Source organism: Pelmatolapia mariae, linkage group LG18 (assembly GCF_036321145.2).
Source record: "Pelmatolapia mariae isolate MD_Pm_ZW linkage group LG18, Pm_UMD_F_2, whole genome shotgun sequence".
NCBI lineage: Eukaryota > Metazoa > Chordata > Actinopteri > Cichliformes > Cichlidae > Pelmatolapia > Pelmatolapia mariae.
In genome coordinates, this window is record NC_086243.1 from 35,748,542 (window position 1) to 35,820,630 (window position 72,089).

Genomic DNA, 72,089 nt, shown 5'->3' on the forward strand with positions numbered 1-72,089 from the left:
CACTTTGTAGACTTCCTGCTGCCAATGAAAGCAGAGCAGCAGAAAGACGTGCTGAGTGTAAAGCTGTCAGCAGGGGGAATAACACAGGGCTGTGAATGAGTCCTGTCACTGTGATCAGGCTCTTCCTTCTAATCCACCAACTTAGTGTTGATGAAGACTAAACAGAGAGATCACAGCTTCTTTATACTTGCTGTAGCTCACAGTTACTCTACACTGCAGATATGACGCCTCTGTTCATCTCAGTGCTGCTGGCTGCTATGTGCCTCGGTATGAACACAACTCTGTTTCTTTGATATCAATCCAACATTGACATGATTCTTTAACAGCACACTGATACTGTTTGTTGGTGTTTTACAGAATGCAGAGCACAAAAAGACAACGTGCTGCAAGCAAAAGGAGAAGAGACTGCTGCTGAAGGAGGCACAGTAACACTTCACTGTCTCTATAACGTCAGCATTACAACAAATTATTATCTCTTCTGGTACAAACAGGATGGAAACAACAGCCCCAAATTCCTCCTCAGCCGCTTTAAGGTTGGTGAAGGGAAAACAGAGGCTGGAGACAGATTTTCATCCACACTGGATTCCAGCATCAGATCAGTTCCTCTGAAGATCCAGAAGCTTCAGCTGTCTGACTCTGCTGTGTACTACTGTGCTCTGCAGCCCACAGTGACAGGAAACACCAAAACTCTGTACAAAAACCTTTGGAGCAAAGACAACAGAATACTCCACAACATCCACTAAAGGGAGCCACACACTGTTAAACCTCTCTAGTTTAGTAGGATACAGACTACATTCATTTTCATGGATTTACCAACAAAACATTGTTTCTTTACCTTTTTATAAATAAAAGCACAGTAAATATAATAAGAATCATCTGAAGTACCTCAAGAGAAGAAAGGTTCAGAAAGAAAAATACCCTCAGACCACAAATTACATTTTAAATGACTAATACACTATAAGATAAGATAAGATAAGATAAGATAAGATAAGATAAGATAAGATAAGATAAGATAAGATAACCTTTATTAGTCACACACATGGGAAATTTGTTTTGTTACAGCAGAAAGTGCAAAGTTACATCGCAAAAATTAGAAAAACACCGGAATAAGATAAAAATAAGATCCTGTACACAATAGAATAGAATAAGATGAAATACTATATATAATCGAATAAAATAGAATTAAATAGAATACAAATGCTATATACAACTGAGTATAATACAACGATGCCAGAAAAGAGTATTGCACTTAGTGTTATTGCACATGTGTGGATGTGTGTGTTTGATCAGTTAAGATAAGATGACCTTTATTAGTCCCACACGTGGGAAATTTGTTTTGTCACAGCAGGAAGTGGACAGTGCAAAAGTTATGAAGGACAATTAGAATAAAATAAAATAAGAATAAATACAGTACACAACTGTACAGAATAGAATAAAAATAGAATACTATATACAGTAGAATAAAATAGAATAAAATATACAATAGGATAAAAATAGAATACAAATGCTATATACAACAGAGTGAAAAATACAACGGTGCCAGAAAGGTTATTGCACATTTGTGTTATTGCACATTTGTGGATGTGTGTGTAGTTAAAGTCTTTGTTGTGGAGTCTGTAATATATAATATAAGTTATATTATAGGGGTTATCATAATCAAATATTAACATGTTTATTACAGGTGCAGTTATAACTACTTTAAAATGATTGAGTTAATATATATATATCATAACTCAGAGCCTGAGTATATGGTTACAGTAAAATAGTAGCTGAGCAAAGGCCTGAATGTATTCAGCTTCTTGTGGTATTCGAGTTTGCTTAGTTACAGGTGACGAAAGGATGTCCAGTCCATGGGGACCTCAAAGGCCTTAGATCATCACCATATTCGGAAGAGTATGCCACAAGGGGAACTTCTGTGTCTGCAGTTATCTCTTAAAATACATGAATGTTCTCTACATGCAAATTATGTGCTTGTAAACGCAAGAAGGGGCGTTACAATACCCTGATGTTATAAAAGCAATCTAGAGTGTATTTTGGGCAGAGATGTACAACTGATGTTTTGCAGTTTGCACCTCTCCACGCTGCGTGCATTCATTAAAATCAATTGTTTGACCGACCTCTTCTGGACCATCATTGTTTTACTCTCGTCCTCAATTTCGAACCCGTAACAAGTCTGACAGCAGTGGGGAGGAAAGACCTGCGAAATCTCTCCGTCCCACACCGTGGGTGCCGCAGCCACTGAAGGAGCTGCTCAGTGCTGTCACAGTCTCCTGCATGGGGTGGGAGATGTTGTCCAACAGGGATGACAGCTTAGCCACCATTCTCCTGTCACTCACCACCTCCACTGGGTCCAGAGGGCATCCTAGAACAGAGCTGGCCCTTCGGATCATCCTGTTCAGTCTCTTCCTGTCCCCAGCAGAGATGTTGCCGCCCCAGCAGACCACACCATAAAAGATGGCTGAGGCCACCACAGAGTCATAGAAGGTCTTTAGGAGTGGACCCTCCACTCCAAACGACCTGAGTCTCCACAGCAGGTACAGTCTGCTCTGCCCTTTGCTGTAGAGGGCGTCTGAGTTATGAGCAATGTTCCCTCTAAGCTGCGCGTGTGTGCAATTGCGCACTGGTGGCACGGTGCAGAAAATAGGTTTAAATATTCAACAAATTTCTTCCAGTCAGAGAATATTGCATATAATTTAATTTTTGCTTGATGCATAAAGTTAAAAGATTAAAACTAATAAAACAAGTTTTAAAAAGAGACTTTTCCATTTGATTACATTTTGTATGATGGATTATGCAGAAAAAGTAGAATTGGGCTGAAAGATCTATTGCTTTATTACCTGTTCAGGTTGTAAATCATGTTTTTAAAAAGTAACTAAGTAACTAAGTAATTAATTACTTTTGAAAATAAGTAATCAGTAAAGTAACGGGATTACTTTTTGGGGGAAGTAATCAGTAATTAGTTACTGATTACTGTTTTTCAAGTAACTTGACCAACACTGCTCATAATACAAGTCAGAGCTTTATTTAAAAAAAAGAAAGTTGTGTTTTCAAAATTGGAGTTCAAGTTATTTTTACTTCCAACAGTGTTAACATCCTACACAGGTCATGAACAAGATTGTTTTAAATTTTCATTGTAAGTGGGCTAAAGCAGTTAATTAAAAGTAGTCTAACATAAATGTAAATGCTGTAATTTGATTATTTTAATAAACCATGTAACTTGGATGGATTCGATGCTGGCGTGACCACAGTGCACACGTCTGCTGTTGCTCACAGTGGTCCAAGGGACCGCTCAGGGAGTTTGTGTGTTCGCTCAGACACATGAAACATTAGAGGAAACATTGATTATGAGTCCAGTCCAGTTTATTGTTCAGATGAATATCAAGGTAGCTGTAGCTGTCCACAGCCTCAGTGTCCCAACCTTGAATGTTTAGTGGTTGCAGTCGAGGATGTTTGTGCCTGCGGAAGAGTACCACCAGCTCCTTGGTTTTACTAGTGTTGATCTGGAACATGCCAAAACTGTTGAAATTTGTCAGACATGCTCTCCATCAATATGAGAAAGCAGCCCTGTTATTGACACATGACCTCTTCCTTTCATTTAATCTGATATTGTAACAGAACCAGAGCACATGCTCCAGGCCCCAGAAAGCTGCAAAACCTTCCATAGACCCAGAGAACACCCTCATCAACCTGCAAGGCACACAGGGAGACACGGCCAGAGCCAACCATCCACAACTAATGGAAATGATCAGTGGGAACCAGCAACAAATAAATTCATCCAGTTGTTGTTGTTTTTTTGAGGATATAGACATCGAAACTGATGTGATCTAGAGGTACATTTTTCTATTCAGTAATACATAAATGAAAACAATAAAAATTGTTTTCTTTGTGATGCTTTAGGCAGTAAGAACTATATTTCATGTATTTACTTGAAACATGTGCTCTATTATTGTAGGGTCTACCTTAAAATGTGCTGTATAAAAAAACTGAATTGAACTGAACACAGTTTGGGTGAGGTTGGGATACAGCAACTAAACCATTTGGATAGATCTTCACATATCCTCTGCCAGAAGCTCTGGACAGGCATACAAGAACTAAAAGCATGGATATAGTTCTCAATGGTATTGCCTTTGCAGTGGGTGCATGTTTGAGTCTACAAGAACCATTTCTCCTGTATAGTGTCGTCTGTGGAGAGTTTTTGTATTATATGAGTCGTAAGATGGGGCTTTTAGTACTTTTGAAGGTATGTAAGTATATTTGTGTCCAGAAGTATTGATCTGGATTCATGGAATGGTCAACAATCACCAATATTTAACTTCTACATTTTCAATAACAATTTGGGAATAAAGAAATTTTAAAATTATGTTAGCCAGATAGGTATTTCTAAATTCAGTTGATTGAGATTAAAAGTGGCCAGTGTTGGTGTGGTTCAGTGGGTGAATGTGAGGCCGTGCTGGACCTGGACGTGCCTGAAGGCTCACAGGCAGCTTAGCAGATGGCTGGAATTCCAGGACCAGACGAGGCATGACGAGACGAGACAGGAGGGCCCGCTGACCTCTGGCAGACATGGCGCAGGACCGGACAGCGTGCTGACCTCTGGTGGAGATGCAGTTAGACCAGATGGCAGCGTGGCGGTTGCCAGTTCAGCTAGTGGTGGCATGGCAGCCATGGCTGGTTGAGATGGTGTTTGAGTTTGCAGTTGAGAGTGGAGTGGCTTTCCTGAGACCCAGCGGAAACAGACGGCTGTAAAACTCAAAAACCAGTTTTATTTATTATCATCTATCGTCCACCTGGGCCTTACACTGAGTTTCTGTCTGATTTCTCAGACTTTTTATCTGATTTAGTGCTCAGCTCAGATAAAATAATTATTGTGGGTGATTTTAACATCCATGTAGATGCTAAAAATGACAGGCTCAACATTTAATCTGTTATTAGACTCAATTGGCTTCTCTCAAAATGTAAAAGAACCCACCCACCACTTTAATCACACTCTAGATCTTGTTTTAACATATGACATAGAAACTGAACATTTAACAAATGAGTTTTTAAACCAGCAGAGATGTAGGATATGTATAAAAAAGTGTAGACAAAGTATTTACAGCATGAATAATCTGTGGACTGAAGCAACACAGAGCTGAAATATGAGCTCCCACCTGAAAGTGAAAATGCTGCTACTAGTGTGTAAAGCAGGAGGAAGTGAGAGAAGTTCAAATCCAGATCAGAGAGGAGGAGGAGAGATTCAGGGAGGAGCTGAGCTGTTACTGAACTAGAAGAGAGAGAAACCTCCACATTCAACAGAGTTCAGCACACAAACCATAAACTTTACCTTCATTCAACATGTTGTCTTTGGACTGTTATGCACTTTCTTTACTGATTCTCACCATTCTAACAGGTACGTTACAATCTGTGTGTTTAAAGAAATACATTTGAATTGTGAGGATTTATAAAAGTATCAAATATGTTTCTGTTCCTTTAGGTGTCAGCTGTGAAGATCTCACTCCAACCAACAAAGAAGTGTTCAGTGTAGAAGGCAGCACTGTTACTCTGTCCTATAGATACTCCAAAAAGGCAACTGGAAACGATCGCTTCTTCTGGTATCGACAATATACTGGAAAACCACCAGAGTTCCTGATCTCTCATTTTGGAACAGGAGAGAAAATCTCAGACCCAGTTCCTGGAATCACTTTTAATGTGAGTGAAGATAAAACACTGATGACTCTTCAGATCTCCTCTGCTGCAGTGTCTGACTCTGCTGTGTACTACTGTGCTCTGCAGCCCACAGTGACAGGAAACACCAAAACTCTGTACAAAAACCTTTGGAGCAAAGACAACAGAATACTCCACAACATCCACTAGAGGGAGCTACACACTGTTAAACCTCTGATTCTTGTGTCATTGGACTGATGACAAAGACAGAGAAATGAAGCAGTAAAGATCAGAGACAGAGACAGAGCTGCTGTGGAAGCACAAAACGATTTGATTGGCTGAGCTATTAAACTGGCCACGCCCACTGAAGTTGAGCTCATCCAATGACATTATTTGTTGGTCATTGTGCTGCAGTGGAAGAACATTGTTCATGTGCTGTCTGTCTGGCTTTAATAACTCCAAAGACATGTTGCTGCACCTCTTTTTGCTTCTATCTCACATTATAGGTGAGTTTAAGAACAGGGATTAAAGTTTAGTTGAAGCTGCTGCATTAAGCAGATATACAGACTGCATTTCACTACTTTTCTTCTTTCTTTTTCCAGGACTAACAGCTGGAGACTCAATCACTCCTCAACAAACTGAAGTCACTGAAACAGAAGGAAAATCTGTCAAACTCACATGTGACTATCAGACAAGTTATACACATCCAAAACTTCACTGGTACAGACATCATTCTGACCTTCAGGCTCCTCAGTTTATACTCTGGAAAGGAGGGAAACAGCAGACAGCTCAATATATTCCTGATAAACGATATGACTCAGAAACATCTTCTACATCAACTAATCTGACCATAACAGCCCTAACCCTGGCAGACACAGCTCTCTACTACTGTGCTCTAGAAACACAGTGATACAAAGTGTAGAAGAGGCTGTACAAAAACCTGAACACAGATATCTGACTACTCTTCAAAGAGGAGGGAAGTGGTATTCAAAGCACAGCTTCATATCAGATGGATTCTGCTAATTCCTGTTTTCTCAGAGTCACTGTGGTTACAGCTGCTAATGAAACACTGTGGGAGGATTCACATGAGCAGCAAATCCACATCAACCACAAACCAACTGTAGGAACGTTCAGACACAATAAAAACTGTCAAACATCAAAAGCTGCTCATTTACACTATTTTATATTTAGTGGATGAGGACATGCAAAAATGCAGCAGAAGCAAAATAAACAGAGTAACAGAGGTTTATCTCTTTAAGTTAAAATCTCTCACATGAAGCTAAAAGTCCAACCAGGAAGACCATCTCATGCTTATTCCATTTATTCTCTTTGAACTCATCACATCAGATGATGATGCTCTCCTTCAGGTGTGATGAAAACATCAATGTTCTGCTCTCATTTTTCAAAGTCTTCCCATCTCTGCTGTTCTTAGTTTTCATTTCAGTGTCAGATTGATGCCCTCCTCCACCCCCCACATTTCATCAGGACCAGAGTCTTTGGGTCCTTCCACTGAGTTCTTCAGCAGCCCTGCTCCACCACCACATGATTCCAGGCTCCCACTGATCTAAACACTGAGGACCGCTCACACATTTCTGCAGCAGCAGGGAGAGTTTCCAGTCAGCAGAGTTCATGAGTTCACATATTTTCTTTCACAGGGAACTGCAGCAACATTTCAACATCACATCCTCTTTAGATTTTATAATCTTACAGAGATTATAAAAGACAAAAGTATGACTTTGGACGCAGGATTACACAATAGAAAACTTTAAATCTGATGAACCAGCAACGACAGACTCGACATAGCTGCTGTAAACCAAGAAGAAAACACATGGAGGAAACCTGACAGCATTACTGTTTATGTGTGAAACCAACAAGGCAAAACAAGCACAGAGTAAATATCAAATATATATCAGGAAGTGGGGACAAGGAAAGTACTAGAAATTAAGAGGATTAGATAGACGGGGAAGCATCAGAAACATGAGGAAATACTAAAGAGAAGAAAAACAGAGGAGGAATTGTGAATGTGACAACCTGAGAGATTTGAACTAAAGACATGCTGGAACAGTGGGGATGTGATTTTCTCACTTTATTGTTTTGTACAAGAATATTTAAGGAAATCACACAGCTCAGTCAGACAGCATGTGGTCAATATAATGTCACTGGTCCATGGTCAGTGAACCTGATGGAGGAAATTAGGGATGACCTGGAACCTGTGATCAGAACCAGGTCCTGCATTTTTAGCTTCTGAGCTTGATACAAGCAGCAGAAATTAACAGTTGGTCTTCTTTCTTTTAAATCTTTTGACAAACAAACATTTGTGTTAGTTGAAATTTGGCAGCTCAAACTGGTGCTGCTTGAAAGCTAACTCTTGGTCTGGTTTATGTCCTGAGTCTAACACACTGATCATGAGGAAGTTTTGGATTTTTAATGAAGGGTTTTCCCCTGACGCTGCTTCTTCAGGAAATCATCTAATCTATTATCTGTCCTAATGCAACATTTACCTGCAGGCCAGGTTTGACACAGCATTGCTGAGCGGCCTCATTCTTCTGCTGTGAGTCAGAAAGAAAATGATCAATTAGTTCAAACTTTGACTCTGGCAGTCCCATGAAGACAGTGAAGCAGGACACAAACAGCCTGAAACTGTGGCCTACTCCAGTATTTCAGGGTTCCTTCCAACTAATGTTAGATACACTGTAAAAAGCACAAAACCTCCATCCAACAACCAAACACAAGCCCAGGTTTGGTGCAAAAGTGCAAACAGCCAGAACCCGTTCCGGGAAACAACTCTCTTGTCCACCAAGAAAAATCCCAACATAAAGGCATCAAGCTGGGGGAAACAGATGTATCCACCCTTGGGTTATTGCCAGGGCCTCAAACTTTGGCTGCCACCTAACCCACAATGCTCTGGTTGTCTGTGGTCCATCCACTCACAGAGTGCCTGGCTGCAAAGCACTCTCTGTGGAGCTCCTCCCCTGGGCCTGGTCCAGCTTAGAGCCTCAGAAACCCCATCCCACGTACCCAGACATGGTCCACTGGTCAATGCAGCATGGATGTCTTCTGATTCATTCTTAGTCTTACCCCTCACTCAGGACCAGTGTGCATATAGGGACCCTACCACGGGCAAATTACCATTGAAAACAGAGCTCCTGGTATCATTTGGCACCATATCCCTCCACCATGACAAGGTGGAGATTCATGGAGGAACATTACATCAAGTAGTTCCTGAATTATCTCTAAACATGTCCATGAGTTAATCAGTGAAGAAGCAAACATATCACCTGTGTAAAGGAAAGTGAGCCTCATTCCTGTGTTTATTCTGGCATATTGTGAAACCAGTTTGGTGAGTTTCTTTTCAGGAAACTGGAAACCTCCCAAACAGCCAAAGCAAAACCAGTTTGGTCCAAAGAATTCAGCCTTCACGTTATCTTCAAGAAAAACAATTCTAACTAGATTCCAGCTTAGTATAAAAGAGGACCCAGTCATTCACTCAGTCAGTCAGTCAGCAGGTGTTTCCAGTTCAGGTAAAGTTGAGTCCTTCTTTTCTGAGCAGTCTGAGCTCTTTAATCAGAGGACAACCAGGACTCAGCATCCCTGCTGTAAGTCTCTGATTCTTCATTTCTCATTTGTCTTAGCAGCAGCAGTAGATGTTGTTTCTGTTTTACTTTGAAGGAGGTTTTTCTTTCATCTGTCACATCAGAGATGGAGAATGTTGCAAAGAAAGAAGAAGTTTGCAGTACTGTGGTAAAGCTGAGAGGGGTAAACTTGGACTGGTGAAGAGTAGCTGTGCTGTTTGCATACATTTAATCAGAGATTGTTTAACTGTAAGGTGCTGTTTGAGTTAATTCACTAAATTCTAGGTTTTTAGGTTTTTCATAGTGGCTAGAAGCTGGAAATATGTAACATCTGAATTCGGTTGGTTAAATCCACAAAGAGCAGCTTCAGCTGATCACAACCTGGATACAAAGAAAAACTGAGTGGAGCTTCCAATACAGTGCCTCATTTAAAAGTCCCCCACGCTGCCCCACTGCACCTGGGCTTAGAGTTTCCCCACCTGCCAAATCTCACTTTAATGCCTGAGTAAGATCCCGTGTATCTACATTCAATAGTCTTCAGGTTTATTAGGCTCAAGTCTTATTATCAATTATTCAGTATCAGCAATACATTTTCTCATTGATATTATTTTAAAAATCAGTCCTGAATAATCCACAAGAAGCAGAGATGACGTGATGTGACACGTTCTGTTCCTCCAGCTCAAAATGTCCTCTGATTTCTTTCTAGGTCAAAGATGGAGACGTGGACAGACAGTCAGGGTAAAAAAGTATGTTACTCTATAATTCATATTAGATATGTTGATTGTTTGATCTTAGCCTCTTGTAGTAACTTTCAAACCAATAATAATAATAATTACTGCAAATGACTGCATTTAAAAAAATCAGCTTGTGTTAAAATGATCTGAAGAGTTTCCATTTTGTCTCTCAGATTTACCCAGTGACTCAACAATCGCAGTCAAATCGCATCGCCCTGCTGATCAATATTGAAACGTTTAATACAAGTTTATACAAATGTAGAGCTGCGAAAGATGAGAAAGTCATGCAAAATCTACTTCAAACTCTTGGATATGAGGTAGTGAGATGTGGGGACATTACTGCAAAGGTAACTTTTAAAAGCAGAAAATATTTCTTCACTTGCACCCAGTTTTACAAACTGGTTAAATGATCCAGTGATTGATTTGTTCTCACAGATGATCGATAAACCTCTGAAAAAAATTTCTGAACACCCAAAACTGGCCCTCACAGACAGTGTGTTTGTGACTTTGGTGTGTTATGGAGGCACGGGAACTGAGGAGTTTGAAATTGACCAAATCTTTCAGCACTTAAACACAAAGAACTGTCCTGCACTGAAGGACAAACCAAAGATCATCATTATTCACGCCTGCAGAGGAGGTGATTCTCATCTGTCCTCACACACCCAACAAACAGCATGAATGAATTTTGAATGAATTTACTGTTAATATTTGTTCATTTAAAAAGGTAAAGGATCAACACGTTTCAGTAAGTCTGTGTGTTTGTTTCAGTGGGGGAGGAATTGGCGGATTTACTTGATAGAAAACAATTTGTGCCCACAGACGACATCGAATCTCTGTCAGTGAACTCTGTCAAAGGTCCTCGGGCACAGAATGAAAAGGATTTCATCATTTTTCATTCCAGCACCACTTGTAAGTGCACCACCTTCCAATAAGTAACATTTATAACGATCAAACACCGCCTAACTACAGATATGATCTGGTTCTGTTTGCTTGCAGACACAGGTTCATACAAACATGAAACATACGGTTCTGCCTTTATCCAACATATCTTTGAGGCTGTGAGGAAGCACTGCCTTAGAGATGACATTGAGGAAATATTCAGAATGGTAAGTTTGGCAAGTGGAATATATGGAATACACAAATACATACTACTCTATCTATCTCTCTCTCTATCTCTCTATCTCTCTATCTCTCTCTATATCTCTCTATCTATCTATCTATCTAATATTAAAAATGCACTCGTAAAGGCCTGAACTGAGCCCACACTCAGAAACACAGGGTCTTGTGTTGCCGACAGTAAAATCGACCTCTGTGTGTGGAATCATGTTAAGTGCAGTCTAACCAACAGGTCATGCAAAGCTTTGAAGAATTCCCATCTGAACAGATGCCAACCAAAGAGAGAGACACTCTGACAAAGCGCTTCTACCTGTTTCAAAGTTAGTGTTACAGATTTTTGATGTGACTTTAAAATATTGTGTTGTTTTGGGATGACAGGACACATGAGACTGCATGAAATGTTCAGTATGGTTTATTCACATCGATGAGCGACTGATGGAACTAAAAAGTAATGATGATGATGATGATGATCAAAACAGAAAAGTATCCCACAACATTAATTTCCCAGTGGACAGCTCTGTGTGGCATCAGTCCATATGAGAGACCTCGATGATCCCACAGGGCTTCAATAATGAGGTCCAGGCTCTGACAAAGCCGGTGCATGGCTCACAGTGTTTTATTGTGTTTGTGTTTTCTATCCAGCTATGCTTTTACTGCATTGTCAGTGTGTTTGGGGCTCTGCTGAAAAATGAAACCATTGACAACCGGAAGCTTTCCTGATGGTACTTTAAGGTGGCTGAAAAATCTGATGGAACTTTTCTGAGTTCACAGTTCACCTGATCGACACACCAGCTGTCAACAACTGTACCATCTATACTCCAGTTATGTTGAGTCTTCCCAGGCACCTCAACCCCTACTCACATCTTGCGTCCGGTGATCTCAATGGGTCACATGATAGAGTGAGGCGAGGTTTCACCATAGTTTCATCCAAAACCTCTGCTGATAATGACCCACACCTTTTTTCATAACTTGGATCTTGTGATGAGGCATGTGATCAATAGTGTGCTAATGATCCTCTTAAGTGGACAACTCCCACTAGAGTTTAAATACCGAAGGAGAAACCTCTTCAAAAAACTTAATGAGGTCCAGTCGCCGTCTTCCAAAGCTGCTTAGATTGAATAAACGGTAAATGGACTGGTTCTTATTTAACTCTTTTCTACTTGATCTGAGCACGCAAAGTGCTTTATGCAACTTGCCTCATTCACCTATTCTATGTAAGAGCTTTATATCTAACATGCACACATATTTATATTCTGATGGATGCATTGAATCCATCAGTCTTCTTCAGTAGTTTATGTAGATAATTACTAAAAGTGACCATGACAAGCAGAGGACGAATGTCAGCACATCAAAGTCTCTTGGTGGCTTTACTGCTTTCACTCAACTGATATATGAGGGAAAAAACACTTTAAGTTCCTACTTTTCTTCTATTTCATTAAAAAAAAAACATGTAGGTGGTGTGAAAATTTTAATATTTGATTTTAAAAGAGCAATTCTGATTCAAGATGCACCTGAAGAAGTGAAGCAGTGGTCTGCAGGAAAGGAGTCTCTAAACAGGTATGAACAGATCCCTGCCACCTTCACTCAGCCTGTTTGTTTGTTTTATGCAGATGGAAGAGTTACATGAAGTCTTCCCTCTATAACAGTATGAGTGATGCGATGTCCATGTTAGCATGTTGGCAATGACTGTGCTGGTTTGACCCCTCCTCTCCCTGCAGGGTGGAGCCTGATGGTGTCCGACGGGTGAGCTTGGGTCTGAAGAAGTGTAAGTTTGATTTTATGATGATTCTTGGAAACAAAACAGCACAAATCCAACCATCTTTAAACTATTGTGTCGCTCATTTATATCTCTGATATCAGGAGTCACCATCAAAGAGCCGATCAATGAATAGATGATCGATCAATAACTGCAGCTGGATTTATTTGTTCTCTCCATCAGATTCCTATCAACTCACAATCGACCCAAACACAGTATACAAATGGATCCACCTGTCTGACAACAACAGAAAGGTAATGCGTTTGAATGCACAGCAGCCATATCCTGATCATCCAGAGAGATTTGACCGCCCTCAGCTGCTGTGCACAGATGGGCTGACTGGTCAGTGTTACTGGGAGGTTGAGTGGAGTGGATATGTTTCTATAGCAGTGAGCTACAAAGGAATCAAAAGGAGAGGACGCAGTGATGACTGTTTGTTTGGACTGAACAATCAGTCCTGGAGTCTGGACTGCTCTTACTCTTACTCTGTCTTGCATAATAACACAGAAACCTTCATCCCCAAAGACATTATCTCTAACAGAGTAGCAGTGTATGTGGACCATCCTGTTGGCACTCTGTCCTTCTACTGTATCTTCTTGGACTCTCTGATCCACCTCCACACCTTCAACACCACATTCACTGAACCTCTGTATCCTGGATTTGGAGTCTGGTCTCATAATTCTTCAGTGAGAATAATGAAGCCAGTCCATGTACACTGCTGTCCACCAACAGAGTAGCAGTGTATGTGGACCATCCTGCTGGCACAGCTTTTCCTCTGACACTCCGATCCATCTCTGATGCAAACAACCTCTGTATCCTGGATTTGAAGCTTGGTTTCATAATTCTTCAGTGAGTCTGTGCTTAGTTCAGTATAAAACCTCTCCTCTGAAAAGCACTGTTAAATAGACCTTTCAGTCTGCATCTTGCACTCTGCACTCAAAAACACTTTCAGATTCATGGATTCAATGATTTAATGTTTCAAACTCCTCTAAATGATTCCTTCTTAATTTCAATCCGTTGAAGATTGAAGCTTCCAGCAACCATAGAGTGTGAGCCAGGGTACAACCTGGACAGGTCACAAATCTGATACAGGGCTAACATTGACTTTATTCCACTAACTGCATGTCTTTGGACTGTGAGAGGAAGCTGGAGCACCCAGAGAGAATCCAAATAAACAAAGTGAGAACATACAAACTCCACACATGAAGGTGAAGTTGAACTCAGGACCTTGTTGCTGTGAGGTAACGGTGCTAAGCTCTGCAGCAAAGCTCTTCTGACATTGGTCTGAGAAAATATTCTGATCACTGCTGATCAGAAAGAGAAATTCCTGCTTGAACAATGTTCTTTGTGCGATAAAGACCAAATATATATATATATATATATATATATATATATATATATATATATATTCAATTTTCTATACTGATGTGCTTTGTGTGAAGTGTATTTCTTCTGGTTGGAGTATTTTAAAATCACTGATACAAAAACCAAGTTTTTCCTCACCTGGAGCCTTTCAATGAGAGCTTTAGATGAGAAATTCATCATGATGTTTAAATTGAATTCAATTGAATTCAATTTTATTTACACAGCACCAAATCACAACAACAGTCGCCTCAAGGTGCTTTATATTGTAAGGTAGACCCTACAATAATACATACAGTGAGAAACTCAACAATCATATGAAGTCCAGATACATAATAGTCATTTACACGATCAGACCCATGAGTGGTTTTAATCTTAGGAAGTTTATACAACAACTTGTAGCACCAACTTTAGTTAAATGAGACTGCACAACATGAAATGCAGACTACAGAATTTCAGTTCACTTTAATAATACTGAATGAGAGGAACAGCAGCTACATGTCGTCTACATAAACCTGGAACAGTGTTTCTTGATAGGCTGCTGACACTGCCCAGGTTGCTTGGGATCACGAAACTCTCAGGGTTTGCCTGCTCTCATTGTACCTGAGGTAGTCTGGGTAAACTTAGGCACAAGACTCACTGGCTTAATCTGGTGTCCTTGGAGCGCCCAGGCAAGGAGGCAGGACTGAGCCACGGGGAGAACCGGTGACAAGAACACTCTTCCTCTTGGAAGAGGGAGCATGGCTCCTCATCCTCCTACCACAACCACACCAATGATGAAGCTGGTTTATTCATGGAACTGTCTGGAATGCCGAATAACAGGAGCTCTTACAAGCTGGGCACCAGCGTCAAAGCTTGAATGCTGGGTGGCTCACAGTCCGTTGGCCCTGGGGCAGCGGTGATGGTGTTGACCTGGGTGACTGGTGCAATAAGACTGCTGATTAAGAAGGCAGCAACAGACAAACTCCAGAAAATGCATCTCCAGTCAACCAGGGAACACATGATGGTAGGTCAACATAGACTGACACAGACACTGAGGAATAAACAGCACTATTTAAACACACGAGGGTTAGAGGTATGAGGAGAAACAAGAGTGTAACAAGGTGATGATCATCAAAAGCAATGAGACAGAAGGTAAAACTAGACAAGCAACTGTCAGGACGTCAGAACCTTAAACTAGGGGAGTTGACAAAAGATGATAAGATTGGAAAGGGAACAAATTAAACTCTGAACCAGGTGAATAAAATTACTGCAAATACTTTGTGTTACAAATGTTTTTCAGAGTCACCTATTTTAATGCAGCCCTTCACACTGACAGTGTAATTTCGCAGGATTAACTAATGTTTTTTGGATCAAGTTTGAAATTTCATATTTTTCAAATTTCATGATTTTTGCTTGTAGATTAACAGATTGGACCATTCAGACCACTGCAGTACGCAACAATCAACTCTACTTTCTCCTGAGATGAAGCCAAAATGTTCGTTTCTTTCTTTCCGTGTTTAGAAGCATCTGGACCTGCTCATCATCACTCATGTCCACTTCTTGCACTTACAGTGCATTTTTGAGGAACACCTTTACTGTGTATATATCAAGGTTATTATAGTTAACTAATATAATCTACATGTGAAAAGTATTTTGGTTAACTAAAACAAAAATAAAAATTAGACCTGAAATGATTTTGTAAACTTGGAAAAAAGAAAAGAAAGACTTACGGTGGAAATCCCCGTAGTTTAAATATTTGTGAATTTGATCAAATGTGTTCAAAACGTGCTTTATGAGGCTTTATATGACGTTTGCCCTTCAGGCGATAATAATTAATAAAGACTAAAACTAAAACAGACAATGACAGTTAAAAATAAATATTTTTAAAAGTTGAAAACTAAACTGAAATGATTAAACTCAATCTAAAAACTTATTAAACCTACATTGAATTAAAAGCCAAATGTGATGGTCTCTCAGTCCTCTCCGGCTGACTTCTCGGTTTGTTTGCTGTCTGTCTCTCTACTTTAGTTTTCTCTCTCTCCTCTGTCTGTGTTCCTTTGTTGTTGTTTGTGTTCCTGAGTGGGCCTCATCTCAGGTTGCTGCCTCTGACCTTACCCACCTGTCTCTGATGATCTCAAATGCAGAATTGAGCTGGCTGTCATTCTTCACTGGACTGTTGAATTAGAGTTAGTGAAGCCCTGGCTCCTTCTGCTCTGTGTTTGTGCTGCGGCTGATGCTTCAAGATACTTGCTGTGTGTTTCTTCTGTGTAGATTCCTGGTTTCTATCTTCCCAGGTGTGTGGTAAGACAAACCCTGAGTTGAGAGAGTGTTGTGTGGACTCCCTTTCTCCCTGGAGTCCCTGGAGCACTATACCCCTCCAATGAACTTTCCAGATCATATATTTTAGTCCAACCTGCCTACCAACACAAATACAAAAAGTCAAGATGAAAAAAAACAAACTAACTAGAAAGTACAAAAGTACAGGCAATCTGGCATATACATTACACAACAAGTTTGCAACACACTCAGCATGTAAAGGCCTTAAGACTGGTGTTTTATATTGTAAGGTAGAGCCTACAATAATCAGACCCAAGATCATGACATGTACAGCCGATATTTTACACAATCTGTCCTCTGTGTTGGAAAGGCTGTCAACTGTGTGTGGGAGCCCCCTTGTGGCGAGAGAGCACAGTTGCACTATTGAGCACATGTTCCAGGGATCAGAGTTTGAGTTAACGTATAGCAAGAGCCACCTGGCAGACTGACTCAGCAGGGGATGTCCACACACGGTGTGAGTCGTGCGCATCGCTAAAGAACTGTGAGTAGACGTGGAGCCCTGCCTGGAAAGGACAGCTTTAGGTTTTTATGCCATTTAGGCATTTAGTGGATGTAGAAGTGCAGTGTGTATTGACCTGTTTACTATGTGGCTGGTTCATGCTGCTAATGTTAGCTGTTATGCTACATACTTGTTAGCTGTAAGCTAAAACGATTGGGTGTTTTGTGATATAGTATTGTTGGGTGTATTGGCAATTAATGTCATGGACTGTAAGGTTTTCTGAGTAGTGTATGAAACTTGTGCATGGAGATGTTCATACAGGAATTTCCATTTGTAGTTCTGGTTAGACTGGAAGAAAGTTAATGACGCCTATACAGTCCTGGGTTAAACCCAAATTAATGCTCAGAGTCAGAACAGAATTAGAAAAAATGGCTTCTAAGTACACAGGGGATTATCTCTCTTCAGGCACTCACTGTCTGACTGCTACAATTATCACAGCTGAACACAAAAACAGGTTCAGATATGCTTTTTTCCCTGCTGTCAAATAATTGTGTAGTTATCAGTGAATTCACTGTCACTGGATGATTCCAGTGAATCTTCTCCTCCCCAAACTTTACAGTCTGAACGGGAAACTTGTGCAGACACTGATGCAGTGAAGCCAGCTGTAAAAGTCACTGTCTGGATTTGTCTAACTTGTAACTGCACCTCTTTAGTTTCTTTTAACACCAGCAGATGTTTCGCTGTTTATAAAGACTCTAAACAGGTTTCTCTCTGGCTCCACCCACTGATGCTGAACTCAGCCAATGAGATGGTTTCTTCCTGCAGAACTACAGCCTGATGTTGAGGAGAAGGCTGTGCAGCAGAGAGGCTGATTAGTTTTTTCATTCTGCTGAACTTTGTTCATCTGCTGTGTGACTTCAACACCTGAAACATGTTCCTTTACCTGTTTGTACTTTTCTCTCACTGCATAGGTGAGTGTTAGAACACAGAAAAGTCTCATTGTGACAAGATTTGATCAGAAAATTACAACCAAAGAGGAGACACAGAGATTCAGGGAGGAGCTGAGCTGCAACTGAAGAACAGACGAGAGAGAGAAACCTCCACATTCAACAGAGTTCAACACACAGAAGATTCAGTCCAACATGTTGCTGTTGGACTGTTATGAAAATTCTCTGTTAATCATCATGATTCTAACAGGTACATGACAATCTGCATGTGAAAAAACTTCATCCTAATATTTTAATTATTATTTATGATTTCTTTGTATAAAACACAATATTTACAGATTTCTGTTCCTTTAGGTGTCAGCTGTCAACAACTCACTGCAAGCAAAACTGAAGAGTCCAGTTTGGAAGGCAGCACAGTTACTCTGTCCTACAGATACTCCAGACAAGCAACTGGAAGTGATGAGTTCTACTGGTATCGACAATATCCTGGAAAACCACCAGAGTTCCTGATCTTTAACTTGGGAACACAAAACACAACAAATTCCAAACTTTCTGTCAGAATGGTCGATGACAGAAATGGTCTGAACCTTCAGATCTCCTCTGCTGCAGTGACAGACTCTGCTGTGTACTACTGTGCTGTGAGGCCCACAGTGACAGGAAACACCAAAACTCTGTACAAAAACCTTTGGAGCAAAGACAACAGAATACTCCACAACATCCACTAGAGGGAGCCACACACTGTTACACTGCTCTGGGAGTGTAGACTCCTTGAGAGAATGAGACACAGCTGTGATGAAGAACTTTAGCAGCTACAATAATGTCACATGAGTCTTCTCCTGAGTCCTGTAATTAAAGTGTTCAGCTCAGGGGGAAGTCTGTCCTACAGCAGCAGAGGAGCAGAGCTGGAAGAAACACAGCAGTGGGAACGTTTCTGATTCAAACCAAACACTCATCTTTCTTTGTTTTGTTTGCTCACAGAATATTAAGAATATTTTAATAGATAATTTTATCTCTTGCAGTTGATTCATTCAGCAGATTACAACTAGAAAACATATTTTTACGGGAGGCCATGATTAACCTGAAGTTGCTTGTTGAGTATAAATGTGTGTGAAAGGGTGAACGAGGCGTGTTGTATGAAGCACTCTGAGTGCTCAAGTAAAGCAGAAAAGTGCTTTATAAGAACCAGTACGCTAAAGCTGATAAATGGAGCAAGGCTTGCTTTTCTTCATTTTACTGAAGCTCTTTATAAACCTTTTCCTTCTTAAGACTTTTTTCTTTTGTATGAAAAATGAAAATAAATTACTCGCTAATACACACGTCTTAATGCCAGACTTAATAATTAGCCTACTTTAAAAACATGCACATTACATTACATGACCTAAAAGGTGGTGGCAAAGACATATCCACGTTCTATCTGAACATATTAATACTCACAAAGATGAAAGTTTCCCAAGGCACAAGCATGTACATGAGCTATTTCCTCTTTTATTCCTGCTGAAACATTAGTTCACAACATTACTGGAGAAGATACGCCAAAGACAGGTTCATGGCGAGAGCGCTACTGTTGCTGAATGCATAACACAACAGAGATCATTTGTGATACATGTCTTCCTCTGATCAGATTTCAAAGCCAAAACATTTTAGAATAAATTTACTTACAATATTTATTAACTACACACTTATTTATTACCTTTATGTAACTAAATCATGTCCTGAACTAATTACTGTCTTTGACCAAAAGGCATAGGCACAGTTTTTAATGATATAAATGAATCCCAAAGTGTAACTGTGTAACTGAGAGCAGAAAGGAGGAGGAGAGATTCAGGGAGGAGCTGAGCTGTTACTGAACTATAGAAGAGAGAAAAACCTCCACATTCAACAGAGTTCAACACAAAACAAACTTTATGTTCCTCAACATGCTGTCATTACATCACTGTGTGTTTCCTCTGATTCTTCTCACTCTCACAGGTATGCTCACCTACACAGGAAACTATGTTCAATTCAAATGATTACTGTAAATTTTGTGTTACTGATTAAAAACTGATACTGCTTTTTCTTCAGTTATCAGATGTGAAGAACTCGCTCCAACCAAAGAAGAAGAATTTACTTTAGAAGGCAGCACTATTACTCTGTCCTATAAATACTCCAAAGCTGCTGTTGGAACTGTTTACTTCTTCTGGTATCGACAGTATCCTGGAAAACCACCAGAGTTCCTGATCTCTCATTTTGGAACAGGAGAGAAAATCTCAGACCCAGTTCCTGGAATCACTTTTAATGTGAGTGGAGACAAAACACTGATGACTCTTCAGATCTCCTCTGCTGCAGTGACAGACTCTGCTGTGTACTACTGTGCTCTGCAGCCCACAGTGACAGGAAACACCAAAACTCTGTACAAAAACCTTTGGAGCAAAGACAACAGAATACTCCACAACATCCACTAGAGGGAGCCACACACTGTTAAACCTCTGATTCTTGTGTCATTGGACTGATGACAAAGACAACAGAGAAATGAAGCAGTAAAGATCAGAGACAGAGACAGAGCTGCTGTGGAAGCACAAAACTATTTGATTGGCTGAGCTATTAAACTGGCCCCGCCCACTGAAGTTGAGCTCATCCAATGACATTATTTGTTGGTCATTGTGCTGCAGTGGAAGAACATTGTTCATGTGCTGTCTGTCTGGCTTTAATAACTCCAAAGACATGTTGCTGCACCTCTTTTTGCTTCTATCTCACATTATAGGTGAGTTTAAGAACAGGGATTAAAGTTTAGTTGAAGCTGCTGCATTAAGCAGATATACAGACTGCATTTCACTACTTTTCTTCTTTCTTTTTCCAGGACTAACAGCTGGAGACTCAATCACTCCTCAACAAACTGAAGTCACTAAAACAGAAGGAGAATCTGTCACACTCACATGTAACTATCAGACAAGTGATAGCTATATCGAGCTTCACTGGTACAGACATCATTCTGACCTTCAGGCTCCTCAGTTTATACTCAAGAAAGGAGCCAAAGGATACTCGGGTGAATATATTCCTGATAAACGTTACAAAACCCAAACATCAGATCGATCAACTAATCTGACCATAACAGCCCTAACCCTGGCAGACACAGCTCTCTACTATTGTGCTCTAGAAACACAGTGATACAAAGTGTAGAAGAGGCTGTACAAAAACCTGAACACAGATATCTGACTACTCTTCAAAGAGGAGGGAAGTGGTATTCAAAGCACAGCTTCATATCAGATGGATTCTGCTAATTCCTGTTTTCTCAGAGTCACTGTGGTTACAGCTGCTAATGAAACACTGTGGGAGGATTCACATGAGCAGCAAATCCACATCAACCACAAACCAACCGTGGGCTCAGCCTGCAGCTGGCAGCACATTTAATCTTTATTTATATTGTACATTTAAATTTGTACATATAAATAAAACATTTCAAGAAGTTGAACTATAGTAAAGCATAAAAGCAACACAATAATTTAGATACTTTCAAATTAAGTGTTTCATGTTTTGAATTGAAACATTAATCTGAGTCAGCGGAGGACAATCATGATGTACTTTAGAGTGCTACTGTAAATGTGCTATATGCACTATTGTAAAGATGTAGGTTCAGTATGACATGTTTACATTGATCAGAGTACCATCATATCAAACTTTAACCTGCAGCAGGTCAGCTGGGAGATTAAAGCATATCTTTATGCCCAACTCTTGATCGTGGTTCAAGAGTTGGGAGTTCGCCTTGTAATCGGAAGGTTACCGGTTCGAGCCCCGGCTCGGACAGTCTCGGTCGTTGTGTCCCTGGGTAAGACACTTCACCCCTTGCCTACTGGTGGTGGTCAGAGGGCCCGGTGGCGCCAGTGTCCGGCAGCCTCGCCTCTGTCAGTGCGCCCCAGGGTGGCTGTGGCTACAACGTAGCTTGCCATCACCAGTGTGTGAATGTGTGTGTGAATGGGTGAATGACTGGATATGTAAAGCGCTTTGGGGTCCTTAGGGACTAGTAAAGCGCTATATAAATACAGGCCATTTACCATTATTTACATTTTTGAACTGAACTCTCCTCTGTGACTGCTTTCACTTATGATCAGTCACAGCTCTCTGCAGCCTTCATCAGTGTCAATCTGTCATTTCTATATTAGAACTTTACAAAGACTTAATGGTTAGAATGAATACATGACATCACAAAAACAACAGGCACTGATCACTGTATCGATTACTAACACTAATGATGCTCTGAGAAAAAGCCTTTAACTCATCAGCTTGAAAAAAAAAAAAAAAAGAAAACGCTGACATCATTCATCATTAAAAAGACATTTTCTTTCTTTCTTTCTTCTTTCTTTTTTTTTATACGGAGTCTTTTACAACAACATGCTGGACATCTTTATTCTGCTTTTGTTACATATGAGGGTTGGAAAAAAATGTTCATAACAAATATGAATTGTCTCCAGTTGGCAATGAGAAAATTTTAATATTCATTATGTTTTTCATTTGGAGTTTTTTTTTTATCCTCATGATGGCAGTGAAGTGTGACACAGATGGAACAAAACTCACATGATCACAGTTGGAGTGCACTCTAATAAACCTTGAATAACAATAACACAAACCATGAATCCCTTTTTTTCTTAGTTTGGAGTCGCACGTAATGTCTTCTCTAGAAAAATTTCAAGACTATGGCATCTCATCTGTGTGAGTTTTCATGTGGCGCAACAAAATACTATTACGTGTGAACATTTTCCCACATCTTTTACAATGAAAGGGTTTCTCACCTGTGTGCGTTCTTAAGTGCACTGACAAATGCGTACTACATGTGAACTTTTTCCCACAGGTTTGACAAGGATACGGCTTCTCACCTGTGTGGATTCTCATGTGGACCAGCAGATGACTGTTCTGACTGAAGGTTTTTCCACATGTCTGGCAAGAATGTAACTTCTCTTTCGTGTGGATTCTCATGTGGCGCAACAAATTGCTCCTATGAGCAAAACTTCTCTGACATATTTTACAAGAATGCGGCTTCTCACCAGTGTGGATTCTGTGATGCTCTTTTTTTTGGGACCTTTTCTTAAAGCTTTTTCCACAAACATCACATTTTAAAGACTTTTTACCTGTTTCAGTTTTACATTGACTCCCTGACATGGGACAGTCTTCGGCATTGTTATTGGCTCTTCTGTTCGTACTTCCAGTTGATCCTGGATCTACTTTCTTGCTTCCTTCCTGATCCTGGGTGTAAGTTTCAGGACAGCTGTGAGGGAGTGGCCTCTCTCTGTCTGGTTCACTGTGGTCTCCTTCCTCAGCAGCAGTCACCATAAATGTATTAGTCTCCTTCTTCAGTCCCAGCTGCTCTCCATCCTGACTGCTGCACAGTTCCTCCTTTTCCTCTTTAATCTGTGGAGGTTCTGGTTCCTCCTGGTCCACACTGGGCTGGAGTGCCTGATTAGTGAGATCCTCCTCTTCCTTAAAAATGTGTTGCTGTTGGAGGTCTGCAAGGATGAAAGGAGAAAAGAAAAACGCATATTAAAATATTGATTGTAATAAGGCTCCACAGTGTGAGTCAGTAAAAAAATCCATAAAAAAATTGTCCTGCTGATGATCGCTGCTGTCAGCAGTTAAAAATATTGGAGAATGAGTGTTGATGTTGGAATCCTCACAGTCAGTTATGAAGTGAGAAAGTCGCATCAAGATTATTAGAATGAGAAAGGCCACAGCTGAGAATACACACCCTACTCCACAATTAAGAACAGAAAAGAATGCCTTTTATTGTCATAATACAGATGTACAATGAACAGTGTGTATTAAAAAATAGCAATTATACAAATATCGGAAAAAAGTAGTGTTATATATTTACAGTGCGGGCTATTGCACATAAATTAAATATCGCACAGTGGTGATGTTAGTTGAGTTGTAGTCTGTGTATAGAAGTCCTTGAATTGGGGGGTGGAACTGTGTGGTCAGTGCTTGTGTGAGTTCAGGCTGGTTATGCCTCTTTGAAAGAAACAGTTTTTTTTAGTCGGTCGGTCTTTGTGCTGATGCACCTGTAGTGCTGCCCTGAGGGAAGCAGGCTGAAGAGGTCAAAGCCAGGGTGGGAGCTGTCCTTGATGATGTTTGCTGCTCTGCTGAGGCAGCAGGAGGAATAAATGTCCATCAGGGAGGTGAGAGGGCAGTCGATGATCTTCTGTGCTGCCTTAACTACACTCTGAAGCCTCGCTCTGTCCGCCTTAGTACAGCTGCCGAACCATACTGTGATGCAGTATCTCAGCAGGCTCTCAATGGACGAGCGGTAGAAGCTCAGCAGCAGGTTGGAGTCCAGTTTGTACTTCCTGAGGACCCTCAGGAAGTGTAGTCGCTGTTGGGTCTTCTTGATGACCATTGTAATGTTGTCTGTCCAGGAAATGTCAGTGGAGATGACGACGCAGAGAAACCAGAAGGTGTGGACTCTCTCCACACAGTCTGCATTGATGTAAAGGGGGGCTAAGTCAGTGCTGTGGCTCCTGAAGTCGACAATGACCTCTTTGCTTTTCTTGGTGTTCAGTGCCAGGTTGTTCTCTGAACACCATGCTGCCAACTTCAGGACTTCTTCTCTGTGGAAGAAGGGATGGCTACCTGATCTAGTGAGAGGTTGAAGATTCTTGTGGAGATGAGGGTGAGCTGGTGGGCACACGCTCTTAGCACCTTGCCAGGTACTCCGTCTGGATCAGCAGCCTTCCTGGGGTTCACTGCTTGGAACACCTGTCTGACATCGTGCTCTGGTACAGTGAGTGGAGCAGTGCAGGAACCAGGTGAAGGTCAGGATGAGGATGGGAGCAGGGCTGAAGCAGCTGAGTGCTGCTGTTGTGGTGTTTCGGAGCAGGTGAAGAAGCAATTTATCTCCTCTGCCAGCGGTACACTCAGGCTCATCAACAGAGGAACATCAGCAGAAGTATAGCAGTAAGAGAGGGAAGTTAAAATGCAAGATACAGCTGAAAAGCTGCAGGCAATAAATAATATATATGTTCAATGACTGAATAATCAACATGAAATGTGTGGATGTTAAATGGAAAGCTTGTGGTGACTGTTTTGCATTAGCGTCCTTCAGCATGTACTCTAAAATAAAAGCACTGTTACATTAACATTCAGGGCTAAAATTTTACAGACTGCTCTCTTGACTGATCTCTACATTAGCAGGAAGAGTACGCTTAGAATCAGAATCACAGTTTTACTTGATGCAAGTACAACTGTGCTTATATAAAGGAAATTTTTAAATGCTGCAGTAAAATGGGAAAAAGTAATAATTATAATTTTAGTAAGATCTAATACAATAAAAGATCAGAGGAGAAATTCTGTGTCCATTACAAATCTTAACAGATCCCTCCTGAAGGACAGATCGAGTACCCTGGCACTGACCTTCCTGTGAAGACTGAGGAGACACCAGCTCAGCAGGTGGTGGTGATCAGCTGACAGCTGTTGCTCTCTACACCCAGCTGACAACAACACACCATTACAAAATCAGCTGAGAGCTTTAACTACAAATCAAGCTCGCATTAGCCGGGCTGTCTGTGTGTTAGCTGACTCACCAAAACTTTAAACTCCAATCAGAGATAACGGGTATCACAGGGCTGGTTATCAACTATCACCGTCTGCCCACTGAGGTTTCCTGAGCCTCTGCTCGGTGTGGGGTCCCTGTGCTCACCCTGACAGCAGCTGCAGCTACAGGACAAACTCCTCGTTTAAAACGGCGAGAGTGAGACTTACCTGCTGTGTGCAGCTTGATTTGGGGTTTCCAGGTGATATCCAGCAGTCTGCGCTGACGGTCGATCTCTTCCTCGTACTGGACGATCGTTTTTTCAAACTCCAAGAATATTTGTTCAGCAGCAGCAGTTAGTCGCTCGTTGATAAACTCTCTCAGAGACTGAACTGAAGGCATTGTTACTGCCACAGCTCACACACTCAGCTCACACTCGCCGCTGAATCAACACAGGAGGAAAGCTACTTCCGCCTTTCCTTTGTTTACTTCCGCCTGGTGTCACACGGTCAAGCTCCGGCAGACAAGGGCTTCCGTTCCACTTCGTTTACGTAACATCTCCGTTTCTAGTAGGAGGGAATATTAGTTACACATTCCTGAAAAATAAAAGGGCTGTATCCCAATTCAGGGTCTGCAGCCTTAAAGGCCGCATTTTAAGGCCGATTACGTCACAGCGACGTAATCACAAGTTACACACTATGAAAGGCAGCAACAAGTTTAATATTCAGAAACCTAAAGTATGTATCAGCAGCAGAATGGAGCTAAAAATAAATGTTTGTTTCAGTTCTATGAAGCTTTGAGTATTTTGGATTAGTAGCACTGCTGTGTTTGTTGCATCATATTGCTGTAATTGTTTATATGCTTTATATATTCTGAGGTAAGTTGATCTATAGTGTTACATCATATTCTATAAGGATGTTATGTGTTTGTATACTTTCTGCCCAGTTTGACCCATTTAGCAGAAGTCAGCCTGTTTAAGGCTCTGATATCTATTCTGTATGACTTAAAGCAGTTATGACATGGTCTGATTTTCTCACCCAATAAAGGAATATTTCATATATCAGTCTACTCTTCATTCTATCAGAAACAGTTTTCACAGCTCGTACATTTTATTTTTACACATATATGTAAGCATTGAGCCAAATGTAATAATGCCAACATATTAAACGAACAATATTTGCCTCTTATATATAATACATCTGTATATACACTGTCAAAGATACTTGTCTTTGAGTGAAGATTTAAGGTGATAGGAAATAGAAATAACTGCAACTTGAATCTTTACTGAAGCTCAGTATTTGACACAGAGTTCACTCACATGTGCTGTAACAGTGTACCTGCACATGTGATGTGACAATAAAAGTGATTTGATTTGAGAGTTCAAACTCACTGCTGCAATAACTAATAATGATTAATATAATAACTATAATATTGGCCATATCATATTTACACTGACTTTCGTCTCATGAACAACATTAGCTAATTGTTATTTACTAGCTAATCTTAAATGACTGTTCAGTACAGAAATGAAGGCCAACAATCATGTTTTACAGTCCTGTGGTCTCAGCCTCAGATACTCAACTAATCACACAAAGCTCATGTAGAAACAAACGAACAAAATATGTTCTCCTTCATTTCTGTCAACCACACGTTTCCAGCTATCATGGTTGCTAGGCAACCTGGGCAGCGCGGCGGAGGCTAGACCGTCCCATTTCACAAGCCTCGCACTTCCGGCCTTAGCGGTCTTTGAGTACGCGGCCCTTGAGCACCGTTGAGGCTGCGTACTTTAAGGCTGCAGACCCTGAATTGGGATACAGCCAAGGTTTCAGTAACATCATAAGTGGATTTTTCCCACCTTGATGCTAAAATCTGATTCCCAGTTTGAATCCAGTGGCTACAGAGACTGTTTGGTATCACAGGCTGTGGATCTCTGTGGTGAACAGGGTTTGGAATATAAATGAGAATAAGATGCTCTCTGCTGAGTAAGCTGTACCTGTGCAGGCTGCCTCCTCTTACATCCCACCATCAAACATCACATCTCACACTTTATGGAGCACGTGGCCAAAAGGACTAACACCCCAGCTCACCTCCGAACACCACTCCAGAAAATGGTTGGACACTCGGTAACTGTGGCATCAGTTACTGGTTTCTCATTGCTCTTAGTGACTCTCTCACTAAGAGCAATGCATCCCCTTCCATTCCCTTGCCAGGTGCAAAGAGCAGCTGCGTGGCGCAGCATCACGGTGGTCTCTGGTTCAAATGCCATCTCATTCAGGCTTTCTCTGTGCTTGTTGGGGTTATTATTGTATGGTTGTTACCTTACAACATTAAGCTTCTTGAAGCAACTCCTGCTCTGATTAGTGCTATATGAATAAAATTGAACTGAGTTGATTTAATTGATGATTTTAAATTGGTTTAGCTGAGGAGAAAGGATCCAGAAAACTGTTTGACATGCTTTTCATTGGTATATATTTTTTTAAAAAGATACATAAAACATATCTGTTAATATGAGTATAACATCTATGTATGTTTTAATGGAACCTTTACCTGGAAACCAACTGTGTGGTGTTCATGTGCCTGAATATGGGACTAATTTATTTGTACATGTATGTTTTTAATTTTCAGTGGAATATCTAATAAAGTAAGGAAAAGGCAAACATGTTAATCCATTCAGGCATCATGCTGCATGTATAGAGTAGAGAGGTTCCTTCACTGGTCCTGCTGCTCATTCTGTACAGGCAGCTGAAGGAGTTTAGGTCAGGAAACCGATTTTTTGACACAGACAAACATGGAGACAGAACACAGACACGGTCCAGTCAGAATCTCTGTGAGGATGCAGCTGGAGCTTTTTGATTCTTCACAGAGTAGATTCTCCAGAGGGGGAGATGAGGAGGAGCTACACCAGTGAATATGAAAGGCTTCATTTAGGAGCTGAAGAGCTGCTGTGTTCTCTCTATTGTTCATTCAGTCCAAGAGAAAATCATGTTCCTGCTTTTCATTTGGATGATGATAGTCTCCTTTCAGACTGGTGAGTCATCAAAAGATGGAGTGAGATGTAAAAGGAGATGATAGACATGAAAATATTTGGATGTTGTTTGAATTGATTCACTTTTTATAAACTAAACTAAGTTTAAAGATACAGAAACATGATGGTGAAATATGTCTTTGTTGTTTTCAGGATCCTCTGAGGATTTACTGACACCATCTAAAGATGTAGTGATGAGTTTGGAAGGAGACACTGTGACTCTCTCCTGCAAATATTCAGGCTCTGTCCTGAACCTCTACTGGTACCATCAGAAGTCTGGTTCACGTCCACAGCTTCTCATGGCAGATTATTCAGAGCAAACAGAAAAGCTGAAGCTTAGAAAAGATCAAGACAAAAGCGAGTTTTATCTGGAGATCTCCTCTGCTGCAGTGACAGACTCTGCTGTGTACTACTGTGCTCTGCAGCCCACAGTGACAGGAAACACCAAAACTCTGTACAAAAACCTTTGTAGAGACAGAGCTGCTGTGGAAGCACAAAATGATTTGATTGGCTCAGCTATTAAACTGGCCCCACCCACTGAAGCTGAGCAATGACATTATTTGTTGGTCATTGTGCTGCAGTGGAAGAACATTGTTCATGTGCTGTCTGTCTGGCTTTAATAACTCCAAAGACATGTTGCTGCACCTCTTTTTGCTTCTATCTCACATTATAGGTGAGTTTAAGAACAGGGATTAAAGTTTAGTTGAAGCTGCTGCATTAAGCAGATATACAGACTGCATTTCACTACTTTTCTTCTTTCTTTTTCCAGGACTAACAGCTGGAGACTCAATCACTCCTCAACAAACTGAAGTCACTGAAACAGAAGGACGACGTATCACACTCACATGTAACTATCAGACAGATGCAAGTGATGCTTGGCTTTATTGGTACAGACATCATTCTGACCTTCAGGCTCCTCAGTTTATACTCTGGAAAAAAGGAAAAGGATCTGCAGCTCAATATATCCCTAATAGAAGATATAAATCAGAAACATCTTCTACATCAACTAATCTGACCATAACAGCCCTAACCCTGGCAGACACAGCTCTCTACTACTGTGCTCTAGAAACACAGTGATACAAAGTGTAGAAGAGGCTGTACAAAAAGCTGAACACAGATATCTGACTACTCTTCAAAGAGGAGGGAAGTGGTATTCAAAGCACAGCTTCATATCAGATGGATTCTGCTAATTCCTGTTTTATCAGAGTCACTGTGGTTACAGCTGCTAATGAAACACTGTGGGAGGATTCACATGAGCAGCAAATCCACATCAACCACAAACCAACACTTTATATCAGCATCAACATTCAGGAGGAAACATCGTCGCTGTCAGTGGTCCTGAAATGGAAAGCATCTGAAATTTAAATGTCGTGAAGGTAAGGGGTTTTTGTGTCTCTGGGCCCAGGAAACTCTGACAAAAGACATTCTTCATCTCCAGAATTTCACTTCCTGATTTAAGTTAACAATTCAGTATTAATTCTGACACACTGTAGCTTCTGATTCTGTGAAGTGTCTTCATCTTCAGCTCTGCATCTTTGATTTATAAATTATGAAACAGACAAATAAAACTTTAGAATTCGCTTTTTATAAGAGCATGGTGAAAATCTACAACTTCCTAGTTTCACTTCTAAATCCTGAACAATCAAAATTAGTTGAACACAAAACAGAAGAACAAAAAGTGAAACATGCTTTCCACAAATAAAAGACTCGTGTTGTCAGTGAGCACTACAGGATTTCTCAGCTTCAATATCTCAGGTCACAATCCAAATATCTGAGGTAGAGTAAAAACAAGGAAAAAAATCCTACACAGATCAGAATATGACAGAATACAATGGAAACATTTCATACATCCAATTTTCCAACCAAGTTCAAATACACACACAAACTTAACTGATGGCGGTAAAAGAGAAAACAAAGCCAGTCTAACTCTGGAGGGAAAGAAGCTGCTTTAAAAACTAAGAGTTGCCGAGCAACGTCTCCACTTGTACCTTTTTATATTTACATTGTTGTGACAGAAAACTGCAGCAAACTCACAGAACTTAGAAACAACAGGAAACACTTCGGTTCATATTACACACATTTTTCTTCCAGAGTCTGTGAGTGCTGGAAAACACAGATTTTATAATAAAACAGAACAAATGTACTTCTTTCTATGGTCAGCTTTAACAAGATTTTATATCATAAAGCACCAACTGTAATTCAGTGGCAGACCGTACATCCAACGAACAAACAAACGTAACACAATTCAAACAGAAAATGAAATCTGACCTTGTGTGAGATTCATCATGTTTCACTGGAGAATTACAAACCGTCATCATGAGAGCGCCACAGTGTGGCACAGAGGGAGGCGACACTGAGTCGTCTAAAGTTGCGTCTTTGCTGCACATGAGAGAAAATAAAAGTAATAACATATAAAATTGTCACATTATGTTGATTAGTAGCTTGTAGGGCAGTGAAATTATCAGATTTCAGCCTTGAATTTGATTTTGATTTCCTTCTATGAAATGATGATCATGGAACAATACTGAAACTGTGCTCGACAAACAGAACACAAAAGCACATCAAGCACTTCCTGAATCACAGCTGTTCTCTGAAGGTTTCCTGAACTAGTCTGCACGAGTAACACTGTGTTAAAAGACACATATAACAAAACTGAGCTGTCCTGTACAGCAGAGGGGGAGGAGCTTGTCATTCAGCATCACACTCTGTTGTTTTGAAATACTTTGAATTTAATGGAAGAGACGTAATGAAGATGAAATCACGTGTGAAGAGTGCTTCAACCACCTGAAAACAATCCACAAACTGCAACACGACCGACGCACAACGGCTAAGAAAAAGAAAGAAATGGTTACTAACGTGAATTATCCGACACTGACTCAGCATCCACAGAAGCGAGTCGGTACAGCGCATCAGCGTTTCTACCCAACTCACCAACGCAACCAGCAAAGATACATGTCCACAACAAAGGTTTCAGCACACAGACTCACTCACTCAGTTCTTTTCCTGAAGAGGAGAAACCTGCACTGCATGCAAAAGCATGCAGGGAAACGTAGAGGGAGGTCAGAGCTGTCGAATACGTTACTGAGAGTTTCATCTACATCCATCATGCAGGAACAGTGAATGCAGGGAAAGACTTTATATTTAGTTTTAAGTGGCTGCACTTACATCAGGCTTACACCATATCGGTCTGGAAAAGTGTTTTAATTAATTCGTTAATATATATATATTTTTTGGAATGTGGGTGAATAATTTAGGAATGTTGCATTACATGGATGTGAAAGCAGTGTTATGTTTACATGCAGTAAAAGCCTTTTGTCACAAAAATACATGAATAATCACAACAATTAATCATGATCATAATATTGATCAAAAAATCAGGAGAATTATTTTTGCCAGAATCGTGCGGTCCTACTAGTTTGGTAGAAATCGACTCACCAGTGCAAAAATCTCCACAACAAACAGTTTTGATCCTTTCGTTAGTCATATGTTCATACTCACAGCACCGTGGCTGTTCTCCTCACTGCAAAAACAATACAGTTTTAACTCAGCTGCATCTTAGTTGCCTACACTAGCCAAATGCTTTTTAATGGCCAACAGGCATTTCATGTTTGTTTTATTGTTTGTTTGAGATCTGCTGCTGAGAATGATTCATTTTCATTTTCAGATTTAGATGTTTGTTCGATCACGGCTGCAGACACACAGGATAATACACCCAATCTTTGTTTTCATCACGAAGAGGAGTGAGTGTGTGTTAAAGTGGGAAACACATTAGTTGAAATCTTACACTTTTTCTTCACCTACCGCTTCTGCTTTTACACACATATATATAAAAAACATAAATAACTGTAAAGTTAAAAATCAGACAAATGTTAGTTCCTAATACTGTTTTACCTTCATATGTTCACAGAATGAGATCATTCGTCATCTGAACTAAAGACATGTTAAGTGCCAGTATGGATATGGTACTCTACTTCCCGCCTCCCATTTTCCCATTTCTGAAACAGACGTGAGCATCTACAGTGTTCATACTAAGTGCTATCGTCTACAGGCTGCTGTTGAATAGCAGAATATCAGAAGACTACAAGTAAGCTATTAGGTTAGCGCCTACTAGAGTGCCGGTTCACATCACTACATCTTAATATACATAAATCCGCATCATCACCGGTGAGAGCTGAGAACACACAGAAAAACTGACATTTAAATTCTGATGTTATTTTGTTTACCAGATTTCATTATTTCATCACATTTATGGAACATATATGACCTTTTGAGATGAGTCATGATCTTAATTTCAGACTTTTAAAGACTTTTTATTGAGCAGCAGGAAGTGTGTAAAGCCGGCTCTGTGAAAGCTTTACTGTTAACAAGTTTGATAATTTTATCAAGCTCGGCTTCATAAATACACTGTTCCCTGCTAAATATTCAGAACTAAAACTTTTTCCCTGCGTGAGTTTTCATGTGGACTACCAAACCACCTCTTTGGGTAAAACTTTTCCCACATACTTTGCAAGTGTATGGCTTCTCACCGGTGTGAATTCTCACATGCACCAATAAAGTACATTTTTTAGTGAAACTTTTCCCACATGTTTTGCAAGAATACGGCTTCTCTCCTGAGTGGATTCTCATGTGGACCAACAAACTGCCCCTTTGAGTGAACGTTTTCCCGCACGTTGTGCAAGAAAATGGATTTTCACCCGTGTGCACCGCCTTGTGCTTTTTAAGTGCTAATAAGTAACAAAATCTTTCACCACAGGTGTTACAGGTATACGGTTTCTCACCCGAGTGGGTCCTCATGTGAACCAACAGACTACCGCCTTGAGTAAAACTTTTCCCACACGTTTCACAAAGATAGGGCTTCTCGCCTGTGTGGATTCTGTGATGTTCATGTATTTTGTATTTATTCTTAAACAATTTTCCACAAACATTGCATGTTACCGACTTTTTACCTATGTCAGTGTTACACTGACCCTCTGATGTGGGAGAGTCTTCTGCATCGGTACTGTGACTTCTGTTTGCACTATGTGCTGATCCTAAATCTACATAGTTGCTTCCTCCCTGATCTTGACCCTCAGCTATCAGGAAGCTGTGAGAGAGGAGCTGCTCCCTGTCTGGTCCTGGTTCACCGTGGGCTCTTTCCTCATAAGCAGCAGTCACCATAAAGGTATCAATGTCCTCCTTCAGTGCAAGCTGCTGTCCCTCCTGACTGCTGTAGAAATCCTCCTGTTCATGCTTGATCTGGAGAGGCTCTGGTTCTCCGCGGTTCTCCTCATTACAGAGCTGCTGGTTAATGAGAAATTCCTCCTCCTTATAGACATGCTGCTGCTGGAGGCCTAGAACGAAGCCAACATAAAGAAAACTAATGTGATGAAAGAAAAACTCCTCTGAGCAAAAATATCATTAAAATAAACACACACAATGTTTCCGCTTCTTCTAAAAGTCTGGTCTGATGTGTAAAAAAAAGCTAAAAATCACGTCTGGAAAAAGGTTTGTTTGTTTTTTTTGTGGGGATAAACTGTTTATTTTACAGCATTACCCCAATAAACCCACACACAGGGTTAAAAAGGTAGTAAAGAGCTTCATAAAATTGCATTTATAATATATTAAAACTCAAAGAAACCTAAAGAACCCAACTCACTAATATAACTATATGCCCAGGCACATAAGGAGAAAGCCCTTTATATTCTTATTTCTTGGTGTCAGTGAAAATCCAGGCAGCGTGTTCTGAATCAGCTGAAAAGACAGTTAAAAAAGTTGAAAAAATAAAAGTATGGACGACCTTGTGTGAGTCATCAGCAGTTCTTGTTTTTTTTGTTGTTGTTTTTTTTGCTTCTGTGTGTTTTTAGCTTTGAAGCAGAGCTCTACTTTGAAAAAAAATCTCCCCGGTGACGACCTGACATTAAATATAAAGCGCTTTGAGGCAATTGTTGCTGTGATTTGGTGCTATATAAATAAAACCGAAGTGAATTGAAGTGCTATTGCAGATCAATATTATATTTCCATCATCTGTTCATGTGTTTTACTTTATCATTTCTCATTCACTCTGAGAGTTACTGAGAGCACCAGGGGGATAAGTGGATGCTGCCGAGAGTGACGTCAGGCTCAAAAAGCAGCACCACTGCTCTCATTTTCTCCTCTCAGTGTGCACACAGACACGCATGATAGTGGGTAACCATGGTAACGGTTCTCAGGTTATTATTTCCATGCAAAAGAAAGAACACAAGTACCGATGTAGTCTAACCGAGTAACTAATATACTGTGCATGTATATAGTGCATATTACTTTACAAAGTCAGTGTGCATTCTGTGCCAATAATGTGACTTTAGAAGAAAAAAATAAGCCCTTCATTTGAAAAAAATGTACATTTTGTTATGCTAATCAAAGATCAGCATGTCTGTGTATTCCACAAGTGTCCAGAGGTTAATGTACTACATTATGTTTCGCGTACAATGTGTATTTCTGAAATCTGGGGGACATGACCACACAGAAGTCAATGTGAAAACGTAAAAAATCAAAAATAGGCAAATACAGACAAAAACAACATGTAAAAGGAAAGTGATTAAAAAATGATTCACCTCTGTCAGTGTGCCCCAGGGCAGCTGTGGCTACAATGTAGCTTGCCATTGCCAGTGTGTGAATGTGTGTGTGAATGGGTGAATGACTGAATGTAGTGTAAAGCGCTTTGGGGTCCTTAGGGACTGAGTAAAGCGCTATACAAATGCAGGCCATTTACCATTTACCATTCAAAATAAAATACATAAGATGTGTGTGAAACAGAAGAGGAAGTGATGCAGCTGTGAAGACACATTTCACTGGATGGAAAAGAACCCGGTAATAAAAAGCAACAGATGTGTTGGATGCACATCTGCAGCTGCATGAAATATTGGCCTGCAGTCGGCAGCGGACTTGACGACTGTTCAGCTCTTATGGTAGGAAATACTGTCTAAATATTTTCCCTTTATGCAATGTTTTTAAATAATTAGCTGACTCAATGAAAAAATAATCTGATGCTAAGTAGCCAATGATCAGGTTAGAAAATTAGAGACATGCTGACTGCATCATTTTTACAACCAGGACAAGAAGAGAGAGCAGAGGTGATGGCGAGTGCGCAGGGTGAAGAAGAGGTGAACATTCCAAAACAATAATATGATAATATAAAACATAGCAAATAACTTTGAAATGAGTGAGACTCGTTCATGTGTGAGTTCATCCATCCATCAGAGTGAGACTCGCCTGCTGTGTGCAGCTTTATTTCGGGTTTCCAGGTGATATCCAGCAGTCTGCGCTGACGGTCGATCACTTCCTCGTACTGGACGATCGTTTTTTCAAACTCTGAGAAGATTTCTTCAGCAGCAGCAGTTAGTCGCTCGTTGATAAACTCTCTCAGACTCCGAACTGAAGACATGGTTGCTCAAACAGCTCAAAGATCCAGCTGAGAGACGACAACAATACGACCGTCTTCCTGCTCTGTCACACAGGAGAAAAGCTAACGGAACTTCCGCTCTTTCCTGTTTACTTCCGCCTGGTGTCACACAGTAAAGTTCCGACAGAGAAGGACAGGTTTCGTTCCCAAACCAGGTCATATATTTATTTTTACCGCATTTCACAAAAACAAAACAATATTTTAACCATAATAAGTTGAATTTCAACTTAAAAAATTCTCCGTTTAAACTGAAAACTGATTGTTAGTTTGAGTTCTTCTCATTTTTATAAGAGAAATAGTTTATTGGTTGGTCGACTCACTTTGTGTTCAGCTGCTCCATAAAAATAACAGATTTTCCTTTTATTGTTTTGTTTTAATTTTTTCCCCCGTAAATTTATTTAACTGTGTGCTGGCTTAGTGAAGCACTTTAGTTCAAGTGCTTAAACTAAAGTAAGCGACTGGACTTCTATAAATTTCTTGAAGACGTTTCACTTCCTGTTATCAGGAGGATGCATCAGTTACAAAACCAAATGGCTGCTGTAAAACAGAAAATTTTAGACACCTAAACATATTATAATTATTATTATTATTATTATTATTATTATTAATAATAATAATAATAATAATAATAAATTCTATTTCAAAGCGCCTTTGTAGACACCCAAGGACACTTAATGATAGAATAAAACACATAATAGAACATTGGCAGTGAAGAAAAATAAGAAAACAAAAGCACAAGATAAAAGAAACAGTTTCACAGTGAATATGCAGATTTGAATAGATGGGTAGTAGTAGGAGGGATTTAAACCGGGGGAGAGAATCAAGGTTTCTTATATCTGGGGGTAGAGAGTTCCACAGCCTGGGAGCAGAGCAGCTGAAAGCGATGCCTGCCATGATGCTGAGGCGGAAAGAAGGCACAGCAAGCTGGATAGAAGAAGAGGATCGAAGAGATAGTGCGTAACAGGTCAGCGAGGTAGGCAGGAGCGAGGTTATGAAGGGCCTTGTAGGTGAGCAGAAGAAGTTTGTACACTATCCGGAATTTCACAGGGAGCCAGTGAAGTTCCTGGAGAACAGGGGTGGTGTTCTGGTAGGAGGGGGTTCTTGTAATAATTCAGCTGAGTTTTGAACCAGTTGAAGTTGATGGAGATATTTTTGGGGGAGACCATGCAAGAGAGGATTACACTAGTCAATACGGGAGTTAACGAGACTGTGGACATGAATGGACATAAAACAGTAATTACTCATAGATCCTTGTATGTTGACTACTTTCACTATTTAGAAGCATTAAATATGTATATATCTATTTTAACATCCAATTTCTTAAACTCCAGCAGCTAAAACTGAATCCCCCCTTTCTAAACTAAAATTATGGCAGAGTTAAAAGTTAGAAAATTATAATCTTTTATGGTGTTTTTTCCCCTGCATCCATGCTTGTTCTCTCTGGGTAATAAAAAACTATTAACCTGAAGAGAACAGCTGAGTCTCTGTCAGACAGCTGTATTATATCACAAAACATATTCTAAAAAGGTTTGGGTGTAAAATTAAATCAAAATTGAATGCACTGATTTGCAAAACCTATAAACTGATATGTTATTTACAATATAAAATGTGTCAAATGTTTAGAGTGAGAAAATGTACCATTAAGAAAAATATCAGCTCATTTAGAATGTAAGATAAGACTTTACAAATAAAATACAAACAAATACAAAATAAGTAAGATACACTATATACGACGGTAGCATACACACAGTGGTGGTTTTTGATATGGGCGACATGGGCCATTGCCCAGGGCGGCATCATGGCATCAGCAAAAAAGTTGCTCGCACCAACGCTGCCCCGACATCATGCCAGTGCCTTTTGGAGATGTCATAGGCACCGATCGGTTTTCTATTGCCCATTTGCGAGGAGTAAGGGCACCCTCCATTTACGAGGTGTGCCTGCTGCTTGCTGCAGAGGTGGGTCGAGTATCCAAAAATTGTACTCAAGTAAGAGTAGCATTACTTTAAAATAGTATTACTCAAGTAAAAGTGAAAAGTAGTCGTCAAAAAAGTTACTCAGGTAAGAGTAAAAAAGTACTTGGTGAAAAGACTACTCAAGTAGCGAGTAACTGTTTGAAATGTGAAATTTATTTTTTTAATAAATGCTATCAGACAAACAAACTAAATAAATAAATATACAAATTTTAGTATTTTCAACAGGAATATATGTAAAAAGATCAACAAAATAAGGCACAACAATTCTAATTTCCAGATTTCAGTTTTTCACAACATAAAGCTTTTTTCACCAATACCTACAGTAAATAATATAAATATATAAACAGTGCAAACAATTTCCAGTGACAAGATATGCTGTAAACTTTATATTCATTTTTGCTCCAAATGGCACAACAGCCTCAGAGAAAACATTAGAACGAGGCATCTTCAACATATGTACATACAAGGCAGCTCAGTTTACCATAAATTGTATAAGTGTGCATTTATTTCTGCGTATTTAGCAAAAATGTGCCATTTCTTCACTCAGTGAAGTGATGGTTAAGCTTCAGCAGCAGTTTGCTCTCAAGGTTCTTTCTGTGAAGCTGTAACTGTTCAGCAGTGAACAGGAGTCCTGCATGACTAAGAAGTCCTTCACAAGCTCCAGATGTAGGAAGAGCTGTAGTGATTTTGATCGACAGCTTCTTGATGTGGGGAAAGCTATGCAACAGAGCCACACCTCCAGTGAATGGACATGAAAGGTACCTCTCCAGCTCCCCTGCTTCTGGTTTTCCGGACACAATGGATCCATCATCTTATTAGGTTAGGCTGCTGTTTGTGCTGGCCTCATCCAGCTCTGTGTCTAGGTGATGTCTAATGAAGTTGAGACCTGTGGAAAGATGTATGTTTTCAAAAGAATTAGGTCTGGTCATTATAGTCATACCCCGCACAAACAGTTTGCAATGAATTTCAGATTAAGTTTAAAATAAGAACGCGTGCAAGGCTAAGCAGTGCTAACCAGTAGATCCTCCTTGCACTGTTTGGCTGTTACTCTGGGAAAAGACGAGAAAGACAGTGATGGAAGCCGTGACTGGAGCTGCGATGTAGCCTCTAATTTCTCCATGGCTGTCCTGAGAAGGCAAACACCTCAGTCTGGCTGCAAAAAGATGAAACATGCCCCTTCCAACCACAGGGGAGGGAGTTGGATGAAGCTAGCCTCCAAAAGCTGGGCATGCACTGTGCAATGTTTGGCCCATTTTGAGCCTATTTTTCAGTCGTGCAACCGTTTTGGGGATCGGCCCGAGTTTCGCCTTATTCGTGTGTCGTGCATCGTGTCGTATACATGGGGTAACGAAAAGCGATTAACACCTCACGACCAGCTCCCAATCATCAATCATATGGTCGCAAGAAAATCAAACCCGTTTGAAATCCTGTCGCCCCTCAACGCAGCCTCTCACACTGCGCACGCACAAACACAGAAATGAAAGTGAAAAGGCGGAGCAGCACGGCAGTGCAGCGTGTGATCTGGACACAAGAGATGGAGGCACAACTTGTAGAACTTTGGCAAGCTCATCCGAGTACGGAAGTGTAGAGCTGCCACCCAGGCAAAAGAAAAATAGAGCTATATCACGTTATAACATGAAAAGTTTATTGTTCTAACAATATACTTTTCATGTCAGTGCAATATACCTTTTACGTTTGAACAATATAATATCACATTATTACAATATACATAATTATCATGTTCTTACAATATAAATATCATATTGTATGAACGTATGAACATCTCTGTGCTTGTCCTGCTAGACCTCAGTGCAGCGTTCAATACTGTCGACCATAATATCCTATTAGAGCGATTAGAACATGCTGTAGGTATTACAGGTACTGTGCTGCAGTGGTTTGTATCATATCTATCTAACAGACTCCAATTTGTACATGTAAATGGAGAGTCCTCTTCACACACTGAGGTTAATTATGGTGTTCCACAGGGTTCAGTGCTAGGACCAATTCTGTTTACATTATACATGCTTCCCTTAGGCAGCATCATTAGAAGACATAGCATACATTTTCACTGCTATGCAGATGACACGCAGCTCTATCTATCCATGAAGCCAGGTAACACACACCAATTAGTTAAACTGCAGGAATGTCTTATAGACATAAAGACCTGGATGGCCGCTAACTTTCTGTTTCTTAATTCAGATCAAACTGAGGTTATTGTACTCGGCCCTGAAAACCTTAGAAATATGGTATCTAACCAGATTCTTACTCTGGATGGCATTACCTTGGCCTCCAGTAACACTGTGAGGAACCTTGGAGTCATTTTTGAACAGGATATGTCCTTCGATGCACATATTAAACAAATATGTAAGACTGCTTTCTTCCATTTGCACAACATCTCTAAAATTAGAAATATCCTGTCTCAGAGTGATGCTGAAAAAGTAGTTCATGCATTTATTACTTCCAGGCTGGACGACTGTAATTCATTATTATCAGGATGTCCTAAAAACTCCCTGAAAAGCCTTCAGCTGATCCAAAATGCTGCAGCAAGAGTCCTGACAGGGACTAGAAAGAGAGAGCAGATTTCTCCTGTATTGGCTTCCCTTCATTGGCTTCCTGTTAAATCCAGAATTCAAAATCCTGCTCCTCACATACAAGGTCTTAAATAATCAAGCCCCATCTTATCTTAATGACCTTGTAGTACCATATCACCCTATTAGAGCACTTCGCTCTCGCTCTGCAGGCTTACTTGTTGTTCCTAGAGTATTTAAAAGTAGAATGGGAGGCAGAGCCTTCAGTTTTCAGGCCCCTCTTCTGTGGAACCAGCTTCCAGTTTGGATTCAGGAGACAGACACTATCTCTACTTTTAAGATTAGGCTTCAAACTTTCCTTTTTGCTAAAGCATATAGTTAGGGCTGGACCAGGTGACCCTGAATCCTCCCTTAGTTATGCTGCAATAGAGGTAGGCTGCTGGGGGATTCCCATGATGCATTGAGTTTTTCCTTTCCAGTCACCTTTCTCACTCATTATGTGTTAATAGACCTCTCTGCATCGAATCATATCTGTTATTAATCTCTGTCTCTCTTCCACAGCATGTCTTTATCCTGTCTTCCTTCTCTCACCCCAACCAATCACAGCAGATGGCCCCGCCCCTCCCTGAGCCGGGTTCTGCTGGCGGTTTCTTCCTGTTAAAAGGGAGTTTTTCCTTCCCACTGTCGCCAAAGTGCGACAGTGGAGCTTTATACTGTACAATATAAAGCTCCTTGAGGTGACTGTTGTTGTGATTTGGCGCTATATAAATAAAATTGAAGTGAATTGAAGTTAGTCTGACAGCTGGAGGTTCGACTGACCTCACAGGATTACACGCAACAAACTAGAACACAGGGTAAAGCTGTACTCTGCGGAAACACAAATCTAAAATAAATATTTTATTTCCATTTATTTTATCACTCACTGGCCTTTCCATGCTGCTGTTTATTTTTAACATGATGGATGCACAATCAAAATTTTTATAGGATACCTTTAAACATGAAAGGTTACTGTCCAGAACCAGAGCACAAATAAACAACCTGAAATTAAATAAAATCAAAAAGAAATGAATTTCATTGATTAAACAGGTCTTCTCGGTGGGTGTTCTGTTCTGTGATGTAGTAGCTGCAATGACAGCAGTGCAAAAGAGATATAAGAGCAGAAACCAAACGTTTTCTGCATAACTAAAGTAACACACGTACGTTCTGGTTTGCACTTCATTCAGTTAGGAAACAGTTTAACAACTTCTACATAGAAAATGTATTCCTCAGCAGTGTTGGGCAAGTTACTTTGAAAAACTAGTTATTAGTTACTAACTCAGTTACTTATTTGAAGAACTAACTGAGTTACAATATTATAAAAGTAACTAAATACTAGGAAAACTAACTATTGTCTTACTTAAAAATAATGTTAAACCCTCTGGGGCCCAGGGTATAATTGTCCATTTCTGACTACTTTTGATTTGACCTCTACATTTCACCTTTAAAAATTGTTTATTTTGCCTTGTTTGGTATCATTCTTTTCAACACAACCTTGTATATCTGAATTTACAGTTATATTTTCATTATCACAATTGATCTAAAATTAGACAAAAAACAAAAGCAGAGTAGAAAAGAAAGATTTATTTTTTTTCTGTAACAACCACCAACCAGGTTTAATGAATAATTTTCATAACTCGAAATGCAAATAGAAATTGTAAATTTTAAAAACCTATGCACAAGATTTGCAAACAAAGTTATATGCAACTATTTACCTAAAAATGCAGTAAAGGCGTCTTTTCAATAAGCATTTCATCGGGAAAACGGGAGGACACTCCTCCCGTTTTCCACCTGGCAACAACGTTTATACTGTAATCTGCCTTTAGTGGCTTTATGGCAGCAACTGTGACATTCAGCATCATTGTTCTGACACACAAAACAAAACTAAGGACTACACTACACACTAATTACACAAGACAACACACTAACTACACACTCCATACACGCTAAAAGTCACAAATCTCTCACATCTCAAAACTCTCTCTCTCACCGCTTTCACTCCTAAAACTTTGGTCGTAAGCAGAGAGTGCTTAATAGCTAATATATTATTTTAATCATGACTCTGGTTTTACGTGGCCTATCAACACAATTTAAAGACTGGTATATAGCATCTTGTTATTATGTCATCTTAAACTGGACATGTTATTGGGTACCATGACTACTTTATTCTTCCTCATCCAATCAGCAGCACTTGTGAGATTGTTTCGCCCCACTAGCTCCCGGCAAGATGAAGACAGCTTCAACCATCTGTGTGTTGAGAAACAGTAACATTTTCTTCTTAGTAACAGTAACGGCGTTGGAACGATAGTAATTTAACTAATTACTATTTCTAATTACTGAAAAAAAGCAATGGTGCTATTCCCATCACTGTTGCTTGGGCACAGAATTGATAACACATTTAAAACATGTTGTAAATAGAATAATTTGTAAAAATGTGCCAGCTGCTTTTAAAATGAAACTCTAACCATGACCTCCTCGCTACCATGCTGTGTTTACCAATAGTTCCCATGCTGACTTATGTTTAACTTTGCGCTCTACACAGCTTGCTAAACTGTTAATTTTGTTACAAGAGTACACCTCTATATGTGTATTTTCATGTGGCGAAACAAATGAGCTCCATATCTGAATGCCTTCCCACAAGTTTTACAATAATATGGTTTCTCACCTGTGTGTATTCTTATGTGCCCTGTTAATTGACTGTTACAGCTGAACATTTTCCCACGTTTTACAATAATAAGGTTTCTCACTTGTGTGAATTTTTTTTGTGCCTCAATAAGCCATTACTATGTGCAAACATTTTCCCACATATTTCACAGTGAAATCGCTTCTCACCTGTGTGCGTGATCATGTGGACAGTCAAACCGTTTGTCTGTCTAAAACTTTTCCCACACACTTTGCAAGAATATGGTTTCTCACCTGTGTGGATTCTCATGTGCTTCACTACAGAACCACTATGTACAAACATTTTCCCACATGTTTTACAGGAAAACGGCTTCTCCCCTGTATGGATTCTATAATGTCTTTCCATTTCATAATTATATTTGTAGGCTTTTCCACAAACATCACATTTAAAAGACTTTTTACTTTTGTCAAACTTACACTGACTGTCTGGCGTAGGTTGGCGTTCTACATTATTGTGACCTTTTTTTTTATTATTTCTAGTTGATTCCGAATCTTTCTTCCTTCCTCCCCAATATTGTCTCACAGCTACAGCAGAGCTGACACAGTTGAGTTGGTCTCTTTTTGGTTCTGGTTCACTGTGGTCTCTTTCCTCAGCAGCAGTCACCATAAAGGTATGAATCTCCTCCTTCAGTATCAGCTGCTCTCCCTCCTGACTGCTGCAGAGTTGCTTCTGTTCCTCTTTAATCTGTGGAGGTTCTGGTTCCTCCTGGCCCAGATTGGAGCGCCTCTCCTGATTCCACAGCTGCTGCTCAGCGATAACCTCCTCCTCCTTACAGACATGCTGCTGTGGGACATCTGGAGGTGAAAAAGGAGACAATTTAAAAAAAAGTGATGTGATAATAGAGAAAAAAACAACAACACACTGAGCAAATATACAACACAAAAAAATAATTAAATTATGCTTGATATCTATGGCTCTTGGCTAGCTTAGCGTTAGCATGCTGTCTGCACAGAGCCATAGTTGTGTTAGCAGCTGTTTTGTCCTGGATGCAGTTTCTACTTTACCATCATGTTCTCATCCTTTTGTGCAATAAAAATAATGTAAATAAAGTAATGTGCTCAGATGTCTTGATGCATTCTCAATCATCCAGGAAAGTAAATCTCCAAAAGTTGATTCTGTTCATCTGGACGTAGCGTTTTGTGGGAGAAACGTTTCGTCACTCATCCAAGTGACTTCTTCAGTCTCAGCTGACTGCAGGTTTCCCCAAATCTTATAAACAGTATATTTGCATAATGACTGAAACCAGCCCACTGAAGGAACAATGGGCTGTGAGGTCAGTTCCTTAATCATAATTATGCAAATTCTCATGACCATTGATCAACAACCACATCTCTGTGGCTTTTAAACCCCCAAACACGCTGCGCCAAAAACTGGTCCACCCCAAGGATCGGGTCCCCCGACACAAACAGAGTAACATAGTGTACGCTGTTAAGTGCCAGGAGGATTGCCAGGATTTATACATCGGGGAAACCAAACAACCTCTGGCGAAGCGGATGACATAACACAGAAGAGCCACCTCGTCAGGCCAGGACTCTGCAGTCTATTTACACCTACAGGCCAGTGGACACTCTTTCAATGATGAGGATGTAACATCCTGGACAGGGAAGAACGCTGGTTTGAGCGCGGAGTCAAGGAAGCCATTTACGTGAAAAGGGAAAGACCATCTCTGAATCGAGGAGGGGGCCCAAGGGTACATCTGTCACCATCTTACAATGCTGTGATTGCAGCCATTCCCCAACTCTCTGTGAATGGTACTCATGGTTATTGATCAGTGGTCTTTGATCAGTGGGTTTTGGTCAGTGGTTGTTGATCAATGGTCATGAGAATTTGCATAATTATGATTAAGGAACTGACCTCACAGCCCATTGTTCCTTCAGTGGGCTGGTTTCAGTCATTATGCAAATGTACTGTTTATAAGATTGGGGAAACCTGCAGTCAGCTGAGACTGAAGAAGTCACTTGGATGAGTGACGAAACGTTTCTCCCACAAAACGCTACGTCCAGATGAACAGAATCAACTTTTGGAGAATGTGCTCAGATGATTCAGGAGGGAACTTTTTGACTTCAAGTACCTAAGACGTACTCAGCTGCTGCAATACTAGAGAAGAACAGGCCCTTGAAAGCACACACCGCACAAAGTTCTGTCGTCATGTCCTGGAGACTCACTCAAATGTGGGAGACATGATCGGATGTGTGGGCCAGCCTCCTCTGATGCCCCACCTCGAACCCACAGCTCCACCCCTCTCCTGCAGCTGAACCACAAACCACACCCAACCACAGCCATCTAATTAAAAGAATGATGATCTTTAAAGTTCTAAGATGCTCTGTTAGATTTCTAAAATAATTAAATTATTGTCGTTTTATTATTTGTTATATTTAAATGATTTTAGAGCTGTACTGGATATTCTGAAGATGAACTGTACCAGATTTATTTCCTTTTAGCCAAAGCCTAATTTATGAAACCACATGATCTAAACTGTTCACATGGTGGGCCATGGTGTATTTGAGTGGCAAAAACACCAAACAGGAAGTTAATCACTAAAAGTGTAGGCTGATGAAACACATACATTACTGGTCAAAAGTTTTAGAACACCCTAATTTCAATCATTTCAGTTATTTATTGCAATTTAAGTTGTTCAAGTCCAATGAACAGCTTGAAATGGTACAAAGGTTTTTTGTTTTTTTTAAAGGTAAGGTTACCAAAACTGAACAATAACGTACATTTCAGTATTATACAAAAAGGAGTTTTTCAGGGAAAACAACATGGGTTAACAATTTAAAGCTGCTCTGCAGCAATGGAGGCCGATCAAGCCTTGAAAGCTGGTCCTACTAATTCCTATAGAGGCTCCAACATTTCTGGATTACTTACAGCCACCTCTGTCTGCATAAAAGCAGTGTTGGAACACACTGTGGTTACATACCATCTTGAGCATCAGTTGAACAGTATTATACTGCAGAAAGTAGTGTGTTGGCAAGAAAAAGGCAATTAACAATGGAAGATAGACAAAACATCATATAACTTGTAGGTCTCTCCTACACTGCAAAGAAAGTCAAGGCGTCAGTGAGTACAGTTTCCTTCAACATTAAAAGGCTCTCAGAAACAAACTGTGACAGGAAGAGGTCTGGCAGACCCAAAGAGGCTCCCTGAACCAAAACAGCTACCAAAGCATTATGCAGCACCATGCAGTACCCTCTGGTATGGACCTAATTGGTCAGCAAGACAATGAGCCAAAACATAAGTCCAAGCTGTGCCAGAACTACCTCAGGAAAAAAGAACAAGATGGTGAGCTTGAAAACACGGAGTGTCCAGCACAGTCTCCAGACTTAAACCCCATCGAGCTGGTTTGGGATGAACTGGACAGAAGAGTGAAAGCAAAGCAACTACAAGGTCCACATTTATGGGAACTTCTGCTACAGATATGGGAGAATATTTGATTTCTATTGTAGAAAGAATGTCACGGCTGTGTTCAGCTGCTATAGTTGCCAAAGGGGCGATCGTGGCTCAAGAGTTGGTTGTTCGCCTTGTAATCGGAAGGTTGCCAGTTCGAGTCCCGGCTTGGACAGTCTCGGTCTTTGTGTCCTTGGGCAAAACACTTCACCTGTTGCCTACTGGTGGTGGTCAGAGGGCCCGGTGGCGCCAGTGTCCGGCAGCCTCGCCTCTGTCAGTGCGCCCCAGGGTGGCTGTGGCTACAATGTAGCTTGCCATCAGCTGTGTGTGAATGGGTGGATGACTGGTTGTGTAAAGCGCTTTGGGGTCCTTAGGGACTAGTAAAGCACTATACAAATACAGGCCATTTACCAAAGGGGGCTACTTTGATGAGTCAAAAGCTTAGAATACATTTTGGTCTATTAATTGATTCCATTTCTTTTTTAACTCCAAGTGCTTATTTATACTCTGCTTTCATTTCAGAGTGCTACGAGACATTAAACTAGGGCTGTGTGATATGACCAAAATCTCATATCCCGATGTAAAACACCTCTTTTTTGCTTCTCATCCGTAAACTCTCTCCACACTCTGTCACTTGACTCTTGCGCAGATGGTAGAAGAAGTTTGTCATGTTTGAGTCTGTGGTCTGGACCAGTTTGCACCATAATTTGCATAGTACAGTTTTCAGGTCCATGTCAGACTTTTCATAACCAAACCATGTCCCTGCTACAGAGGCAGCCCCTCGTTTAGGAATAAGGTCCTGGATTTAAGGATTCAAGGAGCTTTATTTGTCATTCGCATCGCACGTTAACATGAGGTGGTGGCTTCAACCTCCTCAGGAAGTAAAGCCTCTGGTGAGCCTTCCTGATCAGGCTGGAAGTGTTGTTTTTCCAGGTGAGGTTGCTATCCAGGTATGTACCCAGGTACTTGTAGCTGGGTACTACTTCGACTGCAGATCCTCCAACGTGCAGGAGTGTGTATGTGTGTGTGTGTCTTCCCCTCCTGAAGTCCACAATCATCTCCTTCGTCTTCTTCTCATTTAAGCAGAGACTGTTTTTCCTGCACCATCCTCCAAGTGTTCCACCTCCTTCCTGTAGCCAGGCTCATTATTGTTTGTGATGCAACCAACCACAGCTGTGTCGTTTGCAAACCAGCCTGGATGGTTGGGTGAACAGTCGTATGTAAGCAGCGTGAACAGGAGGGGACTTAGCACACAGCCCTGAGGGGAGCCAGTGCTGAGGACTCTGGAAGATGAGGAGACGTGGATCCTCACAGACTGCGGTCTGTTGGTCAGGAAGTCCAGGACCCAGTTACAAAGAGTGGAGCTCAGTCCCAGAGTCAGTAATTTGTCAACAAGTGTCTGTGGGATGATTGTGTTGAGGGCAGATGAGAAGTCCACGAAGAGCAGACGGACGTAGGAATTGTTCTGCTCCAGGTGAGGGTGGTGTGAACCACAGAAGAGATGGCATCTTCTGTGGATCGATTCTTCCGGTAGGCGTACTGGTGTGGGTCTGAGGTGACACTGATGGTGGCTTTGATGTGGGCCATAATCAGCGTCTTGAAGCATTTCGTGATGATCGGCGTGAGGGCTACTGGCCGATAGTCATTTAGACCCGTCACAGGAGAACTCTTGGGGACTGGGATGATGGTGGCAGTCTTCATACAGGTGGGGACAGCTGCCTGGGTGAGGGAGGAGTTAAAGATGTCTGTCAGGACCTCAGAGAGCTGATCAGCGCAGTTCCTTCGACTTGTTTATTTAGACTGGTCCTTCTGTTTGAGCTACCTGGTTCTGCCTCATCTTCACTGGTCATGCTGGGATTCTCTGTCCCTTCATCCATGTGGTGACTGTAAGCGCCATTTATAGTTACCTCAAATAAAAACATGAAGTAATTTGTTTGATGCATATTCTGAATTTTGATGTTTGAGAATAATGTATTTTGTCATCATTTCTTTCTTTTTTTTTAAATCTCAACAGGATCTTCAGCTTTATTGTGAAAGGTTTATGTAGAAAATAAACAAGTGGACGGCAGAGCCACACGATGGTTGTACTGTTGTTGTCGCTAACGAACCGACGCGTAAAAACAGTCGCTTGTCTGTCCAAAGTGTGGTTATTTTAAATATAAGAGAAAGAGAGAACTTTAAGAAATGAATATAGGCACTACAGTGACCATCAAAACGATGAAAAAAATATTGCAGTAAACAGTGTACTGTGTGACACCACAAAACAACGATAGCGTATAATGTGAAACAACAGATGTTTTCATGTCGTGATCCGATATATAACGGTCACATCAACCAGCTGTACATTAAACTGCATAATTTTCAATCAAAAACTAGAAAAATTGAACTTTTGACTGGTACTTTAAGCTCATGTTGGCTTTTCTTATAGCCAGAAATTCATAAATCTACTATAGTGAGTATACTTAGTGAGCCCTGGAAATAATTAGCATCTCGGAAACCTTTCAGTCTGCTTTCAAAGTGCTACATAGCACTGAAACGGTTCCCCTAACCTGTCACCGGTGACATGTTTTTCCAGTGTTTCTTGAAACTACCTTAACTCTTGAACGGTTTGGGCAATCTTAAAGATTCCTATGGTTCCTGGAAGCAACGTCTCAGGGTCGACTGATCACCCATCAGCAAACATACATTACAACGTTTCTCCCACTGAAAATGCTACGTCCAGATGAACAGAATCAACTTTTGGAGAGTCCAACAAAGGGTTAATTCAGCTTGGCACAGCTAAAATATGTGCATAGGACCCCTTTGGGGCATGCAGCTGCATTTAACTGTGCTGATTCACGACAGTAAAAACATGCAGTCCTCTAAATAGCTGCAAGGTTAAAAAATATATAAAAGTAGCTCTGCTGAGAGAAGATGCTCCAGATCGTCTTTGGAGCATCTCTGCGGGGCCCAGGGTGTGGCATCGGTGATCTCCATATGCATATGCTTTGCGGAATAAAGAGTTGAAGTTGGACTTCACTGTCTCCGAGTGACTTCTTGCGATCCAAGAATGAGGTGAACCCGGCGTGCTTCCACATATCTCACCACTAAGTATCTCGCTCGCTGGAGCCGACAGTGCAGTTTTTCTCTGTCGTCCACTGTAGTTTGCAATATATTTATTTATTTATTTATTTTTATCTGTGAAAAGTGCTATATAAATACATTTTGCTTACTTACGTCTCCAAAAAGCCCTCACAATTAGGGCGGGGCCATATTTCATTTCATTTCATTTATTTATTTATTTCACACTTGGTACAACAGTTCAAACAAACCAACCACACTTTCTATCAGTAAAGCACTACAACCATGTGTGAAAAGGAGCAGGAAGAAGAAAATATTCTTATTAAACCCTGCCCCCTATCTACAATCCAACTTATATTATCATACCGTTCACGGTAATACCGGTATAATGTTGGGCAATGATAAGAAAATGCAATATGGCGATAGAATATGGGTAAAACGCGCATGCACAGTGCCTTTGTTTACATACGCACATGGCGGCGACGCAGAATGAGAAGAGCGAAGGCGGATCGTTGAATGAAACGGATGAACCAGAACTGGTTTGTAAAAATGCTGCAACTTCAGTGGTGTGGAACTGGTTTAGCTTTCGTCCCTCAGATACACAACAAAGCACTATTTTTGGTAGAGCATGCTAGCGGGCCGTCGTTATTAACGTGTTTTTTGGAAAATACGGCACACTTAAAATCAATCCTTTGCTTTTTCTGAAAGTCGACAGTGCCCCTTATAATCCCGTGTGCCTTATGTATGAATTCTGGTTGTGTTTACTGACCTCGAAACGATTTTATGTGCTACACGGCGCTCGAAAATCTGTCAAGTTTGTACGACTTTGCTAAGCTACGAAGCCACACCACTTGATGGATTGTCGGAGCATTACGGCTATCGTAGGCAGGAGCCTCGCGGAGTGATACGTACTGTGCTTCAACATAATATTACCGTATTGTGTGTGTATAACCTCTTTTGTGGATATTATACATCAGCGGTCCCCAACCTTTTTTGCACCACGGACCAGTTTGTGCCCGACAATATTTTCACGGACCGGCCTTTAAGGTGTCGTGGATAAATACAACAAAATAAAACTAGTACCGGTACCGAAAAAAGAAGATTTATTTATAACACACGTGAAAAGACCCAGGAAAACAGAGTTAACGATAAAAACAATAACAAAATAACGCTAAAAACCGATAAAAACCCTGAAAACCATACATTTCACACCCGAGCCTCACTCTCGCAGCCCGGTACCAAATGACTCACGGACCCCCGGGGGTTGGGGACCACTGTTATACATGGTTATGCTGAGGATATGTCGGCCAGTTTCCACTGGAAATGCCTTTTGGTTAAACTGTCAGCAAAGAATTTGCATTTGCACTGTTAAATTTTTATATAACTTTAATGCACATAAAAAACAGCTGCTTGTTTAAGTGAAAATACATGGATGGGTTTTTTTTGCACTAATAAAGTTGTGGAGTTGTAAAGTATTTTGTCTTGTGTCAATTATATCGTCAGTTATATCGTTATCGCAAATTTTCAAATGTATATCGTGATAATATTTTTTTTCATATCGCCATGCTCTACTCACAATCATAAATGTCCCGCAGAGCTGTGATTAGGATCCTCCCTCAGAGTGACACTCACCTGTCCTGTGCAGCTTGATTTGGGGTTTCCAGGTGATATCCAGCAGTCTGCGCTGACGGTCGATCTCTTCCTCGTACTGGACGATCGTTTTTTCAAACTCCAAGAATATTTGTTCAGCAGCAGCAGTTAGTCGCTCGTTGATAAACTCTCTCAGAGACTGAACTGAAGGCATTGTTACTGCCACAGCTCACACACTCAGCTCACACACTCAGCTCACACACTCAGCTCACACACTCAGCTCACACACAACAAGACAACAGTCTCTGTGCTCAGGCACACACACGTGGAACGGTAATGGCGCCTTTCCTTTGTTTACTTCCGCCTGTGTCACGTGGTGAGGTTCCGGCAGAGCACGAGTGTTGCCTTTAGTTCCTTTTTAAAGTCTCAGTTTGTTGCAGTAAATGAATAAATGATTGTGAGCAGCAAGGCTGCAGTGAGAAGAGAAAACAGATCCATGAATGAATTAAACTCCATGCAGGCTGTGGAATAAAAACAAAGGAAATTATTTTCACTATTTAGCTTTCAGTGTTGACTTTCATTTAGTTTTTAATACACAACTAAACAAATCCATCATATTGATCTAAAAATATCAAAGACAAAACAGCAGAAACTGCAGCAGCTTCTTTTTCAGCTGCTGTATCAAATAAAAGGAGTAAATCCTTCTTGATTGATTGATTGATTGATTGATTTATTGATTTATTGATTGATAATACTTTATTCATCCCGAGGGAAATTGGGTTAAGGCTGCCAGCCTTGCCAGCGCGATCTTACCCTTCTGACCATACATACATTACACAAACATCCCACGGGGAAGACAGGTCAGAGAGGTGTAACCATGGAAAATGCACAACATGAGGAAAGACGATGAGAAAAAAATAACTCCCCCCAAACTGAGCTCCAACAGGGAGATCAGTTTGAGAACAGAAAAAAAACACCTCAGCACATGAATCATTACATCTCTTTATGAGTGTTGGTGTAAACTGTGTGTCGCACAATAAAAGGCTGCAGGGGAAGCTGGTTCTTCGAAGTGGTCTGACACCAAGGGATGAAGGGCTACTCTTAGATCCTTCCCTTGCTAGCATGTGAAAACTGGTTGAGCTGTTCTGTCTTGCTTTGTTAATGGGAATAAGTCTCTAAACCAGCGGGACATGTGGAAGCGCAGACCCAACACTCTCCATGAGTACTAGAGTAGCAGGAGAAAGCAGTCTTGTCTGGGTGCATATTTCTCCAAACACCAACCAGATTGAATTCAGTCATAAATTGTAGTTTTCCCTTTCTTGACTGCTTGTGAGCAGAATCGATTCCATTTGATTTATCAACACTTGGGTAGAGCGTGCAATTAAAATCTCTCCAAAAAATGAGATGTCCCAGAAGTGATGCAAGGGACAAAAACAAGTTTCTAAAAAATGTTGGATTGTCATTGTTGCATCCATATATATTAACCATATTCAATTTGTGTGAAGCTATCTCACATTGAACAATAAGACATCTGCCACAACAATCACTGGTAGTGTTAACAAGGTTAAATGTTATTGAGTTATGAATGAGTGTAATTACACCTCTGGATTGAGAATTACATGAAGCATGAAAAACGTTTCCGGCCTTTGTCTTCTTACTCTAACAATGTCTTCAGCAGTTAGGTGAGTCTCTAGTAAAAATATTACCTGGGCTTTAATTAGCCTAATTCGATTCATAATTTGTTTCAGTTTAACCGATTTATTTAACCCCCGAACATTCCAAGCAGTTATATTCAGATCTGATGCTGCAGGCATTTATAATAGGAAATAGCTAGAAATGTATGAGTCTGCCCTGGGGGTGGGAGGAGCAGAAAATTAACTAAGAATGAATGATCAAATATTATAATATAATAACAATAAGTTACCACCACAATGAAAAGGATTAAATTAGACCATGTCACTTCTGTGCTCAAAGTATATTTGTTATTTTAACTGACTATATGGCCTGGAATGAAATTATCCCTGAATCCGACTTTACAATCATAACAACAGGGGCTTAAAAGGTAAGTAAGCGTTTGCCCTTCAAGTAGTGTCCTTCTCTTGTCCATTTGACTTGAGCTGTTGTACGTATGAACTTGCCACAGATGGGTTGTCAAAGATATGTCGGTCCCCTTGAAAGGTTATCAACATCTTTGCTGGATAGATGATGCCAAAGTTGAGATCCGGGATGCGAAGGGTTAACAGCTGGTTTTTAACCGGGTCAAACAGCCTCTGTTGTTTACAAAGCTCCACTGAGAAGTCTGGAAAGAACATGATTCTCTTGCCTTCATAGAGTATGCTGCCCTTTTGCCTGGCAGCTTTCAGAACCCGAATGTTATCAGCAAAGTGTAAAAACTTCATTATCACCTCACGGGGACGCACTGGGTTTGCTGTCAAATCTGCTTCACGGGGTCTCCCAAATCTGTGGACTCTCTCAATCACTATGGGTTCTGGGAGGGATTGAGTGACAAGGACCTCTGGGATCCACTTAGTTAGGAATTTGCACATATCTTTGCCCTCTTTTCCTTCGAGGAGGCCCACTAAGCGAATGTTATTTCTTCGGCTATGATTCTCCAGCTCTTCTACCTTGCGTGTCAGTGTCTCCAACTTCGTTTCCATGGTGCTGTTCGTAGCTTTAACAGTAGCAATTTCATCCTCATTTGTTCCAATTCTGTCCTCAGCCAGTGGGACACAGGTTGCCAAAAGTTGTATGTCACATCTTACGGCTTTGATTTCAGCAAGCACTGTATCAAATCTTTTCCCAAAGTCTACTTGCATTGACTGAAGCGCAGATGTCGGGAAAACTTTGCTAGCATTAGCGTATGAATTGTAAATGGCCTGTATTTGTATAGCGCTTTACTTAGTCCCTAAGGACCCCAAAGCGCTTTACACTACATTCAGTCATTCACACACTGGTGATGGCAAGCTACATTGTAGCAACAGCTGCTCTGGGGCGCACTGACAGAGGCGAGGCTGCCGGACACCGGGCCCTCTGACCACCACCAGTAGTTAATGGGTGAAGTGTCTTGCCCAAGGACACAACAACTGAGACTGTCGGAGCCGGGGCTCGAACCGGCAACATTCTGATTACAAGACGAACTGCCAACTCTTGAGCCACAATCGCCCTGAAGTTAGTTTGTCTTCTATAACTTCACTAGCTTGTTGTTCCGAACAGAGCTAGGCCTTTGGTGTTTTGGGTGTTGCTTCGTAGTTTTGGGAAGCATTGTGTTTCTTTCTTGTTTGGCACTTCCAGTGAAGTTAGAATTTGAGGGAAATTCGATTAAATGGGTGTTTAAATCCTTGAGAATTAGGATCGGCTCTGCCACACATCTGCTCAACAACAAACTATAGCAGTCCCTTAATTAACCTCTGCCATCTTTCCTGTCCTCGCAAAGCACCAGCGAAATCTCGTGGCACCAGGTTCTGTCCTCTATCGCTCCTTTTAAGATATCCGAACTCCTCCATGCGCATTATTCCTCAAGGTGTCCCTTCAGTTCTCATGTGCTTTCACTAGCAACATCTAAACCCTCCCTCCTTGACACAGTCATTCAAGACCACTCTCCAAGCCGACTCGCAGTTCTGACAACATTTAAAATGGAATTATCATCTTCTATGAGGTTCGGTGGAATCAGGTGGCTCTCTGCCGGTTTTGGGGGTTATGATTATAGAAGACAGTTTTGCTCTAATTAGTTCACCAACCCGTCCAAAGCTGCTTACTGTCACCTCTGTTCATTTCAGAAATTGGTGCCGTTCAGAGTCGATCCACGTTGCTACCTGATCGAGGGTTCCCCTCATTCATCTATTAAGGTTTTCTCTTCTCCCACAATTCATTCCTAATTGTCTGAGCTCATCCATTCGATTCTATGGAATCCTCGACCACCTTATTCAGGGCACGGACTGTTCATCTTCGCTAGCCTGCCCACCAGTTATATTCCTCTCCTTTGGGTGGCGATGTCACTTGATGTTCGTTCTCTCTGTCCTGTTTTCCTTCTTTCACTCCAACCAATCACAGCAGATGGCCCCGCCCCTCCCTGAGCCTGGTTCTGCTGGAGGTTTCTTCCTGTTAAAAGGGAGTTTTTCCTTCCCACTGTCGCCAAAATACTTGCTCATAGGGGGTCATGTGATTGTTGGGTTTTTTCTCTGTAGCTATTATTGTAGTGTCTTGAGGAGACTGTTGTTGTGATTTGCCGCTGTATAAATAAGTTGAATTGAAAATTGAATTATTACTGCAGAGGTCTTTGACCGTACAGTTATTACTGCTTCTAGGGGATGCCTTCTTTGGGCATTTGTCAGGCCCGGGAGCCACCGCCAGTCCTCTTCAAGGCCTTTCCCAAACTGCAGATCAATTGATGTCTAAGAATTCAACTTTACCTGATAAAAATGCTGTTAAACCTAAAATGAGGACTTTGGCCCAACGAGTCAAATGTACCTTATCATGTGTAAATGGATTCATACTGAAATCCAACAGTAACTCTCTAAATCCATGGTAAAACCAAAAACCTAATCAGTTCTTAGTTCTTCAGTTTTGTCCCATGCGTGCAGATGTCTCCAGATTCTCTGAATTTGTGGTAAAGACGAGCAATTCTGGCAAACCATCAGGCGGCTCAGGAAGAAAGCAGCGCTCTATCTGCTGGGTTTGGGATTGTCTGCTTAGGCTGTTGCCCCCCGCAACAACAGCCTCAAGGTGCTTTATATTGTAAGCTAGGGGTAAGAAAATGGAGCCATTACTGTTTGTATATCACATTTACAGTATTTTTGGCAACAGTGTAATAATGGAGCTTGAGAGTCATTCAGGCAGTAATGGAAGGCCTGGGAAACAAACCATCCTTAAATATTATAACATACCAAGCTTCTGTGTTTGAATGCAAAACAAACGTGTTGTTGAGCTCGAGCGTGCGTGTGTGGCTGAATAATAAATAAATGACATATTGATTATCAGTAATGTAACCTACAAAATAAAGTTATGGGAAGCTTAAAATGAGTTTCAAAATTATTACATTTCAGACTTTGTTTTATAGCAAGGTTTGTAAAGTTTTTATTGTATAACAATGAAATAAAAATAATAATAATTGGTTCATATTTGAAATATTATTAAATAACAGGAGCTACAGTAGTGGCAGCATATTTATTGTTCAGTAGAAAAATGTCCAGTATGTTGGCTGACATACTTTTTTTCCTTTGAAAATATAAATGGGCTGATTGTAACCGTACTGTAAGTGTCAGCAAACCCACAGTCTGTCTACAAAACACAGGAAGCATTTTCCACACTGCTCAGCTCCACTAGAGGGCGACATCATCCAGTAGGCGGTGCTCTCCTTCTGCACTGTGTTCAACCATTGTGTCAATAATAAGTGCTGCTGTGAAGAGAACAATTCTCAGACTGAATGTTGAACATCAGCTAGTTTCTCCTGTTGATTTAAACCTTGTTGTACAGATGGAACATTGGCTGTGGATTATTCTTGCTGCTCTTTTCTTTGGTAAGATACAAACATCAACATGTTTCCTCTGCACACGATTCACAACAAGACGAGGAGAGAAATACTGTTTATTATAAAGACTAAATGTGATTTTAAATCATGTTACCTTTAAATTATCTTTACTATTACAGAGAGATTTTTTATATATGTTTTTCTGATAAATGTGTAAACCTAAAGATTTTTCTCCTTTAATCAATCATGTTTATTGATCCATCTCTTCCTCTGCATGTTCTGTTCTTCCTCAGAGTGTAAAGGAGAAGACAAAGTGATCCAGGAACAAGGAGATGTCATTGCTGCTGAAGGAGACACAGTTACACTTGGATGTAGCTTTGAAACAACTGATACATATCCATATTTGTTCTGGTACAAACAAGAAGTAAATGACTTTCCAAAATATGTTTTACGACGTGATAAAACAGCTGGAGATAACGCTCAAGAATTCCCAAAAAACAGATTTGATGCTGAACTCAAAGAAAAGTCAGTTCCTCTGAAGATCCAGAAGCTTCAGCTGTCTGACTCTGCTGTGTACTACTGTGCTCTGCAGCCCACAGTGACAGGAAACACCAAAACTCTGTACAAAAACCTTTGGAGCAAAGGCAACAGAATACTCCACAACATCCACTAGAGGGAGACACACACTGTTAAACCTCTGATTCTTGTGTCATTGGACTGATGGCAAAGACAACAGCTTTTACTTTTGTGGTGGAGAGCCTGTCTCAGGTAGCCTCCCAGGATTGCTGTTGACTTAAAAAAAACACAAAAAAGCAGAAGCTGTAGTGACTCGTGTACCATGATCCCTCAGGCGTATTTACATCGCCTTATTCTCACTTCATCAGGAAGCTGGAGTGTTCTCCAGGCTGCAGAGCCAGCTGTCCCTCATGGCGCATTGCACGTGGTCACGCAGATTCATGCAGCCTGTGAGGCAGGCCATCAACGCTGGGGAATGGTTTGCCACAGCTGACCTGAAGGACACCTACTTTGAGTTCCCTCCCCAGACGCCTTAACGCCCACTCACATCCTGGGCCATCTGACCTCAGGAATTCACATGACAAGGTGGGGCCAGGTTTCACAATGAGCTAACCCGAAACCCTGGCTGATTAGGTCCCACACCCGCTTTCACACCTTGGCTCATGTGATTAGAGGATCACCAGGGGGTCCTTTGTCCCTCTTTGGGGGGATACTCCCACTGGGTTTAAATCTGGGACTCTCGGCCATTTGACCTTAGAACTGAAGAAGCTTCTCGGATGAGAGGTGAAACGTCTTCAAGCAACTTAAAGAAGTCCAGACGCTTTTCTTTGCAAACTCCTTTCACTTCTTTGACATATCTTGCAGGGCACCGGCAGTTTCTGAGGCTCGGGTCTGAAAGGGAAGTTATTTCAGTTCCAAATCCTCCCCTTGTGCATTTGTCTTGCACCCCAAACATTGACGCGGTGCATGGACATGGTCCTTGCTCCCATGAGGCTGCTAGGCCTCAGGGTTCTGAACTATCTAGACAACTGGCTGGTCTGCGCCACATCAGAAGAACAGTGGTGCAGCCATGAAGCTCTGCTCATGTTGCATGTTCAGGCTGCGAGCTTGTCCCAAAATCTCAGAAAGAGCAAGATGAAGTCTTTCCAGGTCATTTCATTTCTGAGCATGACCCTGCACTCAGACACATGACTACCATAGTGCAGGCAGTCCCGTTAATGTTCCTGCACATGAATCGCATGTGAGTCTGGCATATTCTCCCCTTTTAAGCAGCAGGCTACCAGGCTGTGGCAGCTGATTAAAGTCGTGTTGAACGCTCAATCTTGTATTTGCTCATCAATAAATGTTTTATGAAATATGATTGGAGGAGTTGGAGCATCATTCTGCCTGTACATAGCTACATGTAAACTCTTTACTTCCCCGTGGTGTAATATAAAACAGCCACAACACTTGAATATCACTATGAAGATTAGTAAAAATATGCAGCTCTGCATGTTGCAGCCATCATTCCTGGTTATTACACAAAAGCTACCATTGATGTTTCCAGGCTTTTCCTGCTGCTCCACAAACATTTTGTAGGACTGCACCCGTTCAGAGTCCGTTTATTTCACAAACTCCAGATTCTCACACAAATGTCTTGTTTATAAGTTAAAGTCTAATGAAGGAAATCTGTGAGCAGTTTAATGTTCACTCACAGTAACATTCTTACTCAACTCCATAAACTTCACAACTTCATTTTCCTGAATTTGTCACATGTTCAGGTTAAATTTCTATAAAAATCTAAATGATGGGATGGTGTTTCCATCTCTTAAATATGCTTCTCTGAAGAATTATATTCATAGATATTAATATCATTAAATATATTATTTATTTGTTGCTTTGTAGCTGTGTTTGTTCAAGTTTCCTTTGTTGTTGTGTGTCACTGGAAACACAGAGCAGAGAGGAGGAGGAGAGATTCAGGGAGGAGCTGAGCTGTTACTGAACTATAGAAGAGAGAAAAACCTCCACATTCAACAGAGTTCAACACAAAACAAACTTTGTGTTCCTCAACATGCTGTCATTACATCACTGTGTGTTTCCTCTGATTCTTCTCACTCTCACAGGTATGCTCACCTACACAGGAAACTATGTTCAATTCAAATGATTCGTTAATGTCAATTATTTATTGAAAAATGTTTCTCTCTTCCTTCAGGTGTCAGCTGTGAAGACCTCACTCCATCCAAAGATGAAGAGTCCAGTTTAGAGGGCAGCACAGTTACTCTGACCTGCACGTACACCAAAGGTGCTGCTGATTATTTCTTCTGGTATCGACAACATCCAGGAAAAACACCAGAGCTGCTGATCTCTCATTCGGAATCAGGAGAAATAGGAATACCACCCAGCAGCTCCAGACTCTCTGTTGGAGTCAGAAAGGATGAAACAAAAATGGATCTTCAGATCTCCTCTGCTGCAGTGACAGACTCTGCTGTGTACTACTGTGCTGTGAGGCCCACAGTGACAGGAAACACCAAAACTCTGTACAAAAACCTTTGGAGCAAAGACAACAGAATACTCCACAACATCCACTAGAGGGAGCCACACACTGTTAAACCTCTGATTCTTGTGTCATTGGACTGATGACAAAGACAACAGAGAAATGAAGCAGTAAAGATCAGAGACAGAGACAGAGCTGCTGTGGAAGCACAAAACTATTTGATTGGCTGAGCCATTAAACTGGCCCCGCCCACTGAAGTTGAGCTCATCCAATGACATTATTTGTTGGTCATTGTGCTGCAGTGGAAGAACATTGTTCATGTGCTGTCTGTCTGGCTTTAATAACTCCAAAGACATGTTGCTGCACCTCTTTTTGCTTCTATCTCACATTATAGGTGAGTTTAAGAACAGGGATTAAAGTTTAGTTGAAGCTGCTGCATTAAGCAGATATACAGACTGCATTTCACTACTTTTCTTCTTTCTTTTTCCAGGACTAACAGCTGGAGACTCAATCACTCCTCAACAAACTGAAGTCACTAAAACAGAAGGAGAATCTGTCAAACTCACATGTAGCTATCAGACAACATCAGAGTATGTACGCCTTCACTGGTACAGACATGATTCTGACCTTCAGGCTCCTCAGTTTATACTCTGGAAAGGGGCAAAAGACAGCAGTGGTGATGAATATATTCCCGATAAACGATATGAATCAGAAACATCAGATCGATCAACTACTCTGACCATAACAGCCCTAACCCTGGCAGACACAGCTCTCTACTACTGTGCTCTACAAACACAGTGATACAAAGTGTAGAAGAGGCTGTACAAAAACCTGAACACAGATATCTGACTACTCTTCAAAGAGGAGGGAAGTGGTATTCAAAGCACAGCTTCATATCAGATGGATTCTGCTAATTCCTGTTTTCTCAGAGTCACTGTGGTTACAGCTGCTAATGAAACACTGTGGGAGGATTCACATGAGCAGCAAATCCACATCAACCACAAACCAACACTTTATATCAGCATCAACAGTCAGGAAGTTTTTTTTATATAAAAGGTATATTTTTCTTTCAAAATAAAGTTCTTCCAGAGAGTGCTGCACATCTTCACACAGATTTAAATTCCACCTTCAGTTGAGCTCCTTCCTGGTTTGACCTGCTTTGGTCCAACTGTGCTGTGAAGAACTGAAGCTGAACATTCAGCAAACATTTCTCTGAGGCAGGAATAATCGCACTGACTGACCTGAAAATGTTTCTGACTCCACCCACTGATGCTGAACTCAACCAATGAGATGATTTCTGTCTGCAGAAGTCAAAGCACAACCAGCCTGATGTTGAGGAGAAGGACTGCAGCAGAGAGGCTGCTTAGTTTCTTCATTCTGCTGTCTGACTAACCCAACAACTAAAGACATGCTGCTTTACCTCATTTTACTTTTCTCTCATATCAGAGGTGAGTGTTAGACAAGAGAAGAAATCTGTTTGAATGTTCAGCAGATCCTTTCTGCTGCCATTTGTTAGCTTGTAAAAACACCTGATATGGTTCAAAGTGACAAATGTTCTGCATGTAATAGAACTCTTTAAAGCTGCTGATTGTTCTCCTTTAATCAATCATGTTTATTGATCCATCTCTTCCTCTGCATGTTCTGTTCTTCCTCAGAGTGTAAAGGAGAAGACAAAGTGATCCAGGAACAAGGAGATGTCATTGCTGCTGACGGAGACACAGTTACACTTGGATGTACATTTGAGACCAGTGACTCCAGTCCATATTTGTTCTGGTTCAAACAAGAAGTAAATAGTTACCCAAAGTATATGCTGCAATCTATCTCAACATCAACAGTTAAGGCTGCAGAATTCAACAATGACAGATTTGATGCTGAGCTCAACCAGAAATCAGTTCCTCTGAAGATCCAGAAGCTTCAGCTGTCTGACTCTGCTGTGTACTACTGTGCTCTGCAGCCCACAGTGACAGGAAACACCAAAACTCTGTACAAAAACCTTTGGAGACAACAGAATACTCCACAACATCCACTAGAGGGAGCCACACACTGTTAAACCTCTGCCCTGTTGGATTTGTTGTAGTGACAATTTAAGTGAATAATGTTTACGTGTTAAACATTAACACAGTAATGTTAAATAACAGAAAATATTGTGGGAATTATGTGCAATAATTTAAATACAGCAGCAGAGGTAGTGATGAAACAGGAAGACACAATTGCAAAATAAAATCACGTGTTTCTTCTCTAAATGTGATTTTGATTTCATGCAAAGAAAGTTAAATAACAGAATAAAGAACAGAATAACACATTATAATTCAAGATAATCAGTCATGTGACACAAGCTACTCACTGATATCAACTAACAGCTAGCTAATATCAGACTTAGAAATACAATCTCACTATTCTCATGCTATGTCGTGGTTCACCTTTCACAGATTCACTACATCGCAGAATCAACTGTAAATTTATATTGTGGGAATTTCATCATTTCACAGATTCCCGAGGCTTATATGTATTTTTGCTTTTTAAATTTTTTATCATTTTTCCTTTAAAATAAACATTTTGTAGCCTAATAGCAATATAAATACCGTCTTTCCACCGAACACCACATTGCTGATCCGGCCAACGGATCAAAGTGTTATTTGTTCATTTAGGCACTTTATATGAGAAACTCCCTGCACGACCTGTCAAGGTTTTCACTCAATACATAAAGATGTTTTTCAAAAGTGTCTTTAAGGGAGCAGAAAGGGTGTAAGACTTCACACCTTTAAATGCCCTATTGCAAGTTCCTGTTTTTATAGTTTAGCAAGACGCTTACTTCTGCTTTTCTGCATACCTCATACGCAGAGTTTAAGTTCATTGAAAGGTTGTATGTCTATGTATAGTATGGCTGGAAGCACACACACCCACACACACAGAATACAGACACTGATGTTGTTCAGATATGTCACGTGTATTTGTAATTGCATATTCATGAAGGATTGCTTATTGTCAATAAAAGAGTGAGGCGGATGCAAAGGAATCAGAGTTGCTTGGACAGGCGAGTCGCAGCCCTGCTCTCCAACGCTCCCCTTGCAAGTAATATGTACACTGGTGTCTGTGTGGTTGCTTTCAGTAACAGGTTCTGTTTACCAGCAGGGTTGACTTAAACCCAACAACCAGCACCGACCACCAAGTGTATTGTACAGCACTCTCTTTCATTTGATTACTTGATACATTACTTGATACGGTTTCTTGAAATTTTGTTCAAGGTCAACTTTAGTTTCTGGCACTAAGAATGAAGGTCAATGCTTACCTAACCTAAATAAACTTTCAACTTTTTGGTGGCCTGGTGGTACTGTGGTTAGCACTGTGTGGAGTCTACATGTTCTCTCTCTCTGCACTCCATGCTGTTCTAAATAGTGATTCTAATTTTGAGCACAGGTGTGAATTTTGTCTCTCTCTGTGTTAGAGCTGTGAGAGACTGGCGACCTTCTCATGTATGTACAAGGAGTCTCCACAGGACATGTTTGATTTCTGTAATGTTCATAAAATAAATAAGAGTCATGTCAGAGTGACTTATATGTAGGGTAGTTTGTGGCACAGTGCTGCTTGTCCCTGACTCAGGCCAGTTTTAGCACTTTTCCACTAGTACCTACTCAGGTCGGCTCGGCAAGGCTCAACTCAGTATGTGGTACCAGGTACGTTTTTATTACCAACTCACGGCGAGGGTTCCAAGAGGTCTGAGGTGATCCAAAAATGAGAGTGTCTCTTTCATGAGAATCAAAACCGCCATTTTAAATCCAGACAAGGCGGGAAATGGCCACACAAAAAACAACACGTGGTCCCCGAGTCTGACAAAAAAGCCATACACCGAGCAGCAGGTATCCCCTCACCTCAACGTCCTCCATTTTGTAGCGTTTGGGTCTCATACAAATGATGTCACGTGACTTCCTGCCAGGTTACTATAACGACCCCACACATATTCAGTGGTGATCGAGTGTAATGATTGAGTGTATTTGTGTAATCCCCTTTTGTGTGTGCATGTGTCAGCTGGGGTGCGTCACGCTTAAACGTGGAGCAGTGGTGCTGTGGGATGTTGTCATTGGAGGCCCCAGATCTGCTTTCCAATGCTCTGCTGTGGGGTGTGAGGAATACGATGCTTACTGAGCCTATTGGTTACCTTGTGGTCTATTGTATCCCAGCCTTACTCCCCGACCCACTCCTTTGATCAACACATCCTCACACATGCCGGTGGGTTGGGCTGCTGAAGTGTCCCCCCTCCCCTTTCAGTCATATCTGCCCCTCAATTTTATCTGCACTCTCCATCTCCTTTGTGATAACATTACTTGATCTGGGGGGTTGGAGACATTGCAGGTTGTGGAGGTGTAGATGAGCACCGTTGACGAGCTTTTGTGTGGTGCAGGTCAAAGGCTGTTGCAGCCTTTGACGTCCATAAAATGATCCATCAAAACCAAGACTCCAACAAGCTGATGAATGATGGGTTCTTCCCTTGAGTCAAGAAGTCACTGATGCAGCCTGGGCAGTAAAATCTGTGCAGTTAACATGTTTATTTCATCTTTGATGGGTGTTACCCTTGCAACCAAATAAAGGGGTCCTGCACTAATGTTAAACTGGTTCCATCCAGCTGTTGTCTTCTTCTCAAATGCTCCAATCCAATTCAATAAGCACCCCTACAATTCCAAAATACCAGTGAATACACTGGTTCACAACAGCTTTGATCTGACTGTAACACATCTTAGTTGCTCAACAGCTTTTGAGCTGTATGCAGTAAGTTTTTTTTTTTAATGTCTACAGATTAGTTTGAAGTCTCAAATAACCTCATTTAGACACAAAATCTGTATTTTCAAATAAGTGAGGAGAGGCTTTAAAGAAACCTTTTGGTCAAATTCAAGAAGTACATAGAGTTTAACTACAGGTTAAATGCTTTATTTAATACTTGCAGAACAGCAGCAACAACAAATGAAAATTGTTTATACCTGCCTACCTATCTGTGTACCTGAGATTCGCACAGCAGGTCTTGATTCTTAAACAATTTAAAAAATAACAGTAAATTGATCTAAATGCACTAAATCAGCCAAACAAAACATATATTAATGTTAAAAAAAAAACACCCTAATAAAAATGTCAAGCCTTAATAAACTTTCAAGATCTTCCATTTCTTCAAAAAGAAATTTTCCCCAATGAATGAAGATCAACTTCCTTTGTGTTCACTGACTCAACAAAACTAAAATCCCAGTCAGAGAAAACACTACCACAACAGTGGATGTGAACTTTCTTCATGTGAGTGTTTCCTGCGTCAATCAGAAACAGTATCAGATAATGATAAAATGATTAAAAACCTATGAAGAACATAAAAAATATATAAATAAAATGCAACTTTAATAAAAAATTAATGCTGCAGGAAACTGTTAATCTGATTATTTTGATGCAAGTTATTTATTCTAATAGTGATTCTTCGAGCTCATTAGCTCCAAATGCTGGAGAATCCCACGTATTTAGGCCCTAGTGGGAGTTAAGAGGACTAAGAGGTAAAATTTCTTCGAGACATTCAAAGAACTACAGTCGCCTTTCTTTCCAAGGTTTCTTTAAAGCTTACAGTCCCATAAAGGATTTGCTTTAGTTTGTTGTAAAGTGAAATTAATGTTTTTGTTTTTGTGTTCTTGTAATAGCTACAATTTAATCGGTGTAAAAGAGACTTGGCAGCAGATTAGAAACAAGACTAACAGCATTTTTTTTTTACATTTTCAGCATACTAAGTTAATGCATTCACATTCCAGCAACTTTTAAACTGAAACTGAAAATTACCTGCTCTGGACCAGGTTATGTGTTCAGTCTAAGTGACCAAACTCATTTGACCAGATAGAAAAGAGCAACTGTTGCGACAGAAATGTGACTTTCAAGTTGACACAGCTCACTAAGCCAATAATTGTGCATCAAAAGTAAACCTCTTTGTGCGAGTTCTCATGTGGCCCCACAAATGAGTTCTAGAATTATACATTTTCCCACATGTTTTACAGCGATACGGTTTCTCACCTGTGTGAGTTTTCATGTGTTTCGATAAAGAACAAGTATATCTAAACATCTTCCCACATGTTTTACAAGTAAATGGCTTCTCATCTGTGTGAGTTCTCGTGTGCTTCAGTAAACCACTATTATATGAAAACTTTTTCCCACATATTGTACAAGAAAAAGGTTTCTTACCCGTGTGACCTGTTGTGTGCTTTGACAAAGAACTAGAAGATATAAACCTTTTCCCACACATTTTACAAGAGAATGGCTTCTCACCTGTGTGGATTCTATAATGTTTTTTCATTTCAGAATTATACTTAAAGGTTTTTTCACAAACATCACATTTTAAAGACTTTTTACTTTTATCAGAGCTACACCAACTCCTTGACGTAGTGGGATCTTCTGCATTGTTGTGACTTCTGGGTTTTTTTCTAGTTGATCCTAAATTGACTTCCTTCCTTCCTTCCTGATCTCGGCTCTCAGCTACAGCCGTGCTGTGAGAAAGGAGCTGCTCCCTGTCTGGGTCATTTTGGTCACCTTTGTAACAAGCAGCAGTCACCATGAAGGTATCAGTCTCCTCCTTCAGAACAAGCTGTTTTCCCTCCTGACTGTTGCAGACTTCCTCCTCTTCCTCTTTAATATGAGGAAGATTTGGATCCTCCTGGTTCAGACTGGAGTTCTTCTGGTTACAGAGCTGCTCCTCCATGAGAGCCTCCTCCTCCTTAGAGACATGTTGCTGTGGGAGATCTTGAGGGACAAAAGGAGAAGACACAAAGACAACGGATATGACACACAGACACACAAAAAAAAACACACATCTGAGCAAATACACTGTCAAGTACAGCAGTAAGGGTGGACTACAAGCCTAGGTTTCTCTTCAGCACTGTAGCCAGGCTGAGAAAAAGTCAGAGCACTGTTGAGCCAACCATCCCTTTAACTAGTAATGACTTAATGAACTTCTTCACAAATAAAATTTTAACAATTAGAGAAAATTCCTTATTTTCTTCAATCAGTGATGAATAGTAAGATGTTCTGGCTTTGCGGAGGGCTTTCTTATAAAGCAACAAACTATTTCTCCAGGCTAAATGATGATCCTCTAAATTTCCTCTCCAGCTTACGAGTTATCTGCTTTAGGCTACGTGTTTGAGAATTATACCACGGAGTCAGGTACTTCTGATTTGAGGCTCTCTTTTTCCAACTGGTAGTTAGAATGACTCGGGGGTGTTGATTCATTTAAACTAACATAATCATCCTGCTGCAACCAGGTTTCTGTAAGGCAGAGTAAATCGATTTATTGATCAATTATTAAGTCATGTACTAACAGAGACTTGGAGGAGAGAGACCTAATATTTAATAATCCACATTTCACTGTTTTACTCTTTGGTTCAGATGTGGATACTGTATTGTTCTTTCTTTTTGATTTTTTACGTTTAAGTTGTTTGTTGCTGGTTTTTAGTTTGTTTTTTGTCTTTTTGGGAGCTGACACAGTGTCTATGGAAATGGGTTTTTGGGGGGGTAGCAGGAGGAGAGAAGCTGCAGAGAGGCGTGTAAGACTGCAACTCTGCTTCCTGGTCCCAACTCTGGATAGTCATATTTTGGGGGGTTTAATAAATTGGTCCATATTTCTAGAAATGAGAGCTGCTCCATCCAAAGTGGGATGGATGCCGTCTCTCCTAACAAGACCAGGTTTCCTCCAGAAGGTTTGCCAATTATCTATGAAGCCCACATTGTTTCTGGGACACCACTCAGACAGCCAGCAATTTAAGGAGAACATGCGGCTAAACATGTCACTCCTGGTCCGGCCACGAGTAACCCTGGTCTAGCTTACTGGACCAGGGGATGGTGTTCGCTCTGTGTCGTAGCATCCTGATGACACCCAGTTTGTGATCCTGTGGATGATGACAGTCAAACCGTGTGATCTGTGTGCTCTGGTTTACGGTACACATCAACTTTTAAATATCCACCATTACTTATGGAAATCTCACAGTCTAAGAAAACACTTCTCCCACTGAAAACGCTACAAAATCAACTTTCGGGGATTTCCTTATGTGGATGATTGAGCATGCATCAAGACATCTCAAGGATATCATTACGTGGAGCTACTTTCAATTATATACATATTTATTTTGACTTTTTCTGTGATTGATCTGTCAAAGTTAACTTCAGCAATTACTTACTCCAAACCATCAACTTGTCTATCAGACCCCATTCAAACAAGTCCTACCATTAATTTAGGGCTGCAGCTATTGATTATTTTAGCAATAGAGTACTCTAATGATTATTCCATCAATTAATCAAGTAATTGGATAAGAAATACCTTTGTCTTATTAATCAGCTACAATAAATACTCAAAAGAGCAAAAACGCAGGTCTTTCATTATGAACTGCTCTGTTTCTGCTTAGTTTCCATTTTAGAAATTCAGTGTTTTAAAGTTTAACTGCATACATCTTTCAAAAAAACCCAACTAAACCCTTTGATTCTATAGTCTAAGGAGCTTCGAAAGAAAAGCGTCTGGACTTCTTTGAGTTGCTTGAAGACGTTTCACCTCTCATCCGAGAAGCTTCTTCAGTTCTAAGGGTCAATGGTGGAGAGTTCCAGATTTAAACCCAGTGGGAGTTTCCCCCCAAAGAAGGACAAAGGACCCCCTGATGATCCTCTACCTAGCCAAGGTGTGAAAATGGGTGTGGGTCACAATCAGCCAGGGTTTCGGGTGAGCTCATTATGAAACCTGGCCCCACCCTATCATGTGATTTCCTGAGGTCAGATGGCCCAGGATGTGAGTGGGCGTTAAGGCGTCTGGGAAGGGATCTCAAAACTGGATTATAGATGCCAGACAGTTGGTGTCGTAAACCACCGCCTCTGTTCAAAGATGGTCGCTGTGGACGTAAATGACTTCTTTCACTCCACTTTCAAACCATCTGTCCTCTCTGTCCAAAATGTGAACATTGGCATCCTCGAAAGAGTGACCTTTATCCTTTAGATGCAGATGAACAGCTGAGTCTTGTCCCGTGGAGGTGGCTCTTCTATGTTGTGCCATTCACTTGTGAAGTGGCTGTTCACCCGAAAGACAAAACTCCTAAACACAAACTTAACAACGTGGTGTATGCTGTACAGTGCAGCGAGGAATGCCCAGACCTCTACATGGAGGTTTCACAATGAGCTCACCCGAAACCCTGGCTGATTGTGACCCACACCCATTTTCACACCTTGGCTAGGTAGAGGATCATCAGGGGGTCCTTTGTCCTTCTTTGGGGGGAAACTCCCACTGGGTTTAAATCTGGAACTCTCCACCATTGACCCTTAGAACTGAAGAAGCTTCTCGGATGAGAGGTGAAACGTCTTCAAGCAACTCAAAGAAGTCCAGACGCTTTTCTTTCCAAGCTCCTTAGACTACGATGACCTGGATGACTGAGAACCTTCACAGACCCTTTGATTCTATGTAAATGCCATTTTGAAATTTAATTCATAAGAAACATTTTTTACTAATATATATATATATATATATATATATATATATATATATATATATATATATATATATATATATATATATATATATATATATATATATATATATATATATATATATATATATATATATATATATAAATAAAAGAGCCTTAAGTAAAGTCAAAGGTCAAAATCGAATAAGAAAAGGTGTACATCCAATCTAAACTAAAGCATAAAATAAAACTGCCTTTACTTGGCCTGCTTGGATGCTTTTCTCACATCAATAGGAGGCAAGAAGAGTTCTGCTAGTATTGTACCAACGCGATGGGTTAGATTTGTTTTTTGTTTAATGTGCATGTGTTTTTCTTCATATGCATGTGTGTTTGTGTATTTAAGTGTGCGAGTGAATGAGTGAGCTTGCCTGTCTGTAAGCCTGCTGGAGTGGCTGTAGTCCAGGAGGTACAGCAGCTTATCTACTACCACAAAGGTGGTGGTTCAATCCCTGGCTGCTCCAGTCTCCATGCATCTTTTTAAGATACTCACACCAAGTTGCACTCCAATGGATTCATTAGAATGTAAATATTTTATACAAAGCACTTAACCACTTAAAAAAGTGCTTGTATGAATGACTGAATGAGGCATGTTGTATAAAGAACTTTGAGTGCTAAAGTAGAGTAAAATAAAATGTTACAGTCCCAATAAAAAGTTTAAGACCACTTGAAAAATGGCACAAAAAATCATATTTCACATTGTTGGATCTTAACAAGGTTCCAAGTAGAGCTTCAACATGCAACATGAAGAAATGAGAGTGAGACAAAACATTTTTTGAGCATGCAGTTTATTGAAAACAGCACTTAAAATGAAACAGCCTGTTACAGCTGATCAAAAGTTTAAGACCACATGCATTTAAAAGGTCAAATCTGTCCAAAAATGTGAAATTCATTGTCATTTTCTGTCAGGTAGTCACATTGTCATGATGTTCTGATGGCAAAGGCAAAAAAAACTTTACCCTTTTGAATGTGGTCGGGTTGTTGAACTCTATAAGCAGGGTCTCTGGCAGCGCACCATCGGTGCTGAGGTGGGTCGCAGTAGGACAGTCATTTGGAAATTCTTAAATTATCCTGAGGGTTATGGAACAAAAGAGTCAAGTGGAAGACCCAAAAAAATGTCACCAGCACTGAGCCTAGAGGATCCAATTGGCTGTCCGTCAAGACACTGGACGATGCTTGACCCAAATTGAGACCGTTACTGATGCCGACTGCAGCCCCATAACGATCAGACGGCATCCGAGACTGAAGAGCTTCAAAAACTAAAAAGTTTTATTCTATGATGAGAACAAATGTGACCTTGATGGTCCTGATGGTTGCCAACATTACTGGCATGACAAGCAGATCCCACCTGAGTTGTTTTCCATGCACTACAGTGGAGGGGGCACCATGATGGTCTAGGGCAGCGGTCCCCAACCTTTTTTGCGCCACGGACCGGTTTATGCACGACAATATTTTCACGGACCGGCCTTTAAGGTGTCGCGGATAAATACAACAAAATAAAACTAGTACCAGTACCGAAAAAAAGAAGATTTATTCATAACACACGTGAAAAGACCCAGGAAAACCGAGTTAACGATAAAAACGATAACAAAATAACGCTAAAAACCGATAAAAACCCTGAAAACCATACATTTCACACCTGAGCCTCAACTCTCGCGGCCCGGTACCAAGCGACTCACGGACCGGTACCGGTCCGAGGCCCGGGGGTTGGGGACCGCTGGTCTAGGGTGCTTATTCCTTCAGTGGAACAACAGAGCTTCAGGAGGTGCAGGGGGCGTCAAACGGCTGCTGGTTATGTTCAGATGTTGCAGGGAGCATCCCTCATGACTGAGGGCCCTCGTCTGTGTGGTAACGGCTGGGTTTTTCAACAGGACAATGCTACTGTACACAATGCCAGCAGGACAAGGAGAATAACATCACTCTTTTGGATGTGGGTGTTCCCCTGATCTAAATCCAATTGAGAACTTTTACAAAAACAGACGACAGTTCCAGACAGTAGATGCCTTCGTGCGGCCGTCTTCGACCCTCAGAGACACATTCCTGCTCACCTCATGGAAATGCTTACATCAATCATGCTGCAACAACTTTTTGAAGTGATCAACAATAATGGTGGAGCTGCTCATTACTAGAGCAGGGCGATATGACCAAAAATATTTATCACAATATACATGTTTTATGTGTACCACATAAAATCGTTTCGAGGTCAGTAAACACAACCAGAATTCATACATAAGGTACACGGGGTTATAAGGGGCACTGTCGATTTTCAGAAAAATCAAAGGATTGATTTTAAGTGTGCCGTATTTTCCAAAAAACATGGTAATAACGACGGCCCGCTAGCATGCTCTACCAAAAATAGTGCTTTGTTGTGTATCTGACGGACGAAAGTTAAGCCAGTTCTCAACGATCCGCTTTCGCCCTTCTCATTCTCATTCTCCATCGCCGCCATGCTTTTTCCGCCATGTGCGTATGAAAACAAAGGCACTGCGCATGTGCGTTTTACCCATATTCTATCGCGATATTTCATTTTCTTATCGTTGCCCAACATTATACCGGTATTACCGTGAACGGTATGATATGGCCCAGCCCTACTCATTACTGAGGTCATGTTTGGAGCTTTATGGTTCATGGGGGTTTTTTTTGGAGGTGTGCTCCTAAACTTTTGATCAGCTGTAGAACAGCCTGTTTCAGTTTAAGTGCTGTTTTCAATAAACTGCATGCTCAAAATGTGTGTCTCACTCCCATTTCTTCTTGTTCCATGTTGAAGCTCTTGGAACGGTGTTAAGATCCAACCATGCAAAATATGATTTTTTGCCATTTTTCAAGTGGTCTTAAACTTTTGATCGGGACTGTATATCACAACCAGACCATTTATCATTTAACTTTAAAGGAGTATGTGGTGGCTCCAATAAAGAAAAGTGAGCATATCAACAATTTGCCCTGTGCTTATTTCGTGCTGCTGAAAAGAGAAGTTATGATGGTATTGATGTTACTCAATTGTAATAATAATAATTGAGCGCCCAACTTAATAACTCCAGGTCAGTG

General features: G+C 40.7%; 2 protein-coding genes and 2 gene segments (V, D, J or C); 2 read left to right on the plus strand and 2 right to left on the minus strand.

The window, feature by feature from the left end:
• The first annotated feature begins 221 nt into the window (after window positions 1–221).
• LOC134616219 (T cell receptor alpha variable 38-2/delta variable 8-like) lies at window positions 222–743 on the plus strand. The segment is given in 2 exon segments: window positions 222–267; window positions 358–743. Coding segments are annotated over 2 exon segments (432 nt in total).
• Window positions 744–19,603: 18,860 nt separating this feature from the next.
• LOC134616466 (T cell receptor alpha variable 3-like) lies at window positions 19,604–20,453 on the plus strand. The segment is given in 2 exon segments: window positions 19,604–19,856; window positions 19,950–20,453. Coding segments are annotated over 2 exon segments (444 nt in total).
• A 29-nt stretch (window positions 20,454–20,482) lies between these two features.
• Window positions 20,483–35,898, minus strand: LOC134616221 (zinc finger protein ZFP2-like). The gene is made up of 6 exons (XM_063460948.2): window positions 35,636–35,898; window positions 32,841–33,735; window positions 30,715–30,784; window positions 29,437–29,467; window positions 25,611–25,796; window positions 20,483–23,362 (listed from the first exon to the last, which is right to left on the minus strand). Exons 1-6 carry the CDS (start codon window positions 35,805–35,807, stop codon window positions 22,554–22,556), a joined length of 2,163 nt encoding a protein of 720 aa, XP_063317018.1. The 5' UTR covers window positions 35,808–35,898; the 3' UTR covers window positions 20,483–22,553.
• Window positions 35,899–64,476: 28,578 nt separating this feature from the next.
• LOC134616394 (zinc finger protein 8-like) overlaps window positions 64,477–72,089 on the minus strand; it is a 9,834-nt gene continuing 2,221 nt past the window's right edge. The window contains exon 2 of the mRNA XM_063461261.1: window positions 64,477–66,291. Coding sequence (XP_063317331.1) covers window positions 65,450–66,291 — 842 coding nt within the window. The 3' untranslated portion in view covers window positions 64,477–65,449. The remainder of the gene's footprint in view (window positions 66,292–72,089) is intronic.

Excerpts from the sequence above, each read along its gene's own strand:
- LOC134616221 (XM_063460948.2), bottom strand. The coding sequence starts at position 35,807 with ATGTCTTCAGTTCGGAGTCTGAGAGAGTTTATCAACGAGCGACTAACT. Across the intron at positions 33,736-35,635 it reads AATAAAGCTGCACACAGCAG|GCCTCCAGCAGCAGCATGTC; the intron begins GCGAGTCTCACT and ends GCTTCGTTCTAG. Across the intron at positions 23,363-25,610 it reads AATCAAGCTGCACACAGCAG|ACCTCCAACAGCAACACATT; the intron begins GTAAGTCTCACT and ends TCATCCTTGCAG.